This window comes from Lycium ferocissimum, chromosome 3, assembly GCF_029784015.1.
Source record: "Lycium ferocissimum isolate CSIRO_LF1 chromosome 3, AGI_CSIRO_Lferr_CH_V1, whole genome shotgun sequence".
NCBI lineage: Eukaryota > Viridiplantae > Streptophyta > Magnoliopsida > Solanales > Solanaceae > Lycium > Lycium ferocissimum.
In genome coordinates this window covers 3,453,424-3,515,650 of record NC_081344.1, presented here as the reverse complement: position 1 = coordinate 3,515,650, position 62,227 = coordinate 3,453,424, and the positions used below count along the sequence as shown (strand labels likewise).

Sequence of the window (62,227 nt, the reverse complement as noted above, 5' to 3'; positions counted from 1 at the left end):
CTTCAAATAGGCTGGTCTCTAATTTTTGCCTTTCAAATGGCCTGATCTTCAACTTTTATCCTTTAGCAATTTATATGAGGGATAAAATTTAAAGACCAAGACAAAATAGGGACATAAGTGCCAGTGACCCTCCTATCTACAATTTTTTGCGCGGATTGCCCTACGAAATCAGAGATTTTGGATTTGATTTCCAGCAGAGTTAAAAAAAAAAAAACAATTTCGTAAGGTAAGATTTCATTGAAACTATGTCTATTTGGGCAAAGATTACATAGAAATCATGCCTTGTCGACAGTTCTGTAGAAATTAAGTTATCACGATAATTTGGTTTCTCTAGAACTATCTTGGAAACATGTGATGATTTACTATGTAACTTTTCTCCGAATAGGCATAGGTTTATTTAAACCTTTCCTTGCGGAATTAGATCATAGGTCCAAATTTCTTTTTTTGTTTTTCGATGTTAGGAATATTTTTACCACTTTTTATTACTTAAAGTCTTGAAGGACAAAAATTAAAGACCTGCGATATGAGGGCCAAAAAATAAAAACCACCCCAAGATAGGGATATTCGTGCGAATTACCCTACTATTTGCCTCTAAACCCACACGCATAAAACCCATCAGGAACCAAATGATCCCCCAAATATATTAGATAGAACAACACGAAATACCCCTAAAATGTAAAATATTTACCGACCCATGCCTCCTTCAAAACTAATTTCACTTCTTACCTAACCGGTCAAAAATATTTACCTAAGTACCCCCTCGTCCAAATTCCTTCTTCCATGATACCATCAAAATATATTTATATATAATGATGGTATCGAGGACTAAGAGAAGGACTGAAGCAATCCTCCATGATATCGTCTCAGTATATTTATGTATGACGATGGTATCGCGGAGGACTGAGGAGTGTCTCATTGTCATTGAAGGAAAGCGAATCGCTTCCACGATACCATCATAATATATGTATATAGATGATGGTATCATAGATTATTATTATTCTTATTATTATTATTATTTTTTAGAAAAATGTGTCTTTTGAATAGATGAAAATGATAAATGATATTTTATATCCATGTTGGTATTATAATTTTGGGGGCATTTCGGATAAATAGTTTAAGGAGCATGAAAGTAAGAGGAATATAGACGGGTAATAATTATTTTATTTTCAGGACAACTACGTTCTTTCCCATATATATTAGTCATTAAAATTTGAGGCCCAATCCGATATTTTGAAAGTTAGCATTCTTAATTTTTGGTTATTGATACAAATTTTGTTTAAAAAATAGATATGCTATGTTGATACGATGTGGAAGGATTCAAACAACAAAATAAACAAAAGATATATTAGAAATCGAGCGATGAGAAGTGAAGATGGATGAGAAATAGAGGGATAAGCAAGATGCAATTAGTAAAAGAATTATAGGCAAATCTAGGTATATTAAACAAACCCTCTTAATCGATTCTTTAACAAACCTATACTATTTATATTAAGAGTTAAATCAAATGAATCCACAAAATGAACAACTCTAATATGAAATCAATGAAAAATGGGTTCAATAGCTAACAATGAAATCCCCATAATTAATTGTTACACTCACTAATTTGAGATTAGCACTGGCTAATTCTTAAACAATCACGCATTTGGTACTCATCTTATCATTTGAAACTAATCATTCAAAACTAAAATTTATACTCCTAGGTTAAAGAAGACTAAACTAAATCTTATTACAATAATAGATAATTGGCTGTTTGATCTTCTTGGATGATGGCTTGTTTGCAAATTGAGTCCTTTTGCACAAATAGCCACCTTCCGATTTTTAACCACCTAAGCTAGCAATTTATGTTATTTAGGCGGCTTAATTTCTTGTAGTCTCCATAGGCTATCATCCAACTTGAAGATCCTCCCTATTTTGCCTCCATAAGCACTTGAGACAGATGTATCATATAAGCCAATTTTTTTGAGACCTTTTTATGTTATTTAATAGGTCAACTTATGTAAAAGTGCTAAGTTTTCTTTTTTCTTTTTCAACTCTCTATAAAGAAATGAGGTTCTTATCAATACTCTAGTTTGCAAAAAAATAATATGTGAGTCTTGAATATTGTTTTTCAGTTCGTGATATTCCTACAATTTTTATAAATTGATTATAGATGTGCTGAGTTTTTTCCTTTCCATTAAGCAAATTTCCTTTCAAAACTGTTAGTGATTTACTAAATCTTCATTTTCTAACCTTCTTCTTTAGTTGATGTGGTATATGAACCAAGTCAAAGGTAAGCAAGGAGAAGTTCATTTTATTACTTTCAATTTTGATTTACATGACATAATTTTATTTGATACAATTTGTTTGTTTAACTATCTGGTATCTAAAATTTATTGCCTTAATTAATTTAGATATGTCGAGATTAAGCATTTAAGGGCGCAAAGATCACTACGAGTAATTTCTTAATTCCCTGAGCTCGAAACCAAGATCTTTGGTTAAGAGTTGAGATATCTCATCTATAATAATCCCACCACATCTCTTAGCGATGAAACAAAACTTTTAAAATTTGTAGTCTAGACATGCCATGAGATTTCTATCGTTATAAAAGCACATCGTTAAGAATGAAATGAGAAGTTTAAACTTAAATTATATTTTCATTAATATAAATAATTCTCATTCATTTAGAACGGAATAATAAAGAAACTAATGTCCAATAAAGTAAATTAGAGGTCGTAATTTTGAGTGGTCGTAATTTTGGGATGTACTCCTATTAGTTTTATTTTTTGGGACGTCTAACATTTCTTTTATTTGGAAATGATATTTTTTGCGTCTTAGCTAATAAAAGTCAAAATATTTAAATGAGAATAAGACCTGTAACCGCATCTAACAGGGTCTAAAGAGTATTTAACATGACTTTGCCAGCTGAATATATATATATATATATATATATATATATATTAAAATTTTATCAATACCTAGTATTTACACTAAATTAATAGTTGCATGTCGACCTTTATAGAAAATAAAATAAAAAAATGCATGTCGATATCTTAGATAAAATCTTATCACTTAACCGTTATTATTTAAGTTATATCTTTATTTTATTAAATCACTTAATTCTAATAAATTAAATTAAGGCTTAATGCATAGCTTACTGAACTTGTCGCTTTTTTCATTTTGGCTTTCTCATTCGGTGTTGTTCCTATTGAACCCACAACTCGGATCATAAGTTCTTTATCAAATACATTTTGATTTACATAGTATTTTATCTTTAATGTAACAACATGCTAATATATATTCTAATTTAATTATGTCATTTTTTAACTAAATTAGCGACAATTGAGAGGAAAAAAAGAGTAAGCTCTTAATTAGTGGCGATGATGAAAGAAGCGAATAAAGACACATGACCTAAATAATAACTAATAATACATCTAACATATCCGTAGCCTAAATAATATTTTTTACCACACATCTAACATATTACTTTACTTTTCGTTTAAAGGTGTCAACAGTTATTTTGGATTTTTAAAATGAGGACCCAGTTAGAGAATTTGATCAACGGTGAGCAGGTTAACCGTATGGTGTTACATTGTTCGGAGGTTCCTAATATTTTAGGAACCGGAGCCAAGCGGGAACAAGGACCGGTTAAATGGTTTTGGTGAAAATTAAAAAAAAAAAAAAAAAAAAGTCAGAAGGCGGTTGCCCGGTGGATTAATGGATTAATTTGATGTCCGTTTGCAATAAATATTTGCCGGCAATTTGTTAATTTTTTTTGGCCCCCAATTTTTTTTTTAACACTTTAATGGTATATAAACCCTTCTTCATTTTCATTTTAATTGCACCAATTCACTGGTGCTTAATTATGTCTATCAATCTCTCAATTATAATTATTTTGGTAACTATACAAAGTCTTATTATAGTTTCACTTGGCAATTATTAATTTTGCAATTATAATATTGTTGGTGGAGTACTGGTGATTTTCAACAATTTACTTGTTCATGATTTGATTTAGACACTCTCTTTGTTAAAATAATCCCAATTTGGTACCTTCGTTCCAACTCTATCTTTATTTTATTAATTTAATTCTAGTAATTTAATTTAATAATTTAATATATATACGCAATTTAATTTGTTGTAATTTATTTTCTTGTGATTTAAATTAATTCTATTTAATAATGTCAAAGAGATTAAGACGTGGTAAGGTAGTAGTAGTCGTATTGTTAATAAGCTTAATGAGGAAACATTTGTGGAATAAAACACCTAATTTAGGTATTGATGTTGGTGGAAATAATCCTTTTAGGTAATAAATAAAACGGAAAACATTTCTGTAGCACTTTTAATGAAGACTTAAATGATGATGATGAAACACACCCTTGAAAATCCATGGGAGATATATCATTCTGACAATCACATACAAGACAAAATCTAGAACTCGTAAGGTTAAAATTTGAAATTTATGACTAAGAATAGGGAAAACCAATCACATGTAACATATGTGGACAAGTATTTAGTTTTAGCAAGGAGCTCATTAAGGATCTCTGGAACAATCTTTAGCCTAAATTCTCGTATGAGAACCAAACATATGGATGCTTGGGAGAGCAAACGGGTTCAAATGTGGGGGGATTCAAATGACGATAGAATAATAAATCTCGTGAAATTTTAAGTATGACAAAAAAAAAAGAAATAGCTAAAATGGTAGCTTATGATTGTTTACCATTTTCCTTTCCGTCAGTTTGGGGTTTGTTACTTACATTGACGTTGTTATAATCATCTATTTGAGGGTATTCCTGCTTGTAGAGCCGATGTTATAGATTTGTTTAAAAAAATATAGATTTTATTTAAGCTCCACGTATTTAATTCTTTAAATTGTAATGTTTGTCTTCATTTGATTTGGGTCTTAATATTAACCATTTAAGATTTTGCTATTACATGTCATTGGGTTGATGACATGTGGTTATATAAAAAATTATAGCTTTTTTTATATGACGAAGGAAAAGGAGATCACGATGGAAAATTTTTAGCGATAAAAATGTCTCTTATTATGAGATTTTTTAACATTTATAGAAAAACACTTTGTATTGCTAGATAATCTTTAATAATACAAAGGCGAGTTGGTCTTTTAAAAAGAAATAAACCCTCCTCTAAAAAATATTTTTCATGTAAGATGTAGTTGTCACATTTTAAATTTAATTGTTAAAGATGAACTTGTGCATTTTGATGATTAAAAAAAAGTTAGAAATCTTTGTTGCGTTTTCTTTTTGTAATGCTAATAGGGGAAGAATTAGAGATTTTAAGAATGCTTGTGTGGAAAATAACCTTAGACCTAGGAAAATTCAAGTAGAAATTGAGAATAGGTGGAACTACACTTACATTATGCTACAACAAGCATATGAGTATGTGGATTCCCATACAACAAGTTCACAACAAATATAATGCGATAGTCGATTGGTTAAATTTTGTGCATTGGGAAGATGTTAAAGAATGTATTGAACTCTTAGAAAATTTTATAATGCAACTCTTGCTTTTCTAGACAATTTTATCCCAATAAAACCGGAATTTTAGCCTACTTAGCGGAAATAGCTAGAATTTTACAAGAGTATAAACATAAACCCGGTTATCAAGCGGCTATTTTTAAAATGATAATCAAATTTAAGAAGTATTTTTTTCCCATCCCAACTTTATTTATATTGGGTTCCCCTTTTAAATCCTTGTTTAAAATCTGTCTTATACTAAAAATTTGGTTAGTCAAATTTATACATTTTTAGAAATTGAAGCGGGAGCTCATCCATCTTTAGTCAGGCCTAACTCGCTTATTGATGATGAGTTTAGAAAAGTTTTTACTCATTATTCTAGTTTGGAAGAACTATACTTTCTATGCTCCACTTCCTACTACTTCTCAAAGTAGCAAAAAGGGCTTGTCGGGTTTAAAAATTTTACATTCAGACCCAACTTCTTCTTCTATGCAAACTTTGATGAATATAACTTTTATTTGATGCACCCAAATGTAGATATCAACCAATGGATGAGGTGGAAGTCTTAGCGTATTGGAACTTTATTAAATATACTTTCAAGAATGGCTCGAGATATCCTTACGGTTCAAGTATCAACCGTGGCTTCGGAGAGCGCATTTAGCCAAGGAAGACGGCAAATTGGAGACCATAGACATTCATTATCCGGCATAATTTTAGCTTGCAAGTACTAGTGTGCATTCGAGATTGGATTAGATCGAAGACGACGTAATATAAAACTCGAAGCGGAGGAAGGCGAAGAGGAAGAATTGAAGATTTGATAGCTAGTGGACCGGACTAAAATGGAAGACTTTGAAGATATTTCCATGAATAATATATGTGGGGGAAATTAACGAAATGGTTCAAAATTGGTGATTTTATTATTCTACTATTTTTGTACAACTCATGTCTTATTTGCAAGTTAAAAAAATACAACTTGCAAATAAATGTTATCAAGAATGAATAAAAATATGGCTCATTGAGCTTACTTCTATTTACTTGTGTTCATATTTTTACTTTTTATTAAGTTAGGAATATACCTAAAATATACTAAGAATATACTTATAAGTATATTAAGTTATATAGTATACTTAAACATATATAGTATATATAGTATATACTATATATATAAGTAATATATATAGTATATATATTAAGTTATTATATATTTAGTATATATATTAAGTATATATAGTATATATAGTATATATGTATATATAGTATATATATTAAGTTATACACATATTTAGTATATATATTAATATATATAGTATATATGTATATATATTAAGTTATACCTATATTTAGTATATTTATTAAGTTATATATATATATAGTATATATATTAAGTTATACATATATATAAGTATATATAGTATATAAGTATATATTAAGTTATACATATATATAAGTATATGTAAGTTATACATATATATATACGAAAAACACTATACATTGACACTTCTGTTTAATAAGAAATTAATTAATTAAATATTTAAACTTTAATTATAAAGTTGTATAACATATGTAAATATACCTACAATATACAAATAAATACTATAATATATATATATAATACAAAAAACAAAAAAAAAAAATATTTTAAACATCCAAGCCAGGACAGTTCAGGTTTGAGTTAATCAACCATAATACGTGATTAAGCGATTCCGATTTTCCACAGGCGGTTCCTTAACCGGTTCCATAAAATAAAAAATGACACCTTTACTTTCATTACCACAATTTATTTTTCTTCTAATAAAATCGATTTAGAGGGTTTGATAGACATACTTAGGACGAGTTTAGGGTTCAATAGGAACAATCACTTAGTTATCTTCAAAATGAAATAAAATGACATATTTAAAAGGCTGTATATGCATTATGGGCTTAAATTAATTTGATATAAACAATCGTACGAATAAATATTTATCAATATATAGATTATTTCTTTTGTGAATGAATATTTAATGGTAGTAGCTACCAGCTAGTCTGTAGTCAGTGGTGCTTAATTATGTCTATCGGGACAAAAGTTGTTGGTACGTACTTTCATAAGTAAAGTCAGTTGGCGAGCAGGTTGCATGAAAAAGACATATTACCAGATACTCCTTTGGTCGAAATTTACTTGTTCATGTTTGATTAGACACTCTCTCGTAAAATATTCCCTTCGGAGCAAAAGAAGAGTTTACTTAGCCGTTTGCTTTACTTAACCGTTTGCACACCCCTTAAGAAATTATTCATTTCAAGAAAAAAAAAAATGTAAATTGACTAAATTACCCCTAATTAAATAGACATTGAAATTTAATTACATAACACTTAATAGGGCTAAATCTAAAAAGATAAGGTTAATTGTTTTTTGATTTAATAAGTGGACACTTTTTTTAACCCAAGAAAAAAAAAGCTAAGTGGACACTTTTTTTGATCCTGATGGAGTAATAAATAAAATGGAAAAGGGCCAAATATACCCCTGTCTTTTATTAGAATGGGGCCAAATATACCTTTCATTATACTTTGGGTCCAAAATATAAAGTTATGTCAAAATTATCTTTGTAAAATATCCTCCCATTAAAATTGTCGAAGGTTTAACAACAGGATATAAACTAATGAGGAATTCGATGAGAGTAAATTGTGATGACGGAAAACTCACTCTCGAACAACCAATGTATAACCCCTCTCTTCCCCATCTTCAGCCACCACTATGATCTCCTTTCCCTCCACAACTACTGCCACTATTAGCACCACTACACCACCATCTCCACCTTCACTCCCTAAAATTTGGATTCAGAACTCATTAAAATAATAAATCTCGTGATGAGAAAGGAAAAAAAAAAAAAAAAAAAAACTAAAATGAGGACGATTTCATGTCCAAGCAACTCAAGTAACATCATTTACATCTGCAGAAACATCTTTTGATTCACTACTCATTTTCCCCTTTTATACAAGCAGATTAAGCTCATCAAGACTGCTGGTTTTGATCAGTATCATAAATGACAGAGTAAAATTTCCCTATCCGTGAATGTGAAAATATAAAAACTAAAAAATGAAAAGAGGCTATGCTACATTCCTCTAAAAAATGAATATTCATCATCCTTCCATTGTTGATCTTTAGTAAACTGCTCTTTCTGCTTCCGGCAAAGGGCAACTTTAGTCAACTTCAAGGTCGTTTTTGAATAAAGCTCATTAAAAGTTTCTCAATAGTTACTCTGATCTGGCAGCTGTTAAGAAGGAATGAAAGCCTAAAGTTTGAACGGGTAATATGTAGGCAGAGGGAGTGAAGGTGGAGATGGTGGTGTGGTGGTGCTAATGGTGACAATGGTTGTGAAGGGAGAGGAAATCGTAGTGGTTGCTGAAGAAGGGGCCGGAAGAGAGGGATAAATGAGTTGGGCGGTGAGGTGGGCATGTCGCGTATTAACCCACCTCACCGAAGTCGTCGATCTTGCGTCAGATCTACTATCAGAATTGATTTTAACGATTTGAAGGTGATATTTGGGTGCAAAGATAACATAAGGGATATTTAACTCAAAAAGATAACGGGTATATTTGACTTTTCAATAGTAGAGAGTATATTCGTCCTTTTCTATAAATAAAATGATAATTTTATTATACCTATAATTATTACTATAAGTTATTTAAATATTGAAAAATGAATAGAACTTAATAAGTAATAAAAATAAATTAGATATAAAATAATAAATTATCTCTTGATTTTTCAAATCGAACAAGTAAATACCTTATTCATCGTTAATCAATCATTTACATCTATTGGTACCAAAGTTCTTGTTATGTGCTTTTCCTGAGAAAATTATTTGTGTAATTAATTCTGATGATGGATAAGTGATATGTCAATTTGAATCTACATTTCTGTCTTAAAAAGAATCTATATTTCTATGCACTTCCACTGCTTGCCGTGTGTGTTCGCAAGTAAAACTTACTCGTATCGGGTGTTTTTATCAAATCAATGGATATATGATATTTGTTTGAGTATAAATAATTATCACTTAATTGCGATTAGTTAATGTATATTTTTACTTTATTAAATTACTTAATTATAATAAATTGAATTGATTTAGCGTAAATACTCGACAGTAAGTACTTACGTATACCGTGTTCGCAATTCTCGTAATAATTTCATTAAGAGGCAGATTCTGAATTTGAAGTGTATGTGTTCTTATAATGACTTAAAGTTAATATATACAATGATAAGCTAATAATAAAATATTTAGAGACATTTAGAAGGAAAAAAACTAAAAAGATATATTCTGAATAAAATTTGAATAAAAGTTAATGAATTCACGTGAGTTGCAACTGAAACTATGAGTCTGCCCCTGATTTCATTCTCCCTCTCTTCTAAAAAAATAAATAAAAAAAATATGAAAGCACATGAGACACTCATCACCTCTCATGTGATTGTTTGTAGTAAAGACAATTTTCGTAATTTGCTAATGTGTTAAATTCACAATTTTTTGTCGTGGTGAACAATTAAACACTATTATATAAAATAGGATAAATTGTATATTTAATATTTAACTTATTTTTGTGAAGTTTCATGCATGATCTTAAAATGATTCGTTATTAAGAATCTTTTATAACTTATTAGATTCTCAAAAGCTTTTTTATCTCACTCCTGTCATTGTACAAGACAGCCTACATCAACTCAGATGGCACATCACACATGTGAGAGGTTTCACTTTATTTTTGGAAAATGTCAAATTTCCCTTTTTTTTTTCCTTCTAAACTTTCATAAATTATAAAACTTTCAGTTTTTTTTTTTCTTTTCTTTATCTCACTCTTTAATTCAACGTATACAAGACAACTTATAGTAACTCACACGATGCATGTGACGCTTCACCGTAAAGTCGGAAAATGACAAATTAAAATTCCCCTTTTTTTGGAAAATGGAAAAATCTTCCCTTTTTATTGAGAAAATGGGAATGAAAAGTACATTAATATAATAGGTTAGTTTTGAATGAATTGGTCTAGAAAAAATGGTAACTTACCAACTGCTTTCAAGTTTTAATATATCATACTTAATACGTGATGAACCTTCACTTTCCACAGAAAAAAATAAAATAAAAAATGAAACCAATTGACATTAAATGCCGCCATTTCTGATTTTATCCTATAACGTGACAACTCATATTGGGTTTCAATTAGGTTGAAATTGCGAGTTCTATAATAATATCACTTGCTATTCTTAAACTTCTTGTGTTTAATTTTGTTTGTCACTGAGGCCCCAAACAATAACTCTTGGTTAGAAAGAAATCTTTTTATTTTTTTATAACAATCTGTTGTTTGGTACTCATTGGTCCAATAGGACTAAGCCTGTCAATTAATAATCGACAATGAAAAGATTAGCCAAAAATGTAAAGCGTTAAAGAGGGTGAAAGAAAAAACTTAAAAATTATTGAAATTTGAGTAGATGAAAATACTTAGAAATTTCATTTCCACCAGCATAATGATATATTACCGGGTTAAAACTAAAATCCTACCTAATCTTAAATTAATTTTAAAAAAAAAAAAAAAAAAAATAAATAGGCATTTTTACATATATATATGACTTTAGTAACTAAAATCACTTTTCTTCTTTTTTCTCCTATTTGCTATAAAAAATAAGTTGGTAACACAAAAAATTATGGCGGCAGAGAAAATATCTTTTCGTGAACATGATTCGAGCAAATTAATACAATAACACTATTGAGCATCATGGATATTAGTATAAAAATAATCAATTAGCATAATTAAAAGGAAGATAGTTATGTCAAAATGTTGTGTCATCAGTCATCCCTACTGATAGCTGAGTTTACATAATTGTTAAAATGAAATAAAAGGATAAACTCACAGAGAAATTGGAAGATAAATTGTGATGAAGTACGAAAATGTAGAACAACCAATGTCTAAGATCTTATTAGTTTCAAATATTTTATATATTAATAATTAAATATTTTTTAGCGTATTTGAAATGTCTCGGCCGATGATGGAGAGGTGACAATCTGCACATGACATTAGGACTTAGGACAGATGAGATAATTAAATTAAGAACTTTTGGTTTAGTATCAAAACTCATATGCATTGTTCCCATTTAGTTACTGTGTGATTTCATTTCAACTTTTTTTTTTGGTTAAAAAGATTAGCTTATTTATAGCAAAAAAAGTTCTAATTATGTATATCTTGTATATGTTAATGGTATATTTGTGTAGTTCTTGAATATGTTGTTGGAATGAAGACTCTAACGCTATTTAAGTGCTAAACATTATAAAAAGTTGATAATGTGATACACGACTACATAAGTAATTTAAAATAAAATTTCAAACTTAAATTGATAACATTGCAAATTCAAAACATACAAACTTGAACGGTTAACTTATTACAAATGAAAAGTTCAAAACGCTAGCATCGATGGAGAAATTTAAAAAGAGATAAACTTCAAAAGTTCAATTTTGTGCCTTTTGTCCAAGTGCCTACGTAACGGACCGGTACCCCAAAACCGGTTTAGACTTATGGAGATATATTTGACCGTAATGTTGACATTTAACATGTTCCTCGACTACTCGCTCAAAAATGAACCACTTTGGGACTTGGAATTGATCTTTATGGAGGAGGAGGTGGAGGATTATCATTATCCATTAAATTTAAATTTTAAAATTTGAACTTGGAAGCTGGAAGAGAGAGAGTGATTTAGATAAGTAGAAAATTTAGGGAATTGTGAGATAATATGGAGAAGAATGAATGGTATTTATATATTGAAAATAGGGCCAAAATATAATTTAAAGAACTTGATGGTTAAAATAAAGTTGACAACAACTAGGTTTTAAAGTATCAAACTTAATAAATTTTACTATTAATTTTTTTTTTAAATAATTAAAATACGGCCATTAACTAAAACCACTAAACGGCAAGCTAAATTTATGTACCCTGCAGGATAGGACAGTGCGGGACACCCCTTTTCACTCCTCAACCCGACTGACCAGTGATATTCCGCCCGCCCATGTGACCCGCATTTATATGGCCCGGCCTGACCCACTTGACAGGCTTGAATAGGACCCATGATTTTTAAGTCATGAGTGCTTATATGCTACTTTCTAACCTAAGGTTGTTGTACTAATCATAGAAGAGTGCTCACTAAGGAGCTCTTTATAATAAAAATAGTTGGATTTTACAGCCTCAGCCGAAGAAGACTGTTCGTATAGTAGTAAGAATGAGAATCGGTTAAGTCAATTTATTTGTAGGTCAATGTTCCCTTCCTAATAATTAGTTTTAAACCGCCTCAACAAAATTAAATACAAAAAGTAACTTCGAAGAATAATTTATTTTTATTAAAAGAAAAAATTGTGATATATATGTTTATTTAAAGTCTATTTTTAAAGTTTTTTTAGATGCGCCATTAATTAATATTTTATAATCGTTAAGAACAATACAAAGTTGTTAACAATTTTTTCAAATCAATTTATTCTAAAAAATATTCAAGTGACAACAATATAGCTAATCAATCACATCACTAAAAAAAATTCTTCCTTTTTTTTTATAAAAATTGTTTACTCCCTCTATCTCAGTGACACAATTTGAATTTTAGGAGTCAAATTTTATTATTTGTATCAGGAATTCGGACATCAATCTTTAAGTTTTTTGAAATATAATTTACGTATTTAAAAGCTACATATAAAAATATTATAAGTAAAGCGATAATTTTTAAACAAATTAAGATAAAACATGATAAAAAATGGGCGCAAAAAAAATTTAGCTCCGCCGCCATTGCCTTAGTGGCCTTGGCCTTGAGCCGGCCCTGTTAGTTTCCCTTCCTTTAACTAAGTACTGAAATGTTTTAGTTAGCAAAGTTTGAAAAGTCCAAATAGCGGGGACATTATGGAGCTTGGATATAGTTTCCCGATCAAAGTGAATTACCAATTGCTACACTTGATGTTGGATCTCCTTATTTAAAAATGGGGATAAGTGAGAAGCCACTTTACAAGGTAGATTCACTCCTACATGCAACTGAATCTGCCTCTATATCCTCTTGCTTAGATTAAACGGGAAAACGCATTCTATCATGGGTACGTTTCTCCTCTCCAACGACCATATTTTTCTTCAAAAAAAAAAAAAAAAAAAACTAATGCCTTTGTCGTTATTGCTTAGAAATATCACCGTCTTTATGGTTCATATTTCTCTTGGAAGATGAAAGTATCTATTCATTTTAGCCTAGAGAAATCTTGAACATCCAAAAGCATGATGCTTATCTTGAAAAGACCAATTATAGAGTAATCAACAAATCGGTGAAAGCAAATGGGACGAAAATGTTTAATAGTCAAATGTAATGGATTACTCCCAAATTAAAGAAGTTGTCATTCCTTTTCAAGAACGTGTACAATCAACGTCAAACTCAAATAATTGATTGATTGTCACTGGGGGACCGCTTAAATTTATAGCCTAAATGTTGCAAGAGTCCGGAACCAAAATGCCCAAAAAAAAAAAAACAGTTTCAATCAAAATACCCCAATAAAAAAAAAAATGTTACGACAATATCTTTAGCGCAGTAAATATGTTATGACAATATCTTTAGCACAGTAATTTACTGCGCTAAAGTAGTTAATCCGGAGGTTCCGTTAAGCTAGTATAAATGATAAATTTCTTACTTATAGTGTTGTTTTTTTTTTTTTTTTGATAATTTCTTTTAGTTAACCCTTTTTTCTGAGTTAAATCTTTTTGACCATGAATTAATCATCTTGGGAAAATCAATATTTTATATAGAACCCTCTTTTATTTTTGTGCGATTAATAAGGTAATTTCAACGTTTAAGGATAATAAAGTTCGGAATAGTTTTAAGGTTGAAAAGTGCTCGAACGCCATTTTCGTTCAAGGCTTGAATGACATTAGCTTGAAGTTCTTTACGAATACTTAAACTTGTTCATTAATAATTAATCAAAAGTTAGTCAAAATGTAGCATTCATACAAAAAAAAAAACTTAATTAAATTGCATCATTCATAGCCTTGAGTAGATGAAAATACTTAACATACTAATTCATTAATAAGAGCATAATGATATATTAAACTTAAAACTAAAATCACAACATTCTTGAGTAGATGAAAATACTTAAAGAAACTTTAATTCTTGGAACATCTGCCATATTTTGAATAATTTAGGAGGAATACAAAACACAAAAACTAGATGAAACTTTGAATATTTTGCTTTTTTGCGTTATACGAACTCGGTATTTATAAGATTTGAATATAGAACCAACGCATGCATGAAATTTACAGTGTCTTGCAGTGTTACGTCAAATCAAAATAAGTATGGAGAGATGCATAACGCATGAAATAAATGCGTTATACTACATTCCAGCAGTATAGCGCAGTAAATAAATGCATTAATTTACTATAATAGAATATAACGCAGTAATTTAATGCGTTATCTTTAAGCCATAACGCATTATTTTCTTGCGTTATACAAGCTGCGCCATTGTAATAGCCTCAATGTCAAACAGAAAAACGTCATGATTCGAATCAAACTTTATATAACGTAATTTGACGAATAGTTTTTACCAACCACACAAAATTGAGCTACTATGTCATTTTTTGACCAATTTAGAGATATTAGTCGTGTTATATCGTTTACTCCAGCAAACATATTTGAAGCAATGGGTAGTACAGGAACTAGATGATGATGATTTTCATTACTCGAATAACCCTAACGATAGATTCAATGAGAATACAATAATAAAAAATGAGGAGTGGGATTGGCGTGTTAGGGAGGTTGCGGCCTTTAGAGCACAAGTTAGCCTCGGTAGGGCTTAAACGCCAAAAAAACGTGCTATGTCAATGCCTCGCGGAACTCACAAGAGTTTAATTTGCTCTTAATCGTTTTCGCGAAGAGAACAATCGGATGCAAATATGTTACCATAGGGTAGAATATGGTATACGTGGTAGCACAAGATTTAGATCCAAATGGGATTTGGACTGTGAAATGTCTGATGAAGATTAATATTTTTCTTACAATAAGGTAAGTAGGTAGGGTCATAAAGACCCTCCCCCGGGGTACTTGGGGGTTTTGCAACTATATAAGTAGCCCTTTCTTTGTTATTAGACTACACCGTATTCGATGTCGAGTAGTAGAAACTCGGCTTGGTCTTTACTCCTTCCAAAAGAACCAAATAGCGGTGATGATGAGTTCAAATCATAGCGAGTTTTTTGAGCTATACCGGTGATTTCAAACTAGATGAGCTAAATCCCCGCTTAACATAGAGCGTAATGATGATTTTACGCGGTGTGAAATATTCGGATCCGCGGGAATATTATTGCGGTTTATCTGAGAATAGTCACATCGGCTTGCCGAATCAGAACGTCTTGTTCGTGACTTGAAAAATCTCAACGCTCCAATACCAACAAGGTACTCCTTAACCATGCCTCAAGTCGGTCTAGAAACTTGCGAGCTTGCCGTGCAAAGGATTAGAAAAGAAAACAACGGAATCTTTGGCAAGACGATGTAGATTTTACATGCTAAAGTTGGCGAAGAACAAGCATCATCAATAGGTAGAGAACTAGCGCTTTCTTAGAAAAAGATGTGTCTTAAGAAACAATATTTTTTTCGAGGACGATATTGAGGACTTGTACTACGATGATGATTAAGAATGTTGTGATTTTAGTTTTAAGTTTAATATATCATTATGCTCTTATTAATGAATTAGTATGTTAAGTATTTTCATCTACTCAAGAATGTTGTGATTTTAGTTTTAAGTTTAATATATCATTATGCTCTTATTAATGAATTAGTATGTTAAGTATTTTCATCTACTCAAGAATGTTGTGATTTTAGTTTTAAGTTTAATATATCATTATGCTCTTATTAATGAATTAGTATGTTAAGTATTTTCATCAACTCAAGGTTATGAATGATGCAATTTAATTAAGTTTTTTTTTTTTTTTTTGGTATGAATGCTGACATTTTGACTAACTTTTGATTAATTATTAATGAACAAGTTTAAGTATTCGTAAAGAACTTCAAGCTAATGTCAAGGCCTTGAACGAAAATGGCGTTCGAGCACTTTTCAACCTCTAAAACGGCCATCCGAACTTTTTGTGTATCTTGATGTGTTGAGCCTACCTTATTAATCGCACAAAAATAAGTAGGGTTATATATAAAATATTGAAGTTTCGGGGTCCGAAGCATGATTAATCTATGTGAAATCGTTAAAAAGTGTAACGAAAGAAGGGTTAACAAGAGCCGGAAAAAAAAAAAAAACATCAACACTATAGCGCGATAAGTACTGCGCTATAGCGATTAACGAACCGTCTCCGTTAACACTTTAGCGCGATAAATTCTTTTTGCGCTAAAGGTATTAATAAATAACTTTTTTTTTTGTTGGGGTATTTTGGTTGAAACTGTTTTTTTTTGGGGCATTTTGGTTCCGGACCCAATGTTGCAACACATATAAAACCTTACAAGGTAAGAATTCCTCTACACTACAAAAGTACTAGCAAAAACCAAAGCTAGCTTCCAACCCTCAATGGATTTCCTTGAATATTTTTTCCTTTTCTTCACAACTCTTTTCGTTACTTATTTTATATGGTTCATCATATATAGAAGGACAACAACATCAGCACCAACAAATTGGCCAATCCTTAGGGAGTTGCCGGCAGTTATTGTGAATCTTTATCGTATCCATGAATACATGACTGAAGTTCTTATAGAATATGGTGGCACTTATGAGTTCAAAGGTCCTAGTTTTGTCAATTTGGACATGTTTTTTACTTGTGATCCTGCAAATATCCATCATATCTTTAGTAAAAACTTCCCAAACTATCCAAAAGGACCCGAATTTCGTAAAATATTTGATATTTTGGGAAATGGGATCTTCAATGTTGATGATGAATTATGGGAACTTCATAGGAAGACCACAATGTCCATAATGGGCCATGCAAAGTTCCAAACTTTGTTAGAGAGGACCATGTGGGACATTATTGATAAAGGCGTTCGACCAATTCTTGATGCTTTCGCTGAACAAGGCAAAACATTGGATTTGCAGGACGTTTTGCAAAGATTCACCTTTGATTCTATCACCAAGTTGTTACTTGATCATGATCCAAGAAGTTTGTCCGTTGACTTGCCTTATTTGCGATATGAAAAGGCGTTCGGCGATGCTCTTGATGCACTTCTACACAGACACATAATCCCAGAATGTCTCTGGAAATTACAAAAATGGCTGAGAATTGGTAAAGAGAAGAAGCTCATTCAAGCACGCGAGGCTTTTGATCAATTCATATATCCTTGCATTTCGCGTAAGCTAGAAGAGTTGATGCACAAAAGTACAATTAAAGACGAGGAATTCGCATTTTTAACCACTTATATCAAAATGTACAATCAATGGAAAGATGGAGATTTGGGTACTTTGCAAACATTTCTGAGGGACACTTTCTTGAATTTGGTGTTTGCTGGAAGGGACACCACAAGTGCAGCTCTCACTTGGTTTTTCTGGCTCTTGGCTGAAAATCCCACAGTAGAGACAAAGATTAGAGAAGAGATTCAACAACAATTGCATGTAAAAGAAGATGAAAAACTCAAGTTTTTCAACAAAGAAGACTCGAGAAAATTGATCTATTTACATGGTGCTTTGTTGGAAACTCTTAGGTTCTTTCCATCAGTTTCTTTAGAGAACAAATATCCACTTGATCATGACATCCTTCCAACCGGTCACCGTGTTAGTCCAAAAACAAGAATAATTCTTCCATTCTACACAATGGGGAGAATGGAGACTCTATGGGGAAAAGATTGTCTAGAATTCAAGCCAGAGAGATGGATTTCAGAACGAGGAGGGATCAAACATGAGCCGTCTTTCAAATTTCCAGCGTTTAATGCGGGTCCAAGAACTTGTTTAGGAAAGGAAATGGCGTTCATTCAGATGAAAATAGCGGCAGCCACCATCATACACAATTACAATATCCAATTAGTGGAACCAGAAAATATTTGTCCCACTACTTCTATTATCATGCAAGTGAAAAATGGTCTGATGGTGAAGGTTGTTAAAAGGGTATAGCACATGCGTCTATATATGTCTTATGTAAGTGGAATATATCCTCAGCTCTTTAAGAAAATCCTAATAAAATTGTTCTCTTGTTGACTGTTCTCTTTCCAATTCAAATGTCTACATGTTTCCGAACATGATACATGACCCTTTGCTTCTTACTTTATTTAGTCAATTATGAAGTCTTGTTTTGATTTAGCCACCAACTTTCTAAATTTGTAAAATACAAATTAAATCGAATTTCTTTGACACGCACTGAGCAAACATTTTAAGGCTCCTCTTATTTTCTTCTTGACCATTCATATTCGAAACTCGCCGACTTATTTAGTCCACAACACTCTTTATTTACTTAGAAATTCTTGAAACCGACATATTTCTGATCGAAGGCTGAAGTAGCACTGGTAAAATGAATAAAATAAATAAAATATTCCTCAACCCGCTAAAAATAGATTGGATAATCAATTTGTTAAAATCGGTTGAATATGAAACAATCCATATATATTATCCGCGGAAAAAATTGGAGTATAAATTAACCACGGATAACCCACCAAAACACTTTCTTTTATAGACGGTAACATGGGAGAAGGCAGAAGTTCACGTACGGTTCCATCAAATTCAGTAACTTTTGCTCAAATAGTGTATTTAAATTAAAAAAATTTATTAACTATGTACACATTAAATTTAGAATCCAGTTATTAGAACTTGAAGTCGTATGTCGTCCCCGCTTCACCTCTAACAAACCGTACCAAACCGATAAACCGAGAAAAAAACCCGACTAGTGGTTTGGTTTGACTTGGTTTGGTGTTGGAAAAAAAAAAACCCGACCATAATTGGTTTGGTTTGGTTTTAACTAAAAAAAGTCAAAGCGAACCAAACCAACCCGACATTACATGTATTCAATTTTTAAAATATTTTATACATAAAAATATTTATTTGTAAAGTAATTTATAAATATTTCTTAAATTTTTTAAGTAGTTTTTTATCTATTATCATATTATTCAACTTGACTTAGAATTTTGAATGTTAATAAGTTTTATATCACATGGATGTTAGTAAGCTTCAAATAAAAGTCAAAACCAAAACCAACTCAACGCTAATTCTAACAAAGAAATTCAATTTACCTTTAGGAATGATAATGTTGGATATCATTAACTTTAGTTTTGCGTAATTGATTTAGAGAGTAAAAATACATAACTTAAGTTTTTTTTTCTTTGTCATGTAATTAATACTTATTTTAGCATGACTTAGTATTTTTAGATTATGGTCATTTTCTTTTATGGCTTGTTAATTAGCAATATTTATTTTAACCGATTATATTAGCTTTTATTGAATATTTTAATACAATGTCATTACTCTTCTCACATTTTGTGTTATTTTCTTAAGAAACACCTTAATTATATAATTATACCTTACTAGGACTAAAGAAATATTTGAAGTAAAAATTATATGTTTTGTATCAAGACTATTCCGAAAAAAAACTCAAAAAACCTGAGAAAACCGAAAACCCGAAAAACCCGAGAAAACCCGAGAAAACCCGAGGTTGAAAAACCCGAATTTTGTTGGTTTGGTTTGGTGTATAAATTTTAAAACCCGACGCAATTGATTTGATTTGGTGTTTAAAAAATTCGAATCAACCCGGTCCATGTACACCCCTCTTTCTAAAATATAAAAGGAAGGCACATGTCATTCGATAAGTTAGATGGAAGCCGTAAGGTTAATTTTTTATTCAATAACTGATAGATAATATGGGCGTCTTAACTCATTTTTTATAGATATTAAATGTGGAAGGATAGGATACTTTGTTTGTTTTTGTCTAATCCGTTGATATTCGTGAATCAAGCACGTTTAGGGCTTTAAAATCATTGGGTCCATTACATGTACCTTTGTTTGCCCGTATGGTTCTCTGAGTAGCCACGCTCATTAGCTAATTATAACGTGGTCCAGATGAAATATGCAAATTCACGATGAAATGGGACCTCCATATAGAATGCTCTAGAGAGTCATAATTAATTGCAAGTGGGAAAATATATCAAAATATTTCCTCAAAAGGTATTAGCAGACATTATTCTTAGTTCCAAATATATAGGATCTGTTCATTATATTATACAAACGATCTACGCATTTGTAGTTTTAGAGTTTTCTTCAAGATTGATGTAAGGTAAAACTATTTACGGCTCCACATCGTGAAGCGACATCATATGCTTTGCTAAAATAGATTTCGTGAAAAATTGACTTACATATTATTATGTTAGCTTTTCACCCCTAGTAATAATGTATGTAGTGAACGCAACAAACACGGAAATAAGTTCTTTAATAGTAACGGAGCCAGATTTGAATTTTATGAATTCTAAGTTCTACGATAATGATATCAAGTCTTAGTATTGAGTTCTAAATATTTTTTGTACATTTTTAGTAAAATTTCATATTACAAATACAGAGTTTAGACTAAACATGTTGGATTGACCAACTTGATAGTAACCTTCAAGCTCTGGCCCTACCTTTGATTGAAAACTCAAAAGTAACTATTACAATTTACAAGGGAAGGTTAGTACGTAGATCAAATTGTGACAATAGAAGAAAATACTGAAGGAGAAGAAGGAATAACAGACTCAGAAAGAAAAGAAAAAGGGAGAAGAGAAGCACTAAATTCGTAACTTATTATTGCAAACCAGGCAATTCGCACAAATGCCCTTATTTTGGGATGGTCTTTAATTTTTATCCCTCAAATTTGAAATCTTTAACTTTTGCCCTTCTCTTAATACTATGAGGTTTGGGGTTCAAACTCCGGCTCAGTAGAAAATAAAAAAAATCGCAAGGCAGAGTTTGTAGCAAATTTCGCAAGGCAGAGTTTGCATAGTAGAGTTTCAAACTCTACCCGTATGTAGAGTTTTGTATGCCTGCAAGTAGAGTTTGCATTCAAAATTCTACCTCAGGCAGAGTTTCAAACTCTATTTGCAGGTAAAGTTTTGTATGCCTGCAGGCAGTGTTTTGGATGCAAAACTCATGCAAAATTCTACCTCAGGCAGAGTTTCAAACTCTACATGTAGGTAGATTTTTGCAAACTCTGCCTGCAGGGAGAGTTTTGTATGCGTGCAGGTAGAGTTTGCATTCAAAATTCTGCTTAATGCATGCAAAACTCTGCCTTATGAAACCCAACTTATGCCTTGTGAATTTTTGACTGAGCAAGGGTTCGAATTCAGAAACAAGGGGCTTCTAGGGAAGGGCAAAACTGAAAGACTACCAATTTAAGGGGCAAAACTTAAAGACCGCCAATTTAAGGGGCAAAGCATAAAGACCACCAATTTGAAGGGTATAATTTAAAGACCACCCCAAATGACGGACAATCCGCGTAAAAAAAAGTTGCTAAGCACTATTCCCTTTTACAAGCCCAATAGTTGGATCCCAAATCAGCCTATATAAGGCCTTCGGCCCTATTGCTTCTTCTCGGTCCAATTGGCCCAAAGCTCCTTGTGTGAGAGTAAGAATTCACGAGGTAATTTATTTGGGGTCATTTGCACGATTTCCTTTCAAAGGCACTGGTCTTTAATTTTTGGCCCTCAAATTAGTGGTCTCTAATTTTTGTTCGCTAAAAATTCTTTAGTTTCGGGTTCGAACACCCGCTCGATCAAAAACATTTTTAAAAAAATCACAAGGTAAAGTTTGGATTCGCAAGACAAATTTTTAAGCTCTAACTTAAGGTAGAGTGGTGAAAGCAAAATTCTGCCTTCAGGCAATTTTTTTTACTTAGTTGGAATTTACAAACCTTTTCCTTAAGGCCTGAATTTGCTCGAATAGGCCTAACTTTGCTACAATCTTCTACCCTGCGATTTTTTTTTTTTTTTATATTTGACTGAGCGGGGGTTCGAACTCAGAACCCATGAATTTTAGGCGAAGGGAAAAAATTAAAGATTTCAAATTTGAGGGCCAAAAATTAAAGACCAGTGCCTTTGAAGGGCATTCCACACAAAAAATAATTTATTTGGGCATCCCTATTTAATATGTACATATTTTTGAAAACTTTTGCAAGTCTATCCGCTTATAAAAGCTTGAGATATGTTGTGTCTAAAGTTATATGGCTAAAGTTTAAGAATCTATATCTGAAGTTCAAGCAAAAAGCAATTGAACTTCAGCCATATGTGTATGAACTTCAAACAAAAGAGTATGAACTTCAAGCAAAAGAGGCTGAAGTTCATGCAAAATGACTAAATCAAGCCACATATTGTTTAAACTTAGGTAAAAATGGCTGAAGCGAAAACAAAAATAACTGAATTCTGGAAAAATAGATGAACTTCAATCATATATATTTGAAGTTCAGGTAAAATTGGCCGAACTTCAGTCATTTGACACTTCAGACACTGCATATCTAAAATTGTTTCGAAATTGGTAAACCTGTAAATTTTCACACACTACGAATATGACTTAAATGCTGATCCCAAAATCAGATACATGTGCACATCGGCCCACATGCTTACCAGCATTCACCTTGGCCTCGGGCTGATTCATAAATGGACACGGTTTTGGAAGGCCCCAATTCATGAATTGTTAGTCATATACATTTTGCTGGACCACTAGTGGTTTCAGAGGCGTGGCTAATTGTTAGTCATCTACATTTTCCTGGTCCACTAGTTAGTCACATACATTTTGCTGGACCAATTGTTAGTCATCTACATTTTGCCGGTCCACTAGTTAGTCACATACATTTTGCTGGACCACTAGTAGTTTCAGAGGCGTGGCTCTTCTAGGACCAGAAGATTTAAAGAAAATAAGGTTAACGATTTGACTGGCACTAGATAGTGAGGTACCACTTAATTTTGTCTTTTGAGTTCCCAACAATATCGCTATCTTATCATTTCAGTTCTTCAAATGATGTAGAAAGATCCATTTACCAAAACCAGATGAGAGTAATTAGACAAGATGTTATACAAACATAGAAACTAGAAGAATTGAAAGGTAGAGTCCATCTTCGGAAAGATGTAACCTAAAGATTGATACCCCCCTTTCGTGCTTAGATAAAGAAAAAAAACTACCTTCATTCGGATTCTCTAAAAGATGAAAGATCTAACATCCGATAACCATGCAGAAAATAATTTTGTTCTTAGGAGGACTTACGTTGATGCAAGCCATATCATGTAACACTGCTTTGTCAAGATTTTTCACTAACTTTTTGGTATATAATAACCGAAAATAATACCTAAATATAAAATATAGGTCACAGATTTTAATAGAAGATCCATGCAACTAGTCAAAAATCATCCAAGTAGTTGAGCAATCACTTATTGGAACAAGCTAGTGATAGAGACTCTTAAAAGTCTGATTGGAGAGAGGAGGGGATGCAATAAAAGCGTGTACATCTTGATGAAAGAAAAGCTTAGACGACTATCATGGTACATTTGAAAAAATAAAAAATAATCTCAGAATAATTGTATTAGTGTACTTGAAGGTGTTTTATTAAGATGATTATGTTATAGTGATTTTTTTCACTTCTTTATATATCAACTTGCATAAAATTCTATGTACGCCACTATTCACCGACTTAGCACAGGTCTCTTTGTTCTTGCATTCGGTATTAATTGGACATAAGAGGAACCCTTTTGACAAGCCTAACTTTCAGACCGTCTTTCATTTGAACGATAATAGAAGCACTTGGAGAAATAATTTGATCTTCCACTTGGATATGGTAATTGTATATGATGGTGGCGGCCACTATTTTCATCTGAATGAATGCCATGTCTTTCCCCAAACAAGTCCGTGGACCCGCATTAAATGCTGGAAATTTGAAAGATGGCTCGTGTTTGATTCCTCCTCTTTCTGAAATCCATCTCTCTGGCTTGAATTCTAAGCAATCTTTTCCCCATATAGTCTCCATTCTCCCCATTGTGTAGAAGGATAGCACAATTCTTGTACTTGGACTAACACGGTGACCGCTCGGGAGAATTTCAAAGTCAAGTGGAATTTTATGCTCAATTGCAACTGATGGAAAGAACCTCAGAGTTTCACACAGAGCACCATGTAGATAGACAAGTTTTCTTGTTTCTTCTATTTTGAAAAACTTGAGGTTTTCATCTTCTTTTAGATGCAATTGTTGTTGAATCTCTTCTCTAATCTTTGTCTCTACTAAGGGATTTTTAGCTAAGAGCCAGAAAAACCAAGTGAGAGCTGCACTCGTGGTGTCTCTTCCAGCGAACATCAAATTCAAAATCGTGTCCCTTAAAAATTCTTGTACATTACCCGAATTATTATCTCCATTCGTCCATTGATTGTATGCTTTAATATAGGGAGTAAATAAGTCGAAGTCCTCGTCTTTGATTGTTTTGTGCATCAACTCTTCTTGCTTCCGCGATATGCAAGGATATAAGAACTGATCAAAAGCTTCCCATGCTTGAATGAGCTTCTTCTCTTTACCAATTCTAAGCCATTTTTGCAATTTCCATAAACATTCTGGCAGGAAGTGTCTGTACATAAGTGCATCCACCACGTCGTTGAAAGCTTTTTCACATGGCACATAAGGTAAACCAATAGATAAACTTTTCGGACCATGGTCAAGTAACAATTTGCTAATAGCATCAAAAGTGAATCTCTGGAAAATATCTTGCAAATCAAACGTCGTGCCTCGTTCAGCAAAAGCATCAAGAATTGGTTGTAGCCCGTTTTCAATAATGTCCCACATGTTCCTCTCCAACAAATTTTGGAACTTTGGATGGCTCATTAAAGACATTGTAGTCTTCCTATGAATCTCCCATAGTTCAGAATCAACATTGAAGATTCCATTTCCTAATATATCAAATATTTTACGAAACTCGACACCTTTTGGATAGTTTGAGAAATTTCTACTAAGAATGTGATGGATATTTGCAGGATCACTAGTTGCTAACATGTTCAAGTTGGCAAGAATAGGACCATTGAACTCAAAAGTGCCCTTAGTTTCTACAAGAACATCAGTTGCAAATTCATGGATACGATGAGCATTTCGAATAAGCCCAGGCAACATTCCAACTAGTGGCCAATTTGTTGGCACATAGCTTAATTTCCACAATATATATCTAACGTACCACCATGTAGAATATGTTAAACATATGATGATAATCAATATAGAAAGAGAAAATTCAAGGATATCCATTTCTTTTTCAAACAAAGAAATGGACAGAGGGGACTTGTTTAAGTGACAAGACAGTATCTTTTCAACTTTACATTTTATAAAGAATGTTGGGTGAATAAGACAAGACAAATTTGACCAGAAAAAAAAAGGCATGGTCTCATACTTGAATTAGGCATTTTCAAAATCACAATCTTGGATCCCTACATGAGTTGATAAGAACAGGTGTCAATTTAAGCTAGCTAAGACCCCAATGATATATGGATGTAAGGATGAGAAAATCTGGCAGGTAGGTGTACATACCAGTCATAGAGGATAGATTAGATACTTAGACATATGGTGCCATTTATATCATATTAATTTGTTGTCTCACCAGTATTATGGGGATGGATTGAATCCCTCGATCCTTAATTACTAAGAGATTTTTAGTTCGAGTCGTAAATGTAGAGAAACTTCTGGTAGGAAGTGATTTCCCCTTAAATGGACCTAACGTGTGATAAAATGAAACTGCAAAACCGACAAAATAAAATTGTTTTTTATTGCAGCTAACGCGCTTGACTAATGAGATAGAAAGAGCTTCTATTTCATAGACTTTTCCATATTCTCAATCGGAATAGTCAAGCCAACAATCCTTTTCTTTTATTAGGAATCGAATTCGAAAGAGACTGCATTAATATAAGAGGTCCGATCCAAATGTATATTTGACGCCCGTAAAGCATTGGCCTGTGTATTTAAATTTGGTTTGGTATTAACTTTAAAACAAACACAAAAATATTTTGTTTGATTTGGTATTTAACTAATAGACAGAAGCAAACCGACAAATATAAACATATTTGTTATTTTATATATACACATATAGATATTTTCATTATGGATATGTTTCAATTTTTTCTTCATAGATATTTCCGTCACCTTGAAGTCGATGCTATAATGATTGATAGAGAAACTATTGTCCGATCTGCTTTCTTTCTTTCTGAATCAGTTCAACCATGGGAAAAAAAATAAAATCAAGATTTGAGAACTGAAATTAAGGACTGTTATTCATGGATTGAAAGTTAATTGATACCATAATGCGCGATTTGTACATTCTTGTTGGAATGGAACAACAAAAATCTTCATGTGTTTGTAAACTATAAAGGATGAACCCAATGGTGGAGCCATGCAAGGTTTTCATTAAGGGGATTCAAAATATAAAAATATAAATATACGAAAAAGCCAAAGAGTTCTATATATACATCAAAAATAGTTTTAACTTATATATATATTATAATTTTCCGATGAAGCCCTTAGCTCTGGATATACCGTCTGTAGAGATGCTCTATCAACAAGTATAGTGTGCTATGTTTATTGTTGTTATCAGTATGGCATTTTTTAATGTACACAGGGGAATGTCTTATAAGTTTTGCTAGCTGTGTTGATTAAAATCTGTTTTAGTTAAATAGAGAATAGTTGCATCTCATGTTACTGTTTACTTCTCAATTCTCAAAGGTTAGCTTCTTGTTTCAGGACTTAACAGTAACATTATGATGTTCAACAAGTTAAGAGAGTGCTAAACATTGAGATGGTGAAGGGCTTAATTAGAGGACCACAATCTATATCATTCTGAGAGGGAAAGGGAACAAATCAAATTAATGAGATTAGGGGTATATCAATTACTTTGCATTATCCATCACGTCTGAACAAATCGAAAATAATTGCAAAAAATCGGATCAAACCAATTAAATCAGTAAAATTGTAAAATTTATATTATATTGATTTGATTTGGTTTAAATATTTAAAACATGACTTAATTGGTTTGATTTTCTTTAACAAAAAAAATCGAGTCAAATCGAAACACAAACACTCCATGTAGCTGAGGCCAATGCTTTATTATTTGGTGTGTTTAAAATCAGCATTCATGTTTAAATATTGCGTCTTGAGTCAATGTTGATTGTTAATATGGTAAAAGGAAGCATAAAACCAAACTGGCAAATGCAAAAAACCATCACTAAGATCAGAAAACTCAAGATGTAGAATCTATGTTGAATCAGCATTTGACAAGGGCATTAGGACTTGGGTCTCTCTCTTGGGCGTGCATCAAGTACATGTATCTTTACGATTAATCAATTTTTAAATATTTGATTAGATCCTAAAGAGATACCACTTTCTCATAATTTTATCTTGAATCGAGGTCTTTTAACTCAATTTTATCCTAGTTTTCTGATGCTATAGGGACATTTCATGATTAATGATTGTTATAGTTAAACCAACATGGTAGCTGATACCTTGGCTAATCTAGGGGTATCAACAAATGTAGAACTGTCATCACTTATGGCAGCATCTTTGCTTAATCAGGTTAGAACCACAACGAAGATGGACCGAATAAATTCCTCAGCATGGTCAACTCGTCTGGTTAATGTATTTGAATTAACCATATATTCATTCTTACGTGTATGAATCCCTATTTATAGTGGTTTGTTTCACTCCTTACTCTTTATATCCATCTTCGCCCAGGCTAACGAGGCCTTACTTATTCAAGGGAGAGAGTGAAGCCTCGAAAAGGTTGTGAAGGTGGCCTCGTTATCCATACCTCTTGTCTGATGAATGGGGGACAGACCGACCCGAATTATTACGAGCGTTGGCGGGTTGGTGACTGGAGATAATCCTCTTCAATTATTCTGGGATGGAAGGGAGTAGGTCTTGCTTCATATTTGTTAATTCATTTCTGGTTTACACGACTTCAGCTCCTTTATCTTTCTAAGTTGCTCTGGCTACCAGGGAGTCAAGTTCAACAAGTTCCATATGGAAAGACCTTGCAATGCCTTTTTTGACACTAAACACCTGCGTTTACAATCATACCACAGAAAAGGAGCCTTAGCATTCAAGGGTGCCTCTTATAGCTTAGGTTGTTATTTGAGAACTTTAAGGGGAGTCCTCATTTATTTTTGGCATTAGACTTGGTTTAGTCCTAGTGCAGTGTATAGGTTTTTAATGTAGGATGCTCAATTGCACAAGAACGAGTTTGTTCGTTCCTCACATAGGATGGAGAGGCTTGGCATAATGTTCCCCTCTTTTTCTGTACACTTTCTAGATAGTAATATACTGGTAGGTGTCCGAGCCAAACTCAGTTCCTCCAGTCTCCACCACAAGGAGACCTTATTTAAAAGAATCACTCTCATCTATGTGAGCGTGAATCCAAATTAATCAGGTAATAAATTTCGAACATTTACCAGATGGTCATGCCAAAATATGTCTCTTGTGGAAACTTTTAACAGGGAAGGAAGGTTTATTAAGTTTATAATTTGTGAAGAAATGCATTTCTAGTTCGTTCCCTACACCTTATGTACTTAGGTTTTAGTCTAAGTGTGCAAACAAAAGTTCCACATTAATAGTTAAAAAGAAACAAAACACATACAAGATGTAGCGATACTTTAAAATGTGTGAGACCTGTTAAGGAAAATCATGCAGGCTTGACCTAAAGCGGACATCAGCGTTCTAAGAAAATCTTTGTAATAACTTGACCCAATAACTAACATCAAAGCCTATGGTTTGGGAAAGCATATGGAGATGGATCAGTTTACTGCATTCTCGAAGTTTTGGAAACACACGCATAAGAAGAAGCTAGCACGTGAACTTAGTGGTCATATATATTCGAATAATGTGGATGTGGCACAGCTAATCTCCAAATAACCCATGAGGTGACGGGCCCTGTGGAACTTAATTCGGGAAGCTTAGTGATGTGCCATGAGGAACGTAGTTTGAGGTGAAAGATTGCAAGGTGCGCTAACAAAAGTCCCACATTAGTAACTAAATTTTAAGACTCATTTTTTTTACTTTGAAAAAATGAAGTAAGAACTGAAGACCGAGTCCCGAAGATTAGTACACAACACAATTTTGGATCTTACAGCAGCATGTGGACAAGTTCTACCCAATAAACAAATTTCAAGCAGATAAAGAACGAGACAACTTTCATTCAAATCCTCTAAAATAGTTAAAGGTATTTGGCATCAGTTTAGCACATTTTATTTTGATTAAGGTACTGCAATTTATATTTGATCATCACTTAGCTGGAACGAAGAGCGACCCTTTTAACGAGCCTAGCTTTCAGACCACTTCCATGTGAGCAATAATGGAAGGGCAATTCGCCCTTCTTTTGGGGTGGTCTTTAAATTTTGCCCCTCATATTTGAAATTTTTAAATTTTACCCTTCGGCTAAAACCCATGGGTTCCAGGTTCGAACTCCCACATAGTCAAAATTTTAAAAAAAAATTCGCAAGGCAGAGTTTAAATTTCGCTATGCCCCCACCGGCATACACTTGTGAAGGAATTACGAAAGTTATGCGGACCGATACCTATGCCTTATGGGCGACTTGGCATAAGTATGCGGGTCCGCATAACTTTGGTAATTCCTTCCAAGTTTATGCGGTCGGAATAAAAGTTTGCCCATTAAAAGTATGCCCCCACCGGCATAAACTTGTTAAGGAATTACCAAAGTTATGTCGGACCCGGCATACTTATGCCTTATGGGCAGACTTGGCATAAGTATGCCGGGTCCGGCATAACTTTGGTAATTCCTTCACAAGTTTATGCCGGGTCCGGCATAAAAGTTTGCCCATTAAAAGTATGCCCCCACAGGCATAAACTTGTTAAGGAATTACCAAAGTTATGTCGGACCTGGCATACTTATGCCAAGTCTACCCATAAGGCATGAGTATACCGGATCCGGCATAAATTTGGTAATTCCTTAACAAGTGTATGCCGGTTCCGGCATACACGCGACTCAAACCTTGCCTTGCAAATTTTTTTTTTTTAATTTATGCTTGAGCGGGGGTTTGAACTCAGAACCGTATGATTTCTGCGTGAACGCTCAAAGTTGCAATGCGAAGGGCAAAAATTAAAGACCAGCAATATGAGGGGCATAATTTAAAGACCACAAATATGAGGAGCAAAAATTAAAGACCACCCCAAAAGAAGGGCAATCCGCGCAAAAAAATGATAATGGAAGCACTTGGAGGAATTGTTTGTGGTTCCACTAGTTGGATATGGTAATTGTATATGATGGTGGCTGCCACTATTTTCACCTGAATGAATGCCATTTCCTTCCCCAAACAATGGGAATTTGAAAGATGGCTCATGTTTGATCCCTCCTCGCTCCGGCTTAAACACTAAACAATCTTTTCCCCATATAGTCTCCATTCTCCCCATTGTAGATATTACAATTCTCGTGTTTGGAGTAACACGTGACCGCTCGAAAGAATGTCAAATTCAGGCGGAAGTTTATGCTCCAATGGAAGCGCTGGAAATAGCCGAAGAGTTTCGCACAAGGCACCATGCAGATAGACCAGTTTTCTTGTTTCTTCTATATTGAAAAACTTGGGATTTTCATCTTCTTTTGGATGCAATTGTTGTTGAATCTCTTCTCTAATTCTTGTCTCTACTAAGGGAATTTTAGCCAAGAGCCAAAAAAACCAAGTGAGAGCTGCACTTGTGGTGTCTGTACCAGCAAACATCAAATTCAAAAAAGTATCCCTCAGAAACTCTAGTATATTACCCGAATTATCTCCATTTGTCCACTGATTGTGTGCTTTAATATAGGTAGTGAATAAGTCGAAGTCCTCTGTCTTTGATTGTTTTGTACATCATCTCTTCTTGCTTCCTTGAAATGCAAGGATATAAAACTGCTCAAGAGCTTCCCAAGCTTGAATGAGATTCTTCTCTTTACCAATTCTAAGCCATTTTTGCAGTTTCCAACAACTTTCTGGCAAGATGTGTCTATGCATAATTGCATCCACAGCATCATTGAACGCCTTTTCGCATGGCACATGAGGTAAACCAATAGATAAACTTCTTGGATCATGGTCAAAAGTAACAATTTGCTAATACCATCAAAAGTGAATCTCTGAAAAATGTCTTGCAAATCAAATGTCGTGCCTTGTTAAGCAAAAGCATCAAGAATTGGTCGGAGCCCGATCTCGATGATGCCCAACCAGGGCCGGATCCACACCATTGGGTATGGGTTCGCGGGAACCCACAACTTTTATCCGAACCTTGTATTTATAATGTGAAACCCTTCAAATATATACGAAATTTGAGCTGAGAACCCAATAACAATAGACACTGCTAGCTGGGAACCAACAAGCTTCAAATCCTGAATCCACCTCTGTGCCCCACATGTTCCTCTCTAACAAAGTTTGGAACTTTGGATGACCCATTTAAGGACATGGGGGTCTTCCTATGAATCTCCCATAGCTCAGAATCAACAGTGAAGATTCCATTTCCTAACATATCGAAAATTTTATGGAACTCAACACCCTTCGGATAGTTTGAGAAATTTTTACTAAGGATGTGGTGCACATTTGCAGGATCACTAGTAGCTAACATGTTAAAGTTGGCAAGAGTAGGACCATGGAACTCAAAAGTACCCTTAGTTTCTAAAAGAACAGCAGTGGCATATTCATGGATACGATGAGAATTTCGAATAAGCCCATGCAACATTCCAACGAGAGGCCAATTTATTGGCACTGAGCTTAATTTCCACCATCTATTTCTAAGGTACCACCATGTAGAACAAGTAAAAAACTTGATGATAATCAAGAGAGAAAGAGAATTCAAGGGCACCCATTGAATCGAAGTTTCTTTATCAAACTAGCTTTAGTTCTCTCAGTGTTCTTTAGGACCCTTATGAGCTTTTAAGTAGTATATTTTTTCTTCAGAAGGGGAGGAACTTTACATTACAATTTATAAAGAAAGATGTATTTCATAAGTAATACTAAGAAGTCATAAAAGACTGAAGTGGTAAATTCACCAAAACCTTTTTAGTTTCAAAAAGTTACAATCCCTCAACCAGAATTTGCAGGCACCTCTTACTTATATAAAGGTAAATTCAACTAATTTACGTATCTTCCACTACAAATATAAACCACAAAAGACAAGAATTATCAGGCATTGAGTTAAAACAAATAACAAAACAATGTGTTATTTCCCATTAAACCCTTTATGTAAAAGCCAAATCAGAGAAGGAAAAGCAAGAGATTTATGGACTCATTATTGAGTTAGTCATTTTCCAATCACTATAATCGAGCCTACATGAGTATCAGCAAGCAAAAGTGTCAATATCATATGGCTGAACCGGAAAGATAGGGATCTGGGATTTGGTAGGGAGTTATACATATCAATCATTTTGTTTTGATAACTGTGGTGTCTGGAACAACTTGTGCGCACCTCGACTAATTCCACGAGGTACTTGCTATACCTCCCACCAGTACAGGTACCGGGTAACTCTGTCTACCAAGAACTGGACAGATGAGAAGAAATCACCTAGTGTAAACTTGAGACCTCATGGTTCTCAACCCACTTCATTGACCACAAGGCAACACCCTTGAGTGTTGTTATGTTATACATATCAATCGTAAAGGCTAAGTTGGACACTGGTGCCATTCATATCTGCTATCACATCAGTTCCATCATGCTACCCTTTGGGTGCAGGATTTAGGTTAATAGGAAAAATCAATATATTTTCAATGTCGTTTCAGGATTAAAAGACATAATGTATTTAGTCTCTTAGATAATGACCTAAATGGTTCAACATACCCTCGGAACACATTTTTATAAATGGTTCAACATACCACTGTTTTGTGACATCTTTGGCTAACACACGGATTTGTTAAATTATATCACATCTACATTTAGCATTAAGATTTACAGGACACCTTTGACTTTTGATATTTCATGTAATCCATTGAAATTTCCAGAAAAACTGGCCTCTTGGTGCCGAACAGTCCAACTCCACCTGTGGGATTATACTGGGTATGTTGGTGCCGAGCAATAAGTGTTTGCCATCAATTTTTACTAAACATAAGCCCTCACCAAGACGACGAATAAAGAACCAATTAACATTCAGGCCCCAATAAGAAAAAGAGGACAATTCAGGATTTCAAAGAACAAGAAACTATTTTCAACCTATAGGAGTGAGTAATTTGGTCAGACTTACAATCACCAGAATACCAGTAAGAGCTCATCACTGCAACTATACATAACCTAATCTCTAAAATGTGCATTTGAACAACCCTGTATATGCTGATCCGGGGATTATAATCAATTAGGGTGGTTTTGGAATGAGACAAGTACATCAAATGCTAAAGAAACAGAGAATCAAAAACCGAAGAGCACCTTGAAAGATTGGAAGAGAATGTAAATCCAACTTTTTCCAGAAAATACCAAATTGTGAACACCTCCAGGAACTAGTGCAAGTTCCATCTCACTGATTTTGTGACTCAAGAAGGACGTTTGTGGCTGTATTAACATCATTTCTTGAATGGATGAGTGCCTGCCTTGCCGAGTTCCTATCAAAGCCCATCGACACCAGCATAGCAATAGCGTCTTCTGGTGGCTCTGGGGTGGATGAAACTGGAGCTGGGTAATTCCCCTGAAATATGCAGGAGAAAGTAGTAGACTCATGTTAGAGCATTCATGATCTTTCAAAAAGGAACATAGAAGCTTTAGATGAGACTGAAGTTGGTTTTCCATTGGAACACACCAAGAATCAACTCATTGGTGATGAATATGGGTTCATCAATTCACTCATATTTCGAACAAAGTGACCTCTCAATTCCATCAGTCCAGATAAAATGTGAAATTCAACGACATAAGTGAAAAATGTGAAAGCTAAACTTAACTGACAAAAACTCTTTAACATAAAAACAAGATTCCAGAGTGCAAATAGCAGTTCATTTAGTTCAATCACTTGCATTAGCCATCTGGACGTTGTGGCTGAAATAAGGCTCAGATTTTCCAGTAGACATGGAGAGGACAAGCAATGTTTAATCATTACCATACTCTCATTTGAACATCAGAAAAGGTAACTTTGCAGTAGATATCACAGTTCTGTAATTTCATTATTCATTTTTCTTTCGTTGTCTCCTTTTTTCCCTCTCAATCACTTCACTTACATATTTGGATTATTTATTCTTCTTTTCTTTGTCTCCTTTTCCCCCCTCAATCATTTCAGTCACATATTTGGAATCAATAAGAGATCTTGAAACTTCTGAGATTCTACGACACATACTCATCTGAAAGTAACCATGGAAAATAGAACTTTGGGGAAATTATCATTGGTCACTACTCGTCTCCCTGACCCTAGTTTTCTTTATTCATGTGTCTATTTGCCTTTTCCTCTTTCAATATTCTTTCTGCTCCACCATCCTCGCACCCAATCCACCGCACGGGTGTCTCTGTCTCTCTCTCTCACAACACTTACTTTTTCAAATAGACCATACCCCCCACCCCCCCCCCCCCCCCACCCCAAAAAAAAAAAAAAAAAAAAACCTGCCCCAATAAATTAAAAAGTATTTAATTTGTGCTATCATCATTGGATTGCCAAAAAAATGTTGGAAGTGAAGGAGGGCTATACCATTTGCTGAATTCTAGAAACAATTCTAATGTTCTTTGGCCTTGGAAGCACATATGGAAGACTATGATTCCATATAAGGTGGCATGTTTTGTATGGGTAGTTGTCAAAGGGCATGTTTGACACAGGATAAGCTACAAAAAAAAGGGGACTTCAGCTATGCTCTATCTGCCCTTTTTGTGGAAGACTGCAGAGACAAATAATAATTTGTTCCTGCATTGCAGAGTTACCACCCAACTCTGGGATATCTTTTTGGCTAGGATAGGCTTGAGATGGACAATGCCAGAGTTCACTGGAGATGCTGTCTTGCTGAAGCAGAAAGGGCGGCACCAAAACTCAAAAAAGAAGATGGAGCATAATCCCAGGATGCATATGGTGGACTATTTGGAAGGAAATAAATTTGAGATGTTTTGATGGCAAAAGCAATTTAATCCAAAAGATAAAGCTCAGCCGCATTTTGCTATTTCACTTTTGGTGCAAACAAGAATACAAAGAAGACACGGTGGCTCTACTTCAACTCCTAGAGTCTCTATTGTTTTCCTTTGCATTTAGCAGTTTTTTTGCTCACTTTTAACTCTGTAAATACTGGCTTAACAGCCTTTTTTTTGTGATTAATACAAGCTGTTACCATTATCAAAAAAAGAAAACATGGTTTTAGCTGCTGTACTAGGAGAGGCAACAGGTTGTTCTTCACACAAGTTCTTTCACTTGAAGCCAAGGCATATAGAAAAACTCCAGTATTCTCTGTTTCTCTTTTTTGGGTAAATAAAGGTAAAGTATTCTCAATTATGTTTGGCGTAAGGCGATGAAGAGAAGATAAAAATTGTAGATTACAGGGAGAGGACGTGAGATATTGATGGGAAATAAATAGTAACTATTTCTCCTTCAGAATTGGGTACTTGTGAACATCTCGGTCTCTAATAGCCATGAAGGGATATCTTATTTGGGTATTAAGTGCTTTATACAATTGGAGTAATACTGGTCCATTTTTAGGCCAGCCAATCCAACGAAGATATGTGGTTTAGATGACTGACAGGGTCACACAAGCAGGACTCTTTTGCATTCCAAGGCAGCAACTAAAATCAGGCATTTCTTTCAACTAGCCTGACACTGAGACACACTCAGCTTTCCCTTAAAACATCAAAAGAGTTAACAACTACATTATTAACTAACTAAAACAATACTTAACTAACTAAACCAAGGCATCAAAAACAATACTTGCCTCCATTTGGCGACCTGCAAAGATTGGTACATTTCCTGGAGCATTTCTTGCTGGTGCTGAAGGCGGTGGCGTGTTACCAATCGATGGCAAAGAAAGTCGAGCAAAGAAGGATGTAATAAATCCTGGGAACTAAAAGAAGAAAATTGATGCAAGTCAGCTTCTTAACAAAACATCATGGCAAACTGTGTCTTATAAAAGGCCCAACATTAGCATCTCAACCAAGAAATTATTTGGAGAACGTCATTTCGAAACCATAAAATCAGTTGGCAAATCAACAGCGGTGCTCAGAGTTCTCTGCTTCTATGAAGCTTATCTACTTGTTCCTACATTGCATTACGATATCTGGGCTGATAATTACCTTCAGCGGGAAAGAATGTAGGGAACTGTCAAGATTTAAAAAAAAAACAAGTGCATGCATTAGCTTGGCCTTCCAGCAATAGCATTCAGCCTATAACTGAGCATTTGGTGAAAAATGGTGCCTAATAATTTCTTGTAGTCATTCAGAAGTCAGAACAAGGATTATTCCCATCAACTCAGACAGAAGATGCATGTCCCAACTACATGAAATTCAAGTGCAGAAAAGCAATGATATTGACTAACAGCAAATTCTACATGTGTGCATGCAAGACTATGTCAAATTCACCAGGCTTCTTTTTTTGGATCAAGCAAGTTCTCCAGACATATAATAACAGAGAAGTGATAAGTATCGCATAAATACCTAATATATACCATGATATTATACTGACTATCTTCAGAGAATGCTAACTCAGTATATATATATATATATATATATATGAAAAATAGAGAGAGAGAGAGAGAGAGAGAGAGAGAGAGTTTTGAAGAACAAGAACAGGGCTAACCTTCACTCTCCTAATACGGAAAATGTTCAAACGATACAAGCAACCTGCAATTATTCCACAGAGCCCGGGTACAATAGATCGTTTCCAGGATGAGAAAAGAAGCTGCAAGATAAAAATATCAAGTAAATATTGATGAGAAGAAACTCAATCTAGGGACAATATTTATTTAGAAGCCGTGATAAAGGTATAAATACCTGGAGACCAGCTAAATAAATAAAAGTCTTGTCAGAAAAGTGGAGACTAAGTACGCGGAACCGGGTAGAAACCGGAATGTCGAGATAAAAGGGCACAAAGGAAGAAAAAATTAGTCCATAGGGCCCAGACAGGATACTCAAGGAAGGATCTGAAAATGAAAAATTAAAATACATCAATGGTTAAGGAACCTGTTTTTCCAATTCAAGAATAGCAATAAGAAGGCCTCATGCAATAATATTTTTGCAAAAGTAAAACGCAAATTGCATTAAAGTTACCTACACTAATGGAAACTACAGGCAAAACTGGAACAATGTAGACCAGAGACGGTCTTCACCGAAAAAGAGAAGGATCAAGATAAGTTGATTGTTTTGGTTTAGCATCATATTAAGCACCTCTTTCCAGCAAACTTGAGGTGAAAGATGCCTTACAAATCAAATGCTGAAGATTGGCACCTAGAAACTTTAGATTTCCAATTTCCAGCTGTTATTGCCAATTACTACTCCTTCATGTTACTCTTAACTATGCACATCATACTTCTCAAAGACCAACTGTGTAGCCAGCTCTCTAAATTTGGAGCAGGTTCTGATGATACACTAATTAGCCAGCTGAAGGACTTTGAAAATGCACCATATAAGTCTAGATATGACCCAAAACAGCTACTAGTATACAAGGTTCTGAGATTTGCCTAGACAAAGTACTAGCTAACGTAGTGCTTAGTGGTAAGGAAATTTCAGGAAGGTTCTTTTACAAAATTATCAAAAAGGGCTCTTTTACAGACAAACCATATTAATAACAAGATAACTTAATACTAAATAATCTGAAGGAGCACAAGTATGGTCCAAAGCCTCTAAACCTTTCAAATAGAAACATAATGATTTCTTCCAAACTCTAATTGTATCAGGATCAGACTCTTCACTATTCCATTTTCTATGGCATTAGAAGCCAGAGATGATTGAGGGTTGACAAAAAATAAGCACTAATTCTTTCAAAGAGATGATCAGTCCTATACACAAAGAACAGTTGGAGTTAGCCCTTTAACAGCTGATTCTCTTACCTATTATGGATTTCGACTTCCATTTGAGTAATCAATATAAGATACGACAAAAGAGAATGAAAAATATAGACCCCTTCACAAGCTACGACGGTAAAGGAGAATGAAGAATATAGACCCCTTCAGGCTGTTATTTCCATGCAAATTCATAGTAGTAAAAAATCGTTAAAAGCAACATGTGCTCAGTATGCACCGACAGTGATGATTTACAATGAAAACTATTAAACTAAGCATGGAAAAATTCAATCAGACACTTCATGGACTGAATCATGATAACCCAAAGAAAAAGAACACATTCCCCTTGAATGATGCAAATATCATGGCCAGAAAGTTTGAGGAAATATTATAAGGAAAAGGGGAATCCAGATTTGTAGTTCGTGTTGCTTTTGGAAAGTTTCTACACTTGTAGTTGTTGAGAGAAGTTCCTTCCTGGGTTTCGCTATTTATGTATTTCCATTTATGTTGTAAGGAGTATTGCCTCAATTTATGTTTAAAGGTGTATTATTATTTGATAAGACGCTTAAAGGTGCGTCACAACTTTTGATATCTTCTGGAGATATCCAATTTGCTGTATCTTCGTTGAAACTTGGGCAGCAAGCTACATATAACAAGCTACGAGTCTCGGTAAACGCATTGGGCGACTTGGACAGCAAGTCAAGAGTCTTTAGGAGGAAAAGACAGCTAAAAAATTTCTCACAAGAATCTGTGAACGGGCTGCTGCAGAGCCTGCCCCCCTAGCTGCCATCCTACTGGGTTATGCAGATTATCCTTGTCTGTATTCTGTGACCTTTTTCTTATCCTTTTCTGCTCCCCCTGCCTCTTATCTCTTCTCTCAATTTCTTTCTTTTTTTTTTTTCTTTTTTTTTTTTTTTTTATAAATTGACAAGGGAACCCTCAGCCACTACCCTTCGAGTGCACAAGGTAAACCCTACTCTAGTCTAATAGCCCGCAAACCACATAAGAGAGGTAAACCTACTAGGAAAGCCCTATGCGACGAGCTCGACCGAGAAAGCATACCGGGGGCTTCGAACTTGAGACCCCCAATTTGGGAGATCACCTACTCAACCAACTCGGCCACCCTTGCAGGTATCTGTTCTCTCAAATTCTGCTTATCACCTCTCAGTTTCAGTACTTTGTCATATCTGCACCACCTCAAACCATCACTATTTCCTTTTTTATAAGGACAAAACATCACTATTTCTTATATCCATATTAGCCCCATCTCATGCCCCACTTCCACCAGTTTTGGAGCTTTAGGAGCCTAAAGAACCCATTCTCTATGTTAGCCACCTCATATAATTATTTTGTACGATCCAGCCTCATTGTTCTGATACTGAAGAACCCAACTCTTTCTACCAATAGATTTTCTAAGCACGATCACTTCTAGCAAGGTTGAGAAGATTCAAAAAGAAATATCATATCAGATGATTAGAAATGACCAATACCTTTAATTAGTTGTAGAGCAAGAACCTCAAGCAATAAAGAGATGACAAAAGAGAACAGCAGGAAAACCTGCAGAACAAGAGGTAGAAAAGTAAACTACACTGCGGAAAAGAAAGAAAAAGAACAGGTAGAAAAGAGAAGGAAAACAGTATTTACTATGACTTCTATTATTTGCCTATTAGTTGATTTAACACTTGCTGCTTTTATTATTTGTCCATTAATTTATTAAGCAAGTTGAAGCTGCCCCAATATCTTATCCAAAAAAGTACTACCTCAATAAGCACTTACAGAATATTTGTTCGAACCGATTTGCCTCTCAAAGACACGGAAGTAGTACAGCAGATATAATCCAAAGACGAGTTCAGGGGTAGATGAAAATGTAAAAACAGATATGATCAGCTTCCAGATTTGAAGCTTCTGGAAGATATCCTGGCACAAGCAAAAAGATACATCAATCAGCAGTTCTACTATATTATTACAGGGAATCCTACTGAAACAATGAGATCATACCTAAGAGGCTAAGAAGACAGTAAAAGAGAATAAATCCTCTATAAACAAACTGTATATTAGAAGAAAAAAGAACCCTATATTTATAAATTTCAAAAACTCAGAATGGATTTAGCTATGAGATGAAAACACATATATTACGTTAAAAGAGAATCCTATATTTCTTAAGTTCCAAGACTCATAACAGCTGAGCTATAAAATGAAAATTTATATTAGGACAACTAAGAAACTATTTTTCTTAAGTTCCTGAAACACACAGATGGAGTTGGGTGCTTCTAAACCCATTAGGAATTGTGTGGTATATCCCTCGCTATTACAAATAAGTTACATGTCTTTACACGGATATTGGCAGAGCTCATATCCCTTAACATTCGAACGTTTGGTACTAAAATAGAAGAAGGTCATCTACAATCTTGTATTGCTATTGGATGATGGGTATTTGGTAAGACTGTTAGGCCTATTAAATCTCCATATTGTATTAGCAACCAGTGTTATCAAAAGTGAAAAGCACACTAAAGCTCTAAGGTCCATTGGGGCTTTAAGCTCATGGGGCAAGTAAAGCGTGGGCTTCAATGAAAAAAGGTGCAAATGGAGGAAAAATACAAATATGTATGTGTAGTCCAAGATTAATAATCATAAGCATGAATAACAAATATATGGACAAAGAAATTGACTTTTTTTTACAAGAAAGTAAAATATCAAATTTTTAGTATCGCATCTTCATGATTACGCTCATTGGCAAGGAAAAGTATGCCATAGAGCCTTGATGACGACACTGAAGCGCCCACAAAGCGAGGCAAAGCGCTACACATGTTCCGTGCTTCGCTCCAGGGCTTAAGCGCATTTTAAGCACACCTCTGACAACATTATTAGCAACCCTATCAAGTGAGCACATAAAGTCTTCATCACTATTGGATAAAATAGCTTGATGATGTCATAATAAAAAACGAATGTGGTTGCATTTACACTACCGTACATTGTACGAATAAAACCACTTGATATCAGTGTTACGTGGACTCTTTTCAGATAACCTGTACTAATACTTGACAAAAGTGTCATAGCACAAGTGGATTCAAGGTTAGCTAGTTGTATCTGCTACTTGTGCTTAGTCATTGTTTATTGTGAAGTTTGGCTAAGGAGTTAAGTGGTTCAAGCTCATAAAGAAACCATTTAACTTTATCCAGGTTTATAGACAAGGAAGAAAACAGTTAAGTAGCTTCATAGAGTGACAAACCGATCTCATGTTCAATAGATATAGAAAATAACCTATTTTATCATAGCCTCAAAATGCAAAACATAAATAAATGAAAAATGATCCAGGATAACTGCTACTACATAGGTATGCATGACTTGATGAGAAAGCAGGATGTATCTTTATCCTCTTAGACATAAATAATGAGTAACAACCACAAAATTACTCCACCTCTGTTCCCTTCCTCCTCTCAGAAAAATTAAAGAATGTGTACACCTTGACAACTAACCTTAGCTGCCACTGTGCTTATAATTGGACAAGGGTCAAACTAAGCAAACCACTTTCATGAACAGAAGAATAAATTAAAAGGCCATTCTCAATTCAATCAAATGTATGAAATCTCGCCAACACCAATTGCAGATATGCATTAAACAAAGTAACTTGTCGGCCTAGGCCATAGTTGTGTTCATTTCCATCTCGTAATTGAGAAATGCTACAGTTGGAATCTAGAAATAGAAAAGGAACAACAGCAACATACCTAGTGTAATCCCACAGGTGGGATCTCCGTGGGTCTGGGGAGGGTAGGATGTATGCAAACCTTACCCCTACCTTTATGGTTATAACAACAACAACAACAACATACCCGGTGTAATCCACAAAGTGGGGTCTGGGGAGGGTAGAATGTAAGCAGATCTTACCTCTACCTTTATGGGGTAGAGGGGATATATCCGATAGGCCTTCCGCTCAAAAGAAAAAAAGAATTTCGAAGCAGGGTTACAAGAAAATAAGACGGCAAAACAACAAGATACAAAGCAAATGAAGCACTAAATATAATAGGTCACTATGCACTAAAGATCTAATCATTATATTCTTCTCTGCACATTTCTAGAAACCCTCCAACCTAATTCAACTCAACACTTAGCCAATTCAACAAAATATACACAGGCAACAAAAAGACCTAATTTGTGAGGCAAAAAAGCAACATCGTAATAATCAAAAGGTGAAAATCGTTCCATAAGTATCTAAATACACAAATCCACAAAAGAAAAATTATCCCAAAAAAAAAAAAAGATGCAATCTCTATATTCTTCTTTTCACATTTCTAGAAACCCTCGAACCTAATTCAACTCGACAATTAGCCCATTCAACAAAATATACACCAGGACAAATTAAGACCTATTTGGTGAGGCAAAAAAGCATAATTAGTGTAATCAAAAGGTGAAAAATGTTCCATCAGTACCTAAATACACAAATTCATCATTGTCTAAATACACAAATCCATCAGTATCTAAATACATATATTCATCACTATCTAAATACACAAATCCATCACTGTCTAAATACACAAATCTACCCAAAAAAAAAAAAAAAACACCAATTAAAACAAAAAAGAAGCGAAACCCAGAAAGTAGAAGTACCTGATAAGACCATCCTAGCTGATTTGCACGACCTCGTACACCAAATATGATGGTAAAAATGGTACACGCAATTACCAATGCCCTTGTCACTGGTGCATTGTCTATTTCAAAAATTACAACATCAAAGTGAAAATTCAATTAGAAAACAAGCAATTGTTACATCAAAAAAGTGTATATAAATAGAAATTGAATTGGGATTAATACGTACTGAAACCAGATGGGCCGACGTTCATTTTTTCAGCAATTACAACGAGCTTTTTACCCTTCTATTTCACCACTAATTTACCACTTTGGGTTTGTCCCAATCTCTTTACCGAACAAAGATCTGCTAAATCCTACCTATTTACTGAGTAGAAATAGGAAACTAAGATCAATTTTACCTTGCTATTTTAGTAGTTTGACTGGTCACACACTTGGGGTCCTTTGGTTTGTTCTTCACCTAGATCAATTTTTCGCAAGTTAAAAATAACCACGTTTGTTGAAAACCCTGCACTTTTTGTTTTTAATTGACAAGACAACATAAACCAGAAAGAAAAAGAAAAAACAATAAAAACATGTGATAAATTGAAAATTACTAGTATTTTCCTTTTTTGTAAAGTATGAGAAAACTTGATGTTAAGTTATTGTTAATTATATTGATGTTAAGTTTCTTTATAATTTTAGTTATTTCTCTGTGATTTGAAATGTATATTGATGAGAATTATTTACTTTTTTCCGGAAAACTTTTTTACTTTTTTTTAAAATTAATGTTTGATCGTGAAGTTGTATTTGGAATTTGAAAAATATTAAAAACTTTGTTCTCACATTTTCTTCACTTTCATTACATTCAAACAGCCAAATATTATTTGCAAAAACTATAACCAAACACAACTCCAACATCAAAATTCCAAATAAAGTGAATAATTTTTTGTTTTCATGGCCAAACGCCTACTTATAAGTGTGATTAAAATATAGCTTGAGGTAAGAAAATGCAATAATTGACTATCGAGTTATATTTACCGGCTTACTTAAAATCAAAATATCTTTAACTAGGAAATATATCCGTGCTTCGCGCGGTTATTAAAGATACGGTGATAATTAAATTTATCAACAATTTTTTTCTAAAATTCAAATATTAAAAAATAACAAAAAAGTAGACTCACGTGAAGAGACTAAGAATATTTCAACGTATATTAAACATTAGTATCGTGACACCAAATGGCAGAAAATTGAAATAGAATGAAAATATATTTTCATCTAAAAGTGAAAACTTATAGTGATATAATGACGAAATATTTGTTCGAGTTATAAATTTTAGCAGTGTCGGGCGTATCTCAAGAAACCCCAATCAATAATTATAGGAGTATTGCTCTTGATAAAAGATTTGATGTTGTCACACATATTTCAGTTAGAAATCCAATAATATTGAGTTATTGAAGAAGTATTATTTTTCAATTAATTTTATCTTCTCTATTTTAATGTGTCTAGAAAAGTATAAAAACTTCAACTTCATATACGAATTATATCATCTCATTCTAAAATCAATTCCAATTAAGATTAATGTTGAGTATACATAAGTTGGAGGTCTAGTTGCATTTGAGTTATATTTGATTCACTTTTTGAGAATACTTACATATAACAATTTTGCCCGCGTTTTGTAACTAAAGTTATTGCTACATACAATACATGTATCTTCTTCTTTTCCTTCAAGAACACTTACACGTGATTAAATAATAATTGCACCATAAGTTGAGCTATTCAATTTTAACTTGTTCTCTCAACTATTTTGAAATACTCAAAAATAAGATTTGGATATCCAAAAATAATAACAAATTTACACAACAAATTTTGTCATCTAAGGAAGAAAAGAAAAAAAAAAAGGAAAAAAGGTAACAGAATAAGCAAAATACGAAGGGAGATCACAGGGGAAATAGAAGACAAATAGGTCAGCACATATGACACAATTGATGATAATTCTTTCAAATCTTGCAACTGCAAAACGCTTAAAAGCATTTTAAATATTCATCGGTTATCCAATCATTTTAGAAGAGAAATGTTAAATCTTTAATAATCTAATAGTTAACAGGTTCGATAAAGAAACTACACTCAAATAATAAAAAACTAAGTAAAAAGAAAAAAAAATAAGAAGGTAACGAGATAGAATCGTCGGAACCCTCAATAATCTCCTACGAAAGATGTCACATCTAAGTGAATCAACCCAAATTTTTTCACTTATATGAACTGGTGGCAACATACCATAAGAACTTTTAGACTCAATTCATGGATTTTTGGATTTTATATTATTCTTCGTCATTAATTTATTTCATAAGAAATATAAACTAAACTCTCATATGTATTCCTCAATTTCTTTGGTACCTTCCTTCCGCACAATTTTAATTTCCACTATATATATATATATATATATATATATATTACGAATTGCGAGTACGTAATATTTACATTTCACATAATAATATAGAATGTGATGCGAAGGAACATATATTGCCTAGTTTACGGGATTTTTGTACTGGTGACAGACTTCAGGGTTCATTAACTAAAGGATTCCTTTTTAATCGATATTATTAAGGATGTAACCTTAGGAATTACCTCATTGCATGATGGGAAAAACATTTTCAATTTTTCATTTCCAATAACCATATTGCTAAAAATCAACAAATAGTAAATTAGAACATGCGAATTTGAATACAAATTAGTGTATGCACAACTTCATTCATAATCTCTATACAGTGCATAAAAAAAAAAAAAAAAAAAGATGCATAAGAACTAATTATCAGCTTAATTGTGAGTGAATAATATACATTAAATATTATTGAGTAGAGGTTACGAAACTGAAAAATTATTATAAGTATAATGGTTTATTAGAGAAAACTACTACAAACACATATAATTGTAAACACCTAATTTTTGACCAAACATAAATTTTTACATCATTTTTAGCGTTTAAATACTTCTTGTAGGTCTAGATCAAATATTTTAATTTTTATTTCGTTTTTAGTAAGTCTTACTTTTAAAAATTTGAAAACTACAAAAAATAGTCACATTTTAGGATAATTTTCGTCATTTTATTTTTTAGACAAAAAAAAAAAAAAAAAAAGAGAGAGAGATAATTTACAAAAATATGTTTTCTTTTAATTTAGGTTTTAAAAAAATAAGCTAGTGTTTTTTAGTAGTTTTCTTAGTTTAGATTTCATTTTGGACTGCCTATTTAATTTTTTTTTTTTTTTTTTTACATCGTATTAATCTAAAAATAGTTCATTGGTAGTTTTTGTCTTACGTTATAGTTTAAAACACAAAAAGGAACTAAATAAAAAATAAGGGAAAATAACAAAAATTAACCCTAAAACTACCTTGCCACTAAAATCAAGACCTATAATACTATACCTCTTACACATCTATCTACAAAAAAAATTCTGCAACAAAAAAAATAGATACCTATCTAACGGCGGCCCTAAACTACCCGCCACCCCAAATCCCACCAATCCTTACTCCCTCGCGTTTTTTCCCCATCCTAATCCCAACAAAACTCTAAAACCCCTCTTCCTAAAAACTCTCCAACTAAAACAAATCAATACTTTTCCTACTCCTGCGTTACATGCAACAAACAAACACATGCACATCTATATAAACACACCTACACGTACAAACAAACAGAACAGGGAGAACAAAAAAAAAAACATCATAAGCAGTAGAAAAAAAAAATACAGTAAGCAAAGAGAGAAAAAAAATATACCAACTTCGAAAAGGTTTGGTTTGAATGCTAAGTTGGAGTTAAGGTTTTACTCACGGTTTTGCGTTTGTGGACACAGATTGTTGTCAACTTTGGAAATCGTTAGAGTATAACCGTTTTCTTGTTGCGAATTAATCTCTCATAAAGGTAACGGTCGTTTTCCTTGTATAATTTAATATCACGATTATATGTGACCTAGTTTCAATGTTACGAGTTGCTCAAATTTCGTATTTGTTTGCTTTGCCTATTGTTCTTCGATGTTATAACATAAAATATGTTCGATTCTTGTATCGTTAAATTTAGGATAAAGTCGGTATAATATGTGATTGTTATTGCATGTAAGTTAATTTTTTTTTCTAAAGTGGATGAAGAAATTTACATCAATTTGTGAGAGGATACGAAGTAGCTATTATATTTCCATTTGATTAGCTATAATAAATTTATTTACATGTCACTAAGCTTTCTTCCTATTTTTTGGTACGACCGGTTATGGTAGGAGTACTTTTAAAGTCTAATAATAAGCACGTTGTAGTTAATACTTTGCTATTAGAGTATTAAAGTTACAACGTACAATATAAATCTTTTTATCGGGTTATTTTATTTGTTTGTTGCTTTAACTTTTATTTTATTATCTTTTAGGTTGTTTGATTTTTTTTCTTTAATAATGGGTGCTTTAAGGAAATTGCATATAAACATATAGTCATTAATTAGTTACTGAGAATGAAATTGAAAAGGATAACTCGAGTTGTCTCGTGGGGGGTCAATTATGGAAGCGATCAAAGGAACCGACACGAAAGCTGTGTATTGCTCTGTCTTATTTGAATTAAAATAAGTGGATACTAGGATAGATTAGCTGCTAGTCAAATTTAGGTGCACTAAAAATAGTAATCATATTTTCGGGTACAATACTTAGTTAACTTCAATTGTCAGGTATGGCTACGCTCCTTGACTCTCTAATAAATGTGTTGATCATGTGCGGTTACATTCTTTGGCTATCACAAACAAACATTTCAAAAGCTATGTGTGTGGTTACGCTCATAGTCCCTCGTTAAGATAAATGCGAGGAGCGAGGTGGATTTTGCATTAATTCTAAATTCGTCGCGAAAGAGAATGAATAAATAAGCAAACTTGGCAAGCATAGGACAATAAATACATTGTATCCAAAATTCTTATTTGACTCTCCCGTCAACAGCGAGATTCACGATTTATAAAGGAATTTCCATATTTAAGTTTTTTTTATGTTCTTTGTTTTGATTGAAGTAAATTTGAGTATATGGATAATTATATTTATAAATTAAATGGGGGTAGTATTTTAGCTCATCTATAATCTTGATGATGTTTTACTATTTTTAAAAGGCAATATACATCAAAACCCCCCGAACTATGCGAAAAGTCGATATGCGCTCCAAAAATATCCCAAAAACACCTTTATTCACACCTAATATATGAAAAAAAGTGATATTTTGCTCACAAGAGTTGTATGACCAGGTTGCGCCGGGGGAGAGTGTACACTCTCTCCCAGTAATGCCACGTGGGTCCACGTCGATTGCCACGCCCAATTTTTAATTTTAATTTTATATTTTTCCTTCCCCCTCCTCCCCCACCCTCCCTTTCTTCTTCATCCCTACTACCTCTTCTTATTGCATAACTTACCATTGTTTCTAATGAACTTTAATATTTTCCGGTGGAATTTCATCATTTTCCGGTGAACTTTCAATATAAGTAAGAGGCAAAGCACTCGCGGAAGCAAGTTTGCGATATCTGTATTAAATCCCTTTATTCAATTTTTCCATAGACCATATATTGGGTTTCACCATTTTTTCGCCTCGGTCGTTGGAGGCGAGAACGATCCGCTGATCACGGAAGGTTACCGGTGAAACTTTTTCCTCTTCCTGTTTTCTCCCTTCCCCATTCTTACTTTCCATATTGTTTCAGAAGGAGAAAGAATAACGTGAAGCCTAAGGAGAACATACCTTCGTCACCTTAACACTTAAAAACCCAATACATTGTTCATCCAATCCCTTAGTTTCCATTTGTCAATCCCTTTGGAAAATTCACCACAAAAAACCACAAACCATCATACCATAGGAAAACCCTCACAAATTGGCATAAAATGGATCTAAATAGAGTGCAATTACCAAATGGTGTTTGAGATTTCATATCATTGTTACCTTAAACTAGCTTGGAGATTTAGTTGCTGTCGTTGAAAAGAGACCACATATTTGGTAGGACGGATGATTTAATTCAAGTAAATTTACATGGAATGAGTGAATGTGAATTACAAATGGGTGGTGGTGGGTGTGAGATTTTTCGGTGAAGTGTTGAGTAGGTAGGGGTGGGTTTAAGATGATGATAGGGGGTTGTGAGGGGGGTGAGATGAAGAAATTACCACGGACGACCCTTGGCCAGGCGGTGAAGAAATTACACAGACTGACCCTTGATAGACAACAATGAAGAATTGCGTAAAGCGCCCTTTGGGGTTGGTGGGGAAGGTGGAGGAGAAGGGGTGGGTGGGGAAAATGAGGGTGTGGTGGGGGTTTAAAAAAAAATTGAATTTCACAATTAAAAAATAGGAAAAATAAATAATATATAATTAAAACGCGCCTCTTTTTTTTTTAAAAAAATATTGTACGGCTCTCGGGGAAGTAAAAAATACTTTTTCATATATTAGGTGTGTAATAGGTCGTTCGTATAGTTTAGGTGTGATATCGACTTTCGGGTATAGTTCGGGGGGTTTGATGTATATTGCCATTTTAAAATGATTTAAAATTGATTCTTGGAGGTATTTGGTTGTCTTAGATAGTTTTCTCTTTGATGTTAATACAGCATGCCATTAAAATGTTCATCTTGATTTACGGTCCTTTGATTTAGTCGTATGCGATACAAATAATTTTAAATCGGTATTTTCGCTTTTAGTAGTACATTTTGATGGAAATCATATCCTTGTGTGAATGTGTTATATATGTGTTTCATTTTTATGATGAAAGGTGTAGGCATTAGTAGTAAATATCCAATGACGAGTTAGTAGCATATTTGATATGGATTTACACTTTCATTAGTTATCTTGTTTTAATATTTCCCGGTTATTTGTAAATATGTTCATTATTCAAGTTTTGCACGTGAACGATTTTATTACGGAGTTGAAGGCATACAAGTGATTTTTATTTTTAAGAAAAATTTGAGATGTAGTTAATGACCCATTCTTTGCTAAGGTATAAAAGTTTATAGTTAATTTAAGTGGTAATTATGTTAATGGTCCATTTTAAGATCTAATTAAATAAGTTAGAGATAGCGAGATGAGATGTGAATTATTTCAATCTGTTGTCCCATAAAATAATAAAGGAAAAGAGCGAAAGGATATATATATATGAGGGAGTGAGGCATGGCGAAAAATATAAGTCAATATGTTCAAAGCGAATTAATTGGGCAAACTAGAATTAAGGCAAGCATGATTTTATCCAAGATTGGTTTAAGCCTAACAAGTTGATAAAGCGACCAATTGCTGGAACCACGGGACTCGAGGTGCCTGCACCTTCCCCCTCGGTCACGAATTCGCCTGGACTTTTGTTTTCGCGAGACCAATAAAAATAGAGTTATTTCCTTTTGATTAGGGATTCATAAGGTGACTTGGAACAACCAAACTCAATTCCAAGTGGCGACTACGTAACAAATAAAATAATCCCCTCTTCAAACGTCACTAATTGGAAAAACCCTTTTAAATAAATCTAAAACTAATTAATTTTTATTTTTATTACGGGAAAAAAGCTGATTAGTGACGGATGGCGACTCGGCCCGGGGATAACTTAAAATTGAGCTTTATATATTGACTTGCATTTGGCTTTCTTTATTTCTTGGATATTTTGTATATATGGGACTAATGTGCTCCATGCCTTGTTCTTGCTTTGATATTATTAAGCGCCAATATATTTGTCTTCTCTCGCGCACCCCCTGCGGTCTTCAATAATACATTTTTGCCCACAACGGGAATTGCGACTACGCGCTTCTGGCCGGATAAAGGCGGTGGGCCCTTGGTCCAGTGAAGGATTTATAGTCACACATATTTAGGATGGGGAGGACCACGGCTCTCGCTGGGAAAGCGGCTGGCATCGGTGCGTTGTCCCTGCCCAGGCTCGAGTGATCCGCTCGTTTCACGGCCCGGTCTAGATACCTTTCTCCATTGGGTTTAACCTTAGTAAATGGAACACGGGACATGGTATCCCTAGTGAGCCGCGCTTTGTTTGCATCACTTGCGTTTTGACCTAGTGGGGCAAGCACGAAGTAGAAGTCGTCTAAAACAGGCATTTCTCTTGACAGCATGTAAATAAATCATATGTCTTGTTGCAATATTATTCGGAATGGTTGTTCATTGTTGATCGGCTTTTAGGGTGATTAGTAAAACAAAGAAAGAGATCTATTATATACCCATTTTTAATAAACGACCCGGAAAAGTCTGAAAATCTTTTTTGTCTTTTTAAAAAAATTTTCAAAAAAAAAAAAGGTCTTTTTTTAAAATTTAAAAAAATAAAAAAAAATCCTTTGTTGTAAAACCTCCCTCGGAGTTCGGCCCTTTTTAAAAATAAAATAAAAAAATCATTATAGTACTTTAGTTTTTCGCGTCTAGTGGAGATTTTGCCAGATAATCCTAAAATCTTTACAAAAAGCATATAAGGGTTGTTTTTTTGTGAAAAATAGCCTTTTTACATTTTTTTTTTTAACTTTTATTTTTTTTATTTTATTTTTATTTTCTTTTGTGTGTTTAGGTCTTAATTCGAAGTCCTTTTATTCTTAAATAGGCGAAAAAATCTGATGAGATGTGATAAGAGACAGAGATGAAGCCGGTTGAAGAAGTCAATGACCCCCCGAGTTTATGGTTGCGGACAAAAAACCCCACATTACTCACGGCTTGGTGGAGCAGCGTGGTCGTATCCTACAGTTCCCAGATATTTAAACGTACGGCGTTAACGCAGATATTATGAGAATCGGCCACGACGGGGACCTATTGAGGCTTTAATTCCGTTAGGACTCTGCGAACAACGTCTTCGCTTTAGAGATTTTGAGTTGACTCACCTTTGGAAGAACTAGGTGGTTTCACGGGGTTAGGAAAGGAACGCTTAAATGTAACGCCTACAGCTCAGAAATGTTGATGGAAATAAATTTTTGGAGCAAATGCGCACTTAACCACCCTGGTATGGCATGTTTGGACAATGGATGGTTATTTTGAGTTCTTATATGCGAGATATGGAAACAAACAAGGATTTCTACAATATGGAAATTAGCCCAAAAATGGGAATCACTACACTTTACATGGGAAAAGCATAGGCGAAACATTCGTAGGTAAACGTTTCACGGGAACCATGGTTTTTCCTAGACGAGACGAGAAAAATCGACATTCGTTTGTGCAGGATAGTCAAGTATGATGAAGAGAAGATTCCACCGTCTTACAATCGATCTGGCGATATATATCGTGCTTTGGCCCGAATGAGAGAAGGTAGAAAAATATTTTGAAGGTTGTAACACTTTATTACAAGTGTGGTTTCTAGAACTTAACTTATACGCCGTATTACCGGTCAAAATTCCAAATCGACTAGAAAAACAATATCTTAGATCAGTCATCTGGAACGAGGGTGGAGGAATAAGGAAAAATTTGCCAAAGAGGCGTCGAGGCTTGGGCAAAGTATGCGCACGTGAGTTGACGAACACCCGGTTACTTGGAATTATCATTGGTTTTCTTGGTGAGGTGATACGTATGTAACGTGGCCTTTTTTGTTCTAATGGGCCTCGGAGGGTTTCGGTAGTATACTCAGCTTCGAGTTTTACGCCGACTGGGTCGGCGGCAAATCGTACCTATTGTTGAGAACATGCGAGAATTTTTGTATGGGGTAAAATCGGAAGATCGGCGTCGAAATCGAGCTGAAAAGAATTTGGGAGGCCGTCGGGTCTGAGGTTTGAGTACTATGATAGAGGATCGTGATCAAGGAGAGGTAGATCTCTTGTACTTTGTTGGTTTCATGATCAAGCTCCTCGAGGTTAGGCTGAAAGGGGCAGTAAAAGAGAAAGACGAGGAGGCGAGAGGTTGAGGTCGGAATCGAGCAAGCTCGGTTTGGAGTTGAAGAGAACTTCTTGGTCAAAAACGTATGCTGTCGATAAAGAACTAAAAGGCGCCGAGGAGAGGATTTGGCGGATGGAGGTAGAGATGGATGCTAGAGGATTAGAAGACAGCCCAAAAACGAAGACGGCCAGAGCATTGACTCTCTGATTAGAGACCTTATACGAGGATTTGGGCATTGTTAAGCCGTTTTGGGTTGCCCTAACTCTAGCATCCATCTCTACCTCCATCTGGGCCAAATCCCTCTCTGGCAGCTTTGAGATTCTTTATCCCGACAGCATGTAGAGTGAGCTGATAAGTTCTCTTCAACTTCAAACCGAGCTTGCTTGATTCTGACCTCAGCACTCTGCTGCTCTTGTCTGCCCATAACCTGCAGACCCTTCAGATAGCCTTGAGGAGCTTGATCATGAAACCAGTGAAAGTACTAGAATCTACACTCTCCTTGATCACGATCCTCTATCATAGTACTCAAACCCTGAGACCCGATGGCCTCCCAAATTCTTTGAGCTTCGATTCTCGACGCCGATCTTCTGATTTTACCTCCCATGCTAAAGTCTGCATGTTCTCGACAATAGGTACGATTTGCACGCGACCTGTTAAATGAAACTGAAATGGAGCATCTGAAATTTGAAACCTGCAAGATACAAGTGAGCAATAAGAAGACGCTAGATCACCTGGAAATGAGAAAACGGTAAATGGTCCAATGTCTGAGAGAGAACATCAAACTCATGAAGATACTTTGCCCAAGCCTTGACGCTTACTTGGCAAAATTTTCCTTAATTCACTCCACCACCACATTGAATGATCTAAGATATTGCTCTTACAATGATTTGAATTTTGTGGTAATGATGGCGGTATAAGTGCTTTCTGGGAAACATAGCATAATAAAGTGTTACAGCATGAAAATATTTTTCACCTTATATGGTAGGTCAAGCACGATATATATCGACTAGGATCATTGAGTAAGATGGTGGAATCTTCTCTCTTCATCATATTTGTGACTATCCCAGACAAACGAATGTCGATTTTTTGTCTAGATGCAGGAAAAACCATGGTTCCCGGGAATGCTACCATGAATCTTCAACCATATGCTTTTCCCCGTGTAAGTAGTGATTTACATTTTTTAGTTAATTTCCATATTGTAGAAATCCTTGTTTGTTTCCATATCTGCATATATAAAACTCAGAAATAACCCGTCATTGTCCAGAAACGCTGCCATACGAGGGTGGTTAAGGTGCGTTTGCTCGAAAATTTATTTCCGCCTAACATTTCTCGGAGCTAGGCGTTTTGCTACGAAGGTTCTTTCCTATGCAATGAAACACTGATTCTTCCCGGTGTAGGAGTCAACAAAATCTAAAACGGGAGAAGCGTTGTTTTGAGTCCCGAACGGAATTAAAGCCTCGATTAGGTCATAGGGAGCACAGTTCTCATAATATGCGGAGACGCAGGATGTTTAAATATCTGAGTGCAGCAGATAATGATAAGTATCGTTCCCACCAAGCCGGGAGTAGCGGTGGGTTTGTACGCAACCATAAACTGCGGGGGGTCATTGACTATTCAAGCTGTGGCTCCTCTTGGCCTCTTATCATCCTCATCAAATTGTCATTTTTTGCTATTTGAAGAATAAAAGGACTTGAATTAAGACCTAGCACAAAAGAAAAATAAAATAAAAATAAAAAAAATAAAGTTAAAAAAAATGTAAAAAGTGGCTATTTTTCACAAAAACAACCCTTATATGCTTTTGTAGCAAGATTTTAGGATTATCTTGGCAAAATCGGCAGGGCAACGAAAACTAAAGTACTATAATGATTTTTTTTTTTTTTTTTTAAAAAGTGGGCCGAACTTTGAGGAGGTTTCCTACAACAAAAGGATTTTTTTTTAAAAATTTTTTTTTAAAAAAAGACTTTTTTTTTTTTTTTTTGTGAAAAGACAAGACTAGATTCTTTACGGTTGTTTATTAAAAAAAATGGGTATATAATAGATCTCTTTCTTTGTTTTACTAATCACCCTAAGCCCGATCAACAATGAACAACGTTACGATAATATTTGCAAATGGCACATATGATGCACATGTTGGTCAAGAGAAACGGGTGCTGTCTTAGTGAGGACTCGGCCCCGTGCGCAGGGCCCCGCTGGAGGTCAAATGCAAGTGATGCAAACAAAGCGCGGCCTACTAGGGATACCATGCAGGTTCCGGTTCTACTAAGGTTAAAACCTTCCTAATGGAGAAAGGTATCTAGGCGGGCGTAAAACGAGCGGACGACTCGAGTCGGGCGAGGGACAACGTACTGGTAGCGGCGGCACTTTCCGAAGCTTTGTTGTGGGTCCCTCCCCATCTAAATATGTGTGACTATAAATCCTTCACCGGGGACCAAGGCCCCGCGGCTTTATCTTGCTTGAAGTGGGGTGCGTGATAGCAATTCCCGTTTTTGTGGCAAAAATGTGTGAAGACTCGGAGGGGGTGCGCTAGAGGAAAGACAAATATATTGCAGTTCAATAATATCAAAGCAGTAAATAAGCAGGCATAGAGCACATTAGTCCCATATATACAAAATATCCAAGAAAAAAATAAATAAATAAATAAATAAATAAATAAATAACACAAGCCAAACATAAGTCAATATACCCCGGCGGAGTTTGTCCCAGTGACGTCATCACACCTTTTTTTTTTTTTTTTTTTTTTTTTTTCCGTAATAAAAATAAAAACAAATTAATTAGTTTTAGATTTATTTCAAAGGTTTCAATTAAAGTGACGTTTTGAAGAGGATTATTTTATTTATTCTGAAATCGCCACTTGGAATTGAGTTTTGGTGTTCCAAGTCACCTTATGAATCTAATCAAAAGGAAATGACTCTATTTTTGTAATTGCGAAAACAAAAGTCCGGTGAGAATTACGGTGACCGAGGGAAGGTGTGAGGCACCGCTCGAGTCCGTGGTTCTAGCACGGTCGCTTTATCAACTTGTTAGGCTTAAACCAATCTTGGATAAAATCATGCTTGCCCTTAATTCTAGTTTGCCCAATTAATTACTTTGAACATATTGACTTATATTTTCGGCCACTCGGCTCCCTCATATATATATATTCCTTTCGCTCTTTTCCTTTTATTATTTTATGGGACAACGAGTTTGAAATAATTCACATCTCATCTCAGTCATCTCTAACTTATTTAATTAGATCTTAAAATGGACCATTAACATAATTACCACTTAAATTAACTATAAACTTTTATACCTTAGCAGGAATGGGCTGTCAACTACATCTCAAATTTTTCTTAAAAATAAAAATCACTTGTATGCCTTCAACTCAGAATAAAATCGTTCACGTGCAAACTTAAGTAATGAACATATTTACAAATAACTTAAATATTAAAACAAGATAGAACTATGAGTGTAAATCCATATCAAATATGCTACTAACATCATTGGATATTTACTACTAATGCCTACACCTTTCATCATAAAAATGAAACACATATATAACACATTCACACAAGGATATGATTTCCATCAAAATGTACGGCTCAAAGCGAAAATACCGATTTAAAATTATTTGTATCAGTATACGACTAAATCAAGGATTTGTAAATCAAGATGAACATTTTGACAACATGCTTATCTAACATCAAAGAGAAAAACTATCTAAGACAACCAGAAGCCCTCCAAAATCAATTTTGGATATTTTTAAAAATGCTTATTATACATCAAAACCCGAACTATGCAAAAAAATCGATATCACACCTAAACTATACGAACGACCTATTACACACCTAATATATGAAAAAGTGATATTTTTTACTCCACGAGGGCGATGTGGCAATATTTTTTTTAAAAAAAAAGAGCGCGTTTAATTATATATTATTTCTTTTTCCTATTTTTTATTTAATAAATTCAATTTTTTTTAAACCCCCGCCCCCGCCCCCTTTCATTTTCCCCGCCCCACCCCTTCATCACCTTCCTTAAACCCCAATGATTCTTGGTCTTGTTATTTTGCCCATTGAAGGGCCGTCAGGTGCAATTTCTTCAACTGCCGTTGAAGGAAGCATTCATACAATTTCTTCATCCCCGCCCCTACATGACCCCCAATAAATCATCTTAAGCCCCACCCACTGCAGCATTATGCAGAAAAATCCCCGCCGCACCGCCGTTTCATTCATTAAACATTCAACGCAGAATTTGCCAGATTAAATCTGCATCCTACCAAATATGTGCTCTCTTTCAACGACAAAAGCAACTAAATTCCAAGCTAGTTGCGATCCCATTGATATGAATCTCCAAACACCATTTGCACGGTTACACTCTATTTAGATCCATTTATGCCAATTTGTGAGGTTTTCCGGTGGTACTAGTGATGGGTGGTTTTTTGTGGTGAATTTTCCGGTGGTTGACAAATGGAAACTGGTGATGGGATGAACAATAGTGTTGGGGTTTTTTGGTGGTTAAGGTAAGGAGATGGTATGTTCATATCTTCGGCGGTTATTCTCTGTTTCTCAGCTATCGAAACAATATGAAAGTAAGAATGGGAAGGAGAAAAAGAGGAAGAGGAAAAAGTTCACTGAACCTCGTGATCGAGGTGGATTGTTACTCGGCTCAACGGCCCCAGGCGAAAAAATGGGTGAAGCCAATGCCAAAAATTGTTATGGAAAAGTGAATAAGGGATTTAATACGAATCTGCCAAACTCTTGGTTTACAGGAGTGAGTGCTTTGCCTCTTACTTATATTGAAAGTTTCAGGAAAAATTTTGGAAATTAGGAAAATATTAAAGTTCATTAGAAACAAGGTGGAAAATAAAAGGGGAAAGGGATGAAGAAAGAAAGGGGGGGTGGGGGAGGGGGGGGAAGGAAAAAAATAAAATTTAAAAAATTAAAAAAATTGGGCTGGAAATGACCGGGGCCCCGGATTTTTAAAGAGGTACACTTTTTCCCCCTTAGGGTCTTTCTCGGTAAAAAAACCCTTTTTTTTCATATTTTGGGTTTTAAAGGGGGTTTTGTTCGTATTTTTTTAGGGGATATCGACTTTTGGGGATATTGGGGTTTTGATGTATATTGCCTTTTAAAAAAAAAAACATCATCGGATTATAGCATGGCTAAAATACTCCCCCCTTTTAAATTTTTATAAATATAATTATCCATATACTCAAATTTACTTAATCAAAACAAAGAACATAAAAAAAATTAAATGGGGAATCGTGGGAATTTTTTAGGGAGAGTCAAAAAAGAATTTGGAAAACAATGTATTTATTGTCCTATGCTTGCCAAGTTTGCTTATTTATTCATTCTCTTTCCCCCGGGGAAAAATTGGAAAAAATTAAAAACCACCTCGCTCCTGCATTTATCTTAACGAGGGGGCTAAGGAAACGTAACCCACAAAATAGCTTTTTAAATGGTTTTCCCCGGTAGCCAAAGAATTAATTTTCCCCATGATCAACCATTTTTTTAAAAGTCAAGGAGCGTAGCCACCACAATTAAGGGTTTAATGGATTTAAACCCCAAAAAAAGATTACTTTTTTAGTGCACCTAAATTTGACTAGCAAAAATTATCCTATATCCACTTATTTTAATTCAAATAAGACGAGCAAACATTTTCGTTTTCGTGTTCCTTTGATGCTTCCAAAACCCCCAAGAAACTCGAGTTATCCTTTTCAATTTCATTCGTAACTAATTAATGACTATATGTTTATATGAATTTCCCCCCCATTATTAAAAAAAAAAATCAAACAACCTAAAAGATAATAAAATAAAAGTTAAACAACAAACAAATAAAAAAACCCCCATAAAAAGAAATTTTTCGTTGTAACTTTAATCTCAATAAAAGTATTAACTACAACGTGCTTATTATTAGATTTTAAAAAGTACTCCTACCATAACCTGAAAAAAAAATAGGAAGAAAGTTAGTAATGTAAAAAATTTTATTATAGCTAATCAAATGGAAATATAATACTCTTGATCCTTTCCAAATTGATGTAAATTTCTTCACCCCTTTTAAAAAAAAAAAACTACATGCAATAACAATCACATATTATCCCGCTTTATCCAAATTTAACGTAAAAGAATCAAATATTTTATGTTATAAATCGAAGAACAATAGGGACAAACAAAAAAAATTTAAACAACCAAATTAAAATTTATAACGTGATATTAAATTAAAAAGGGAAAAAGGACGCCTTTTAAAGATTAATTAACAAGAAACTATCCCTTGTTTTCCCGTTAAAAAAACTCGGCCACAAAGAAAACCGTGGGAACCAACCCAACTTAGCATTCAAACCAAACCTTTTGAAGTTGGTATTTTTTTTTCTCTTTGCTTTCTTTTTTTTTTTTCCCTTTTTGATGTTTTTTTTTTCTTTTTCCCCTTTTGTTTTATGTAGGTGTGTTTATATAGATATTGTTTGTTTTTTTCTGTAAGGGGAGTAGGAAAATTTGATTTGTTTTAGTTGAGAGTTTTTGGGAAAAGGGGTTTTAGAGTTTTTTTGGGATTAGGATGGGGAAAACAGGGGTAAGGATTGGGGTTTGGGGGTGGGGGAGTTTACCCTTTGATAGGTATCTATTTTTTGTTCAAATTTTTTTTTTGGGGTAGATGTAAGAGGTATAGTATTAAGGTCTTGATTTTTATGGAAGGTAGTTTTAGGGGTTTAAATTTTTTTTTTTTCCCCATTTTTTTTTTGTCCCTTTTTGTTTTAAACTATAACGTGAAAAAACTTGAACTATTTTTAGATTAATACGTGTAAAAAAAAAAAAAAAAAAAAATTAAATGGATCCCAAAAAGAAATCTAAATAAGAAAAAAATACTAAAAAAAACTAGCTTATTTTTTTTTAAAAACCCAAATTTAAAAAAAAACATATTTTTTTAAAATTTTCTCTCTTTCTTTTTTTTTTTTTTGTCTAAAAAAAAAAAAAAAATTATCCTAAAATTTACTATTTTTGAGTTTTTTTAAATTTTAAAATAAGACTTATAAAAAAAAATAAAAATTAAAAAAATTTGATCTAGACCCAAAGAATATTTAAACGCAAAAATGATGTAAAATTTTTGTTTAAAAAAATTTGGGGTTTACAATTATTTTTTATAGTTTTTTCTAATAAAAAAATTTTATTAAAAAGGGGAACTCTATAAATTTAAAAAATTTTTTTATTATTCACTAAATTGCTATAATTATTTTATGCATCTTTTTTTTTTTTTTTTTTTTCATGTATAGAGATTAGAATAAGTTTTGTTTTCACTAAATTTTTATTAAATTTAGTTCTAATTTATATTTGTTTATTTTTTGCAATATGGTTTTGAAAAGAAAATTGAAAAGTTTTTCCATCATGCAATGAGGATCCTAAGGTTACATCCTTAATAATACGATTAAAAAAATCCCTATTAAAACCCCGGTTCATCACCAAAAAAATCCCAAATTTGAAAATTGTTCCTTCCTACTTTCTATATTATTTTTAAAAAAAATTGACAAATTGAAATATATAATATATGAAATTCCAAAGGGAAAAAAGAAATTGAGGAATACATATGAAGTTTGGTATTTTTATGAAAAAAATTAATGCAAGAAAATATAAAAAAACCAAAAAAATGAATTGATAAAAGTTCTTTGGATGTTGACCGTTCATATAAGGAAAAATTTGGGGTTTATTCCCCTTTGATGGAACTTTGTAGGGGAAATTTTTGAGGTTCCCATTTTTTATCTCGTTACCTTCTTATTTTTTTTTTTTTTTACTTAGTTTTTTATTTTTGGGTTTTGTTTTTTAGAACCCCTTTAAATATTGATTATTAAAAATTTAAATTTTTCTTTTAAAATGATTGAAACGATGAATATTTAAAAAAGTTTTTTTGGGTTTTTCATTAAGATTTGAAAGAATTATCATCAATTGCGTCATATTGGGTGACCCTTTTTTCTTCTATTTCCCCCGGGTTCCCCCTTGTTTTTGCTTATTCTATTACCTTTTTTTCCTTTTGTTTTTTTTTTCTTCCTTAGATGACAAAATTTTTTGTAAATTTTTATTATTTTTATATCCAAAAACTTATTTTTATATTTCAAAATAGTTAAAAAAGTTAAATTGAATAAAATTAAAGTAATTATTATTTAATCATGTGTAAGTGTTTCGAAGGAAAAGAAGAAGATACATGTATTGTATGTAGCAATAAATTCAGTTACAAAACGGGCAAAATTGTTATATGAAGTATTCTCAAAAAGTGAATCAAATATAACTCAAATGCAACTAGATCTCCAACTTATGTATACTCAACATTAATCTTAATTGGAACTGATTTTAGAATGAGATGATATAATTCGTATATGAAGTTGAAGTTTTTATACTTTTTTGGACACATTAAAATAGAGAAGATAAAATTAATTGAAAAATAATACTTCTTCAATAACTCAATATTATTGGATTTCTAACTGAAATATGTGTGACAACATCAAATCTTTTATCAAGAGCAATACTCCTATAATTATTGATTGGGTTTCTGAGATACGCCTGAATGCTAAAATTTATAACTCGAACAAATATTTCGTCATTATATCACTATAAGTTTTCACTTTTAGATGAAAATATATTTTCATTCTATTTCAATTTTCTCGCCATTTGGTGTCACGATACTAATGTTTAATATACGTTGAAATATTCTTGGTCTCTTCACGTGAGTCTACTTTTTTGTTATTTTTTAATATTTGAATATTAGAAAAAAATTGTTGATAAATTTAATTATCACCGTGTCTTTAATAACCGCGCGAAGCACGGATATATTTCCTAGTTAAAGATATTTTGATTTTAAGTAAGCCGGTAAATATAACTCGATAGTCAATTATTGCATTTTCTTACCTCAAGCTATATTTTAATCATACTTCTAAGTAGGTTTGGCCGTAAAAAAAAATTATTCACTTTATTTGGAATTTTGATGTCGGATATTGTTATAGTTTGCAAATATTATTTGTATCATGCTTTGAACGTAATGAGTGAAGAAAATGTGAGAACAAAGTTTTTAATATTTTTCAATTCCAAATACACTTCACGATCAAACATTAATTTTAAAAAAAGTAAAAGTTTTTAAAAAAGTAAATAATTCTCATCAATATACATTTCAAATCACAGAGAAATAACTAAAATTATAAAGAAACTTAACATCAATATAATTAACAATAACTTAACATCAAGTTTTCTCATACTTTACAAAGGAAAATACTAGTAATTTTCAATTTATCACATGTTTTTATTGTTTTTCTTTTTCTTTCTGGTTTATGTTGTCTTGTCAATTAAAAACAAAAAGTGCAGGGTTTTCAACAAACGTGGTTATTTTTAACTTGCGAAAAATTGATCTAGGTGAAGAACAAACCAAAGGACCCCAAGTGTGTGACCAGTCAAACTACTAAAATAGCAAGGTAAAATTGATCTTAGTTTCCTATTTCTACTCAGTAAATAGGTAGGATTTAGCAGATCTTTGTTCGGTAAAGAGATTGGGACAAACCCAAAGTGGTAAATTAGTGGTGAAATAGAAGGGTAAAAAGCTCGTTGTAATTGCTGAAAAATGAACGTCGGATCTGGTTTTTCCC

At 33.6% G+C, this 62,227-nt stretch overlaps 3 protein-coding genes and 1 pseudogene across 3 annotated transcripts; 1 reads left to right on the top strand and 3 right to left on the bottom strand.

Annotated features, from left to right (window-relative positions):
* The first annotated feature begins 16,890 nt into the window (after positions 1–16,890).
* On the top strand, positions 16,891–18,587 carry LOC132049302 (alkane hydroxylase MAH1-like). The gene has a single exon (XM_059440053.1). The coding sequence runs from the start codon at positions 16,976–16,978 to the stop codon at positions 18,500–18,502; it is 1,527 nt and encodes a 508-aa protein (XP_059296036.1). The 5' UTR covers positions 16,891–16,975; the 3' UTR covers positions 18,503–18,587.
* Positions 18,588–23,875: 5,288 nt separating this feature from the next.
* On the bottom strand, positions 23,876–25,667 carry LOC132049301 (alkane hydroxylase MAH1-like). Its single transcript, XM_059440052.1, has one exon. The coding sequence runs from the start codon at positions 25,605–25,607 to the stop codon at positions 24,057–24,059; it is 1,551 nt and encodes a 516-aa protein (XP_059296035.1). The 5' UTR covers positions 25,608–25,667; the 3' UTR covers positions 23,876–24,056.
* A 2,666-nt stretch (positions 25,668–28,333) lies between these two features.
* LOC132050766 (alkane hydroxylase MAH1-like) lies at positions 28,334–33,818 on the bottom strand (annotated as a pseudogene).
* LOC132049300 (rhomboid-like protein 20) lies at positions 33,494–43,341 on the bottom strand. Its single transcript, XM_059440051.1, has 8 exons — positions 43,065–43,341; positions 42,857–42,957; positions 40,028–40,168; positions 39,742–39,808; positions 37,245–37,393; positions 37,051–37,152; positions 36,191–36,319; positions 33,494–33,987 (listed from the first exon to the last, which is right to left on the bottom strand). The coding sequence occupies exons 1-8, from the start codon at positions 43,087–43,089 to the stop codon at positions 33,820–33,822; spliced, it is 882 nt and encodes a 293-aa protein (XP_059296034.1). The 5' UTR covers positions 43,090–43,341; the 3' UTR covers positions 33,494–33,819.
* Positions 43,342–62,227: the final 18,886 nt, after the last annotated feature.

Bases quoted from the DNA above. Each gene is read 5' to 3' on its own strand.
- LOC132049301 (XM_059440052.1), bottom strand. From the start codon at position 25,607: ATGGATATCCTTGAATTTTCTCTTTCTATATTGATTATCATCATATGT.
- LOC132049302 (XM_059440053.1), top strand. From the start codon at position 16,976: ATGGATTTCCTTGAATATTTTTTCCTTTTCTTCACAACTCTTTTCGTT.
- LOC132049300 (XM_059440051.1), bottom strand. From the start codon at position 43,089: ATGAACGTCGGCCCATCTGGTTTCA. The intron at 37,394-39,741 runs GTATTGGTCATT...TTTCATTTTCAG, and splicing joins TGCTCTACAACTAATTAAAG to ATCCTTCCTTGAGTATCCTG. The intron at 36,320-37,050 runs GTTAGCCCTGTT...TTCTTCTTTTAG, and splicing joins TCCGTATTAGGAGAGTGAAG to TTCCCAGGATTTATTACATC.